Raw genomic sequence first — 72,089 nt, forward strand, 5'->3', positions numbered from 1 at the left:
CACCCATCCTAGGATTTCTTTTGCGCGAACTCGCTTAACTTCGGAGTTCTGATGGAACCCGAAGCCAGTGAGCTCCCAAAAGGCCTCGTGCTAGGTAGAGATGGGAATATACATATAAGGCTTAAAGGATCCACTCCTCTGGGCGATGTGTGATGTTACATAGATGAACACACATTATATGTTTGTTCCTTATGTTTTCATTATGTTCTAATATTTTATAATATATTTGTCATTCTATTTCTTAGTTTATATATCCTAAACAAATTATGTTTTTTTTTTTAATAAATGATAATATTTATGCTAAAGGAGTGAGACAGTAGGCTAAGCCTTACAATAAGTTTGCCATAATAATATGGTTCAATTTTGCATTTGGCGAGAATCGAACCTAACAACTCTCGCATACTCGCATACAAGTGAAAAAGAATACCACTAGATTGTAGTACTAAGTGGTTAAAATTATGTAGTTTTTAAATATCACCAAACACTTATTTATACGATATTTAGTTAATTTACTTAAATCCGTCTAGGCCCCCACCTAGCTGCCTAGGGACTAGGCCCCAATCCGCTGCCCAGCTAATGCCTAAGCTCTTTTAGAACCTTGCATTCATGTGATTTCAGGAAACCACATTCTATTATGTCATTTATAAAGTAGGGATCTAAACCAAACACGTCGCGTTTAGAGTTGAACAAGTTCTTATATATCTTTATTATTCTGTAATTGTAGTTTATGAGATTAAATCTCTAAAAATAGATACAGATAACCTTCCTTTCTCAAGTGGAGACTGATATTCTTTTCTACCAGAATATGGCCTTCCCCTTCTTTTAGAATTTGGACTATCCGACCTCTCTCTTTTAAGCTGTTCTTAGCCATCTATATAGAAAATGGCATTACTTAAATGGTTTGTCAAGAAATATGGATGCTATTGGAAATGACTTGACTACTTGATCCATGTTAAAAATTTTACGAAATGAGCATAAATTCTTAGTAGTTCACACACGAAATTGGTGTGATCATCTTTGTTTTTCAAGTTTAAACGTCTCTTTGGCTTATCTTGACACACTCCGAACCGGAATGTTCACTTGGACTTTAAATCGAGCTGTGCTGGCTGACATCAGAAAGGTGACAAAGCCATAAAGTGTAGTGATGTGAAAAATGTGAGTAAATTTAAACCAGAAGTGCCTAAATGGAAGAGTGCGCATGTGAGCGGAAATGAACCTATTTCACACGTGATGCTAGAGCATAAGTAAAGTACAGTTGTTGACCCTAAAAACTACCTAGCCTACGTGTTGCGCAGGCTGAGTAATTAATAAGGTAACTACGTCATTCGGTCAAATGCAGGGTGTGCTCACTCGTCGATCGAACTTGGTCAGGGAGTAAAATGAATGTTGATGTTTGTGTTGGATGTGCTGCTAACTTCTGCGTCTTGCGAGTGCGGCTGAAGGAGGAACTCGTCTGGGCCTTTGGGTTCTAGAGCCTGAAGACAAGGTTGCTAGTTTCTTCTAAGTTCACGAATCGTCGACGCTGGGTTCGGCCTCAGTAATTATATTTGTGAGAATATAAGTACGCCGAACTAGTACCAGATTGTACGGACACAAATACTCAAAAAAAGATAAGTGTCTTGATTGTAAATGTGGTTCAGCCGTCGCAATGCCGAACTCTAAAATGTGCTTACGAATATCCAATCATAAAATAAACTCAGCTTTCAATGTGCCAAGCATGGTAACACCTCACTCCGCCAAGAAGGCTGATAAAATGACCTCTTCCAACAAGGACTCAGAAATCCTCGTTGATCGAGACTTGGATAGAAAACCAGTCAATCTCAAAGTAGTGTTGTTTATCCAAACTGAAGATGTTGTCAGTTGCCTTCACATTGTTGTTTATCCAAACTAAAGATGTCTTGGCGGGGAAAAAGAAAATAAAAATCTCAAGTTGTTTGAGAGGTTTGCGCATGTCAGTTGTGTGTTGAATTGGAAGGCCCATTTTTCGCATTACTGATGCTTCTGTATTTATATAACATATTTACCTTGGCATAGTCTGACAATTTTGTGGAGCTCATTTGCAACTCAAACTAGCGAAACTGATCTGTGCCATAGGAGACACAACCAATTTTTGTGTAGAGTCTATAGATGCGTGTGAGTGTTATCACTAGAAACCTTTAGGAGACACAACTCCTACTAAGGACACCAAGAGGTTTAAAGGCTTGTTACACATGTTGACTGCAATTGTTCAGCCATCGAAAATGGTATAGTTAGATTTTTTTTTTTAGTTTGTTTGTTTTTAGTTTTAGTTTTGCTCTAGCATTAGCAAAAATCAAGTTTCGGTGTATTTGATAACTCGTATATTTCATACATTTATATCATCTATTCCTAGTCTCTTTGTGATATTTATTAGTTAAACTGCTTAAGTTTTATCCTCTTTTATGTTGGTGTGCAGTTAATCATATTGTAGAGTCCATTTTAGGGAAAATGAGGCAAAATGGTGCTAAAAGTGGAAATTAAATACGAATGCTAATGTTGAGAGGGAATCAAAAGGAGATAATTGAAGATGGTGCTGAGTTGAGGTCTAATTAATCTTTAAAGATGAATTTGGCCATTTAGAAGACCAATAACAGAAAAAGAAAAATGTGCAAGATAAAGGCTTAATTATTAGGATATTTTGACATTCTGTACACAATAAGAACCAAACCTCGTTCACGCTTGGAAGCCCAAAGGTTAACGGCGTCTTCTCCAATGACAGAGGACTCCAATCGTCATTCTCCCTCCCGCTCACACTACCTCTCCCTCTTCCTCTCCCTCTGTCTCTCCCTTCCTCTCTCTCTCTCTCTCTCTCTCTCTCTTTCCTCTCTCTCTCTCACAGACTACCTCTCCTTGCTCAAACAACCATCAACCCAGAGTGGCAATGGCAAGCTTCGAGCAACAACGACGAGCTGTAAAATTGAATAGAAAAGCTAGACAATCTTGAAAAACAAGGAATCAGGTATGTTTTCGAAGAATGACATCTTACTTTTTCTCCATTCTCAATTTTTAGGTTCAATTTTTATGATGTGAGCAGGGTTTTCTCTTAGTAGGATTTGCTCTCGTCATTGTTAAATTTGTTCGAATTATTTAAAAATTGAATTCAATTTTTTCAAATCTCCTTTTTCTTTTCAATTCCAATGGAACCGAATGATCCATTCTCTGATGTATTATTCGATAGTAGGCTATTTTCATCCCTTCTGTTATTGTTCTTGGTGTTGGTATATCAGGGATTGCAGTGTTGCACGAATTCTGGGTTTTTTTGGGTTTTATTTTTTATATTTTTGAGTATGTTTTCTTTTTTGTGTTTGAATGCAAGTAGGTTGAAGAGCTGCATAAAGGACAGCCATAAGGGCAAAGCCATACAAAGCAAAGTTTCCAACACCGTGATGTCAACCATCTGTGAGTATTAGCTTCCATTTTCCATTTTCATGCCTCTTGATTGGTTTTACAATTTGGTCACTTTTTTAAGATGTATTGTGTTCCATTTTTTCTGGGAGTTATCAAGATTCTAGTAATCAACTTGTTCCATTCAATGACGGCCATATAATGAAAGGTATTGTGTTCATATGTTTTCCAAAATATCTCGAATCTCATAATCTGTGGGTCATTTGTGTGCAAGATGTTCATTACGAGGACAAGGAATTGAGAGAAGCACAAGCTCCTCCTAGCTATCACTGACACGTCTCAGATGCCTAGAGTGGAAGGAGTTGATGTCTCTATCTGATATAAATAATGTCTCTGTATATGCTAATGACTATGGTCTAATATGGACATAGATTGTTTCTCAAATTGGTATGAAAGGGTAAAACAATATGTGAGATTCGTCTTAGTCTCATTTATAATTTTGGGTTGGAATCTATAAATCCGTAACGAGCAAGATACTTTTGTTTTGTATTTGTATATTTTGATAGCCTCTTTCAAATCCTCTCTATAAGTCAAACAAAGTTTACTACCTTATGTGTTCTGAAGGAAAACATTTTTGTTTTCATGTACATCTGAAAGTGTCTTTCTCCTTTTTTTTAGTTTTACTTAATTAGGACATTGTCATTTGTGTATCGGGTCAGAGTGTATATGTATTGATGCAGAGTTACATTGAGACACCTACAAAGGAATACATGAGAAAATCAGCATATGAAACCAGTTTGGCTCCTTAGTAGTACATGAAAAATAAGACATTTAGTGAAAGGAAATTTTGTCGTTTGATGAACAAAAACCAAAGTAACAATAGCAATCTCCAAAATTATCACCAAAGTAGCACTTGACTTGTGATATCCCTTCAGTTACTTGTTTAATAGAGTACAAGTTCAACAAAACGATTACAACATCTTCTCCAATTCAATAGAAATTGACTCCATGGTCTCTATTAGGGCCGGGTTCGGTTCAAAACGGTTTGGTTTTTTGCCAAAATCGGTTCGGTTCATTTTTTTTTGGTTTTTTTTCGGTTCGGTTTTTTTCGGTTTCGGTTTTTTCTGATTCTGTTTTGGTTTTTTTTGGTTTTTTATTTTTATTTTTAAATGATGTAAATGGAAGGAACCTACCTATCAACCTCCCAGTTCTCATATATCAGAAAATTGAGAGCCTCAAAATCCTGAATATATTCAAGTAATTCAACTACTTGTGATCAAGCAGAACGAATTCAATTTTTCAAAAGTTAAGCAAATACATAAACATATATTCTTCGAGGAAATGTACATCGCCAGGATTCAAAATTCAAAAACTTTAAAATTTACAAAATCATGAAATAACTCAACAAATTAATTGATCGATGCAAATTGAAAAAAAAAAAAAAGCAATTGGGTTCTTCTAAATACCATAATCGTACTTCAATAACGCATGCCCAGTGCCCACATTCAAATTCATAGTCAAGTCCACAACAGATCTAGAAAATTCCAAAACATATTCAGAGAAAAATACGAACTTTTTCACCTTAAATTACATAAATTTCAAATGGGTAACCATACAATTAAAAACCTATGAACTGACAAATAAATAAAACCACAACCTTTGTTGCAGCGATATCGCCATGATCGTCGCAAGCTCTTTCAATTCCTCTTTTCGTCGGATCTCGAAAAGGGTGAGGGAAAATCATGGTTTGGAAGAAGGAATCCGCGAGGAGGACAAGAGAAGACTGGAGAGAGAGTGATTTGGAGGAAGAGAGGAAGGAGAGGGAGAGGGAGGGAGGGAGAGAGAGAGAGAGAGAACGAGAGGAAGCAAAGGCAAAGAGGAAGCAGCGGACAGAACAGAGAGGTGTTTGGGATTTGAAATGAAATGGGAGTGAGACAGTTAGGGTTTGTAAAGTTAAGAAATTTTATAAAGCATTAAACATAAGAAACCCATAAATAAATTACTGGTACAATTATAACAACACAAAGCCTACAGTCAAGTTGGCTTGCAACAACCAACCCCAACTCGCGGGGAAAGGGTTCAAACCCTGACGGCAACATGCATTTTTTAGTATTTATATATAATTTTTTTTTTCGGTTCGGTTCTGTCCGATTCGGTTTCCAAACCTCAAAAACCGAAACCGAACCAGCCAAATTCGGTTCGGTTCGGTTTGGTAGTTTCGGTTTTGTTTTTTTCGACCTCGGTCCGGTTTGGTTTTGGGTTTTTTTCGGTTTTCGGTTTTTTGAACCTACCCCTAGTCTCTATCTTCTCATTTTCTAGGACCCTTGTTTGCACTGTTACTTTGTGAAAGGCTATGATGGTGCGTCATAACTTCCTATAAATTACCAAACAAATTATTTTATATAAAATCATTCCTAAAAACAATACAATATAATACTTCTTAGATTATACTAGTTACCTGGAAATGTTGAATAAGAGGAATGCTATTATGAGATTTTTGAAATGGACAAAAAAATGGTACTTGAGTTCCATTCTCAATACATGATCCCTATAATAGTGAAATATATAAACATGTCATAATAGGAAAATTATACATATATAAACAGAAATCATTTGGACGAATATAACAGTAATTAAATTATACTAGTTACCTGAAGCTGAAGAAGTTGCTGATTAGTGAAAGGCATGCTTCCGTGCTAATTAGTTGCACTTATATTTGTGCTTGGAAATGATACTTGGGTTCCAACATTCATATAGGTCCCTGCTAAAAACATGATTTTTTTATATGGAGTTTCTTTTTATAAAACAATGAACAAAATAAAATTAAATATGATAATGATATCTTACTTAAGTTAGCACATTGAACATAGGATATCCATGTCGAATAACCTGTTGCTCATTTGAATTGCCACTAAAGGGAGCACAATCTTGTTATATTCATAATGAAAAGAAACAATTCCTAAATGAAAACAGAATCCACATAACTGGGCATAATGATATATAATTTATAACATATTTATGATGAATTACAACATGTACTTTCAAGTGGGTGACTTTTCCTGTTGAAGATTTGGTGGCTTTTGTTTGTGGCTTCCCACGCCTTCCAAGCGGGTCTTTGCATCTACTACGCGGACGTCCAACAATAGTTTTTCTTTTAACTTCGCGTGCTATGACCTCACACTTGTCATCAAGTTGTATCATTTCCTTATGCTCGCTTGCACCACTTTCAACATCAAAAGCTTGACATTTTTGTTTACTTGCTACACTTTCACCATCTAAAATTTGACCCTCTTGCTCAATTGCTCCACTTTTTTGTACTGAAACTTGACCTTCTGATGTTTTATTAGTACATGTATTTCTTGACAATTTTTTTTTTTTCATTTCTTCCAAACCTTTTAGCATATCAACTAAACAGTCATGAGCATATGTTGTGAATTTCTCATGTTCAACTGTTAAGGATGCTATCTCACAAAAATTATGACACAAATGGCTGTAACGCCTCCCCATAGACTCCTTAGCATGGCCATTACCCTCACCTCCACGATAATTAGTTATGCTTCAACCCTTTGCATCTCTTGTCCATTACTTTAAAAATGTAATCATGCGGGATTCTTTTCACATTCTTCTTGTCTAACACTTTTAATGCACGACAACATAAAATCCCAACAAAGCTGAACTTCATGCAACTACATGTGATTCCTTCTATTAAAGCTTTAAATTTGACAAAATGCTCTTGAGGTTTGCCATTATAAGTTACCTTGTACTCATATATCATCCCAGACTTGCTAACTTTGTATATATTGTAATTCAGGATACACATGTACTCCTTTTGGAATAGTCTATAAACTTCTGGGGCATAAATCTCCGCTGCATGTCGCAACATCTCAACATTAATTAATAACATGGGTGTGTTTGCATCATCTTCGAGCTTTATTTCATTCGAGCAAGGCTCAGGGAAAAGTAGGAGGTCGTGAGTAGTATTTTCACAAGTTGTAGGCATTCCATTGCTCGTCGATCATTTTGTCATCCATAGTGGTAAGGGTGTAGTTAGCCTTGTCATCCGCTCTGCTAACTTTGTACATACCTTCTCAGATAGGATTCATCTTTTTGGAGCCTTCTCTTGAGGCATTGATGAATACTTTTCTTAAGACCAGATCTCTAGGCTGAAACTGCTGAATCTTTGCCTCTTTGTTGTAGCTGGAGAGGAGCTGCTGCTGGTATGCTGCAATGGGGATGATGACCTTCTAGCATTCCTTATCTACCAGATCTAGATTTGTGGACATTTTCTTTCTATTCTGCTTCAAAGATGGCAATATAGTGCTGATGTGTTGGCATAATGACATTGGGAGTGATGATTACTTTTGAACCAAATGCCAAGAAGAAATTAGTTTAATCGGTTGCTCGTCGCTTGGTTGTGTGGTATGCCTATAATACACCAGGAAGTTCGTCTGGTCACTTCCCATACTTGTCTGTGAGGGATTTCTTGAGGTAGTCCAGGATTGTCTTGTTGCATGTTTCTGAAGGAAGATTTGTGAAAAACATGTTCATTTAAGCAACATCAATAGCATGCAATTAACAATTAAAGGCGGAATCATGCTTGTATGCACTTAAAACAAAACATTTACCCATGAAATTCAAAGCCTAGTAGATAGGTGAACCAAGACTCAACTCAAAACAAAGTGAGTTGAGAAATCAATACCTTTGTAGATTCCTCTTTGCATAAGCAAAGGCTAATCACCCAAAGAGAGGGCTTTCATTCCTTGCATCTTAGATCCATGGATTTGGATGGATGAAAAGGTTTCTCCAAGTTCCCAAAATTGAGAACCTCTAATGATTCATCACCAAGGCATAATGAATAAGAAATGAGTGACCTTGGAGGAGTTTGATTGCTAGATGATCCCTCCAAGGTGGCCTAAATTTTAGAGAGAAAGGAGAGCTTATGTTCTCATCCTTTCCCCAAAAATTACCATATGTAAATTTTAGGCTATAAAGTCCTTTATATAGTCCCTTCAAATAAGTGACCTAATGGACCAAAAGCCCTATTCTTCTAACATGGCAAGCCTATAGGGTTTATTGGGCTTTCAAGCCCTTTGTTTATTCAAGTTGTCATACAACTTGAGTTAATGGGCTTGACATTCAAATCCCATTGGGCCTTGCGGCCCAAAACTAACCCGAGGTCTTTAACGAACTTATTCGTTTGATTAATTAACATATTAATTAATCCTAGCCTTAGATAAATAATTAAACCATTTAATTATTCTTACTCATCTCCGTTGTTTCTTCAAACTCTACCTTACTCGGTGAACGATCCATTAGGTTCCTTTTAGCGAGGCAGTGGGCGATTAAAACTCTTTCTAATTGATTGTGAATTGAAACTTACTTTCAATTCTCCCGTTAGTGATAATACACTTTTAGGGCTTCCACAAACCATGGTTGACGCCTAGCAGCATGTCATGGTTACCCAAGCTAATCAGAAGAGGTGGAGAACCTATTCGGTTTTAGGATTACAAATGCAATACGGTCTTTCTCTAATACAATACTCTTGACCACATTGTTTGGTTTGATAGTTTATTCATGTCTACTATCCAATGTGAGTCTTGTGCTTATATGATTACCTTGAATGTGATTTGGAACACATTCCTAAATCTCATTCATACTTTGGCCAAAGATTCTTAATCATATCATAGAGTATTCTCCCTCAAACAGTTTGAAGGTTAGAGATCCCTTGTTGCGCATTCACTTGCCTCCATGGCTAAATGGCTTAACCCCAACGATGCCATGGACACCCTCCTGATGGAGTGACTTTGACATAATCAAAGATTAAGGACCTAACCACAAGACAACTGTGATACCTCAGGTCAAAAGACTAATTTGAATTATCCCAACCATGAGTTCTCATGTGACATGAATATGAGAACTCTTCGTTGATCGTGTTCAGTGAACTTATTCTCTATTGAGCACCTACGTACTTGTCTTGATGTCACACACACCAATGACTCGAGACTAGTCACTCTCCCTGAGAGAAGACATAGCACGTACTGATCTTAACGGACTGTCAATGCCCAATTGACAATCCTATGATCAGGAACGTTTAGGATGTGTCAACGAAAGAATGGTCTCATGAATCTAACTTCTTTAGATCGCATTCTTCCAATCACATATTCCTTGGACTTATCGTTTAAGCATATAACATTTATATGAGACGGCTCAAACAATAATGTTTGCTCTTAATATTAAACTAGATTAGTTTAACATGTGAAATGTCCATAAAGTATCATCATATGATTGGTTTTAGGGCACATTTTTAACAATCTCCCACTTGCACTAGAGCCAATCAGCTTAGTCATCAGTGATGATACCTCTTCTATAGTCATTTCATAAATGGCTGAGTAGTAGGCCTAGACAATGGATATCTATATGTTATCCATAGAAGCAACCTTGAGAATAACGACGTCACCATTATACATGATTCTCAATCATGTGGTTCAGTCTCTCATTTGAGTTCAGACCTTGATGAGACCTTGATTCCCTGGCTTGAGCTATCGCCCCATTAGTGTCATACACTTTCTGGTTGGAACCGAATGGAGAGTTCATGAATGAACTTTCCCATCCAAACAACAATGTTGTAAGCTTCTATATGGCAATATATTTTGCATACATGATGGAACACATTAAAGTCATTACTTTTAACGTTTCCACCCAAATATCTCTTTAGTCATAATAAAGAGATATCTCATTATCACTTCATTCATAATGAAGAGATATTCTATGATGAATTAGATTCATAATCTAATACATTTACGCTTCCATTACGTTACTCTAATTCTTCCTCATTCTTGAGAAATCCATCCTTAGTATTTCTTAAATACCTAAGGATTCACTTGACAGTTGCCATGGTTCTGATCCTGGGCTTGCACTGATATCATCTTGTACCGTTATAGGTACAACTTATATCAATGTTTTCATACAATATGAAATACATAAATCACCTTTCTGCGTATGCATAAAGGATTCTATTTACGCATTATTTCTTTGGGAGTCAAAGGGTACATTCCCTTTGAGAAGAACAACTTCCTAGTCTCACTAGAATTGTCATTCTAATTGAAGTTTATCATCATATGAGAAACTTCCTAGCATCTCATTGTCTATTTTAGGGATTGATATAATCCAATTATATCTTGAAATCTATCATTATAGATTTCCATCCCATGTATATAGACTATGTCTTCCATATACATTCTATCATTATAGAATGTTTAAAGTCATAACTTTAACGATGAAGAAATCCTTTCATTTTCAAAATTAATATATATCATGTATATATATTCAAATTTAAGAATATGATTAACTCCCACTAATCTTTTGTAAACCTAGTAAACAAAAGATTCATTTACATCTTTATGAGAAATCAAACAATTGATCTTCTCATAAGACGCTTATAGCTTCCACTAGCTTGCTAAGATCTATGATGGATGAATTTCTAAAACTAACCTGTCTTGTGATTTATTGTTTTAGACATATATTATCAAGACTATCTTAATAATGGTTTCGGAAACCCATATTATGTCCAAACCATTCAACTGAGACGGTTTATAAACCTTGGAGCTTGTGGTATAGGAACTAGGTTGTCTTAGAAGTATATATCATATATATATGGGTAATTGATAATGTCCAACGAACTAAATCTTATTCATGTTCATTCTTCTCCTAATGGAGAAATTCATTATCTTACGATGCTACTTTCCTTGATATTTTTCAAGGAAATTAATCTAAAGTGTTACTTTTACCTTGGATCAAATCTAAGGAGGTAAATACTTTAGACGTCTTACTCATCTACTTACATTTCTTGAATTCTTTGAAACCTTTTGCAAAGTATTCGGACTTGTGTTTATTCAAAATAAACTATAGTCCAACCGAGAGTGATCTTCGGTGAATGTCATACAACATGAGTAGTATTATGTTGTGGATAAGTGCCACTAACATCTAAGTGAATTAACCTCAACAACTTTGTGATTCTTTCTTCTTTCCAAAAGAATAAAGATTCGAACATTTCACCTCTATACAATTTTAACAAGAAGGTATTGGATCCGGATCTAACGATCCTAAGCATCCATCTATTACCAACTTGTAACTTATGTTTTAGAGGTGTCACAACTCAGTTGGGATTAGTCACTCCCTTGCAACCTTTTGGGTTTTAAGCATCATCGTATTCTAAACAGTTAAACTGCCACATCATCTCTACTATAGAGACAACCAATTAAATTACAATAATCTAATTATTGATTAATAAAGAACAATGTTTTGTCAAACAAAACATTCATCCATCTCTACTATAGTGACAGATTTAAGTTCCTTAAAATTGGAATGTAAAGACAATCTTTAGTATTTTCCAATTTCTTTGGTAGTTCATATGAGGAAGTAAGTACAATCCGCTTTCGCAGAGATCTATATTTTATTCACTTTCCGAATGTGAAGTACTTTCTCTTCTCTCATTAATCTTCTACTTTTTATTAGCACACTTTTACAACAATTGTAAAACATAGTTACTAATACGGAATCATGCATTCAAGTAGAAGAACCAACTGTTTTGAACTATTTCAAGAACATATTACAACACCTTCGAAAGGTGTGTTCTTGACACCTGCAAGACATTTCTTGCAAATACCCCTTCCAATGTCCATCCTTTCATAAAGAAAGTTTGTTCCCTTGGAGTTATTTTGCCTTCTTCATTTGACTTTCCTTTTGATTACAATAGTCATGGTCCCTAAACTCCCACTATCTCTCTTGAAACTTATTTCAAATGTGTTATACACATCAAACGATTTGGAGAGCGTGCGGTTATTGTTCACTATATAGTTTGCAATAAACTTAGTGAACCATTAGGATAGGGACACAAAGGTGAAGTCCTTGCCTAGTTTCCGTCTCGTTAAGTGGTTTAACATTTCAACACTCAATGATTCAAAATCATCAAAAGTCCATATAAATGGACTATTTTTGTCAACCAACCATTATGTTCTAAACATAATAACAAACTTTCAAGAGTTGTTCAAGGCAACTCTCATTTCTTCATACAACAATTTGTAAGTGAAGAATCATGGCACATAAAGTGTCCATGCCCTTGTGCTTACTTCTCAAGTTCCTTGTCAAGTTTTGGATAGCGTTTGCAAATATATTGGTAAACAAATACATAACGAATATAAATTGATTGATTTTAAGCCATTTGATTCGGGTCTTTAAATCAAATAGCACCACCCACTATTTTTGGCAAATTCCATATCCCTCATCGGAATTCGAGAGTTTTGTTGAACTCTTAGCAGGGTATGGGAGACTCACCATTACCAAGCCCACCTCAGAATTATATCATATTGTTTAGCAAAAATAATGATGAGAGAATAACACTTTAGTCATTTACAACTCTTGTAATTACCCATCTAGTTTGGCCTCTAGAGAATGAATGCCTCAGAATTATATCATGTTGGCACCATTGCACTTAGTTAAGTTATTCCCACCATGCTTAGTTTATGTAGAGGTTCAAGCACAACCTCAGAATTATATCATGTTGGTCATACTCGTTGTCTACACTCACCTCATCATATGTTTATGGACTCCTCCTGAATGTAAGCACATACTTTGTACTTCCCCATTATAGGGTGAAGCCGGTGCATGAGTCACAAACGATTGGAGCCCACCACGGTGGAAGGCCTACGAAGAGATATTCAAACCATCTCTCGCTTATCAACTTAATAATAGTTTGGTTGAGGGTTTTTAGGTCTCATCACATATAAACATACATTTTAATCCAATTAAAACATTTTGGTCCTATTACAACTATTGGTGCATTTGATTGATTTAGTTGTATATAATACTCCCACTAAGCTTTTAAAACGGTTTTTTAAAGCAAGAGTATATGATACTACTAACATAAAGTTTGCATTCATTGATGGACTATATAGTTGCCTTAGGGCCTTAGGATGACTATGAACCATTGATTCGATTCAACACGAGCCTAGTGTTGAATCTCGGTCTAGGGATGGAGATTGATTTTAGTTACGCGTTTAATCACATTAAGGCGTGTTGTCTTATTGGGCGTTGGACCCAACTACTCTAATTTCATGCATATCGAATAAAACAAGAAAGGAGTATTTCAAAGTAAATAAGAGCTTATGCTCTTTTACAACAATTGATCAAATCAAATTACTTTAAAGTAAAGAAGAGCTTATGCTCTTTTACAACAATTGATCATATCAAATTACAACCAAAATTTAATCTACACATTCCCATGGTTCAAACAAATTTGAAACGGCCTTTCACACAACTCAATTATAGTAGGCTTAGGTTCATAATCACCCTTTCTTTAATTAATTAATGCTTTAACTAATTAAACTTGAATGCAACATTTTCATTTGGTTTTTGTATCCATAGAATTGATTTAAATGGAGCTAAATGAAATAAAAATCCAATTCTCATTTAAAGAGACAAAACAATTTTGTTCTCTACCTAATTTGGGCCAAAATGCTATGACCTCAACTTTTGGGCCATTTTGCAAAACTTAAACTTTTGGGGTCACTTTGTAAAAACACAAAAGTCCACTACTTCATGTAATTACAACTAGAACCCAAAAAATTTCCACAAAAGCTAAAACTTCATTAAAGGAGCAAAACAATTTGTCCTTTTAGTGATTTTGGACCTTTACGTAAAAACGTAAACTTTTGGGTCAAAGTACAAATACACAAAAGTATCAAAACTTTATGTAATTGCATGAATGCCCCACAAAGACCCTAATTGAGTAGGGTGGCCGGCCATTGAAGCAAAGTTTAAAAAAAATTTCAAATTTCAAAGTTTTTGTAAGTGGGGTGTGTGAAATGGAATAAATCATTACACACCAACCCACTAAAATTTCTTTAATTTTTCAAAATAAATACCTAATATATTTAAACATAAGAAATATTTCAAAACAAAAACTTTATGAAATAAATCAAAACTTTGAATCAAAACACCAAACATTTTGTTCTTGGCAAGAACATATCAAGAACAATGAAGAACATCCATGAAAACCCATAAGAGCTCCATGAACATTCTTCAACCAAAAACATACCAAAACCACTCAAACTTAAGGGAAATAACATACAACCATACTAGGGTACATAGGGGTTCCAAAAGTCACTTTAAAACACTTTTAACAAGTCAAACAAGAACCCAAAAATCCACCCTTTGGATTTGGCCGAATTTCCCCAAAAACATGGCACCAAATTTTAGCTCCAAAATTCATGCTCATATGAACTACATCTACAACATTTGAGATGGCAAATTTTCTAACAAAATTTACATTCAAAGAAGCAAGAATAAAGCTTGTAACAATTACAACATTCAAATCACAAACTATGAACTACAAAACCCAAAAGGATTCACCAACTACTAGACTTAGGCTCTTGATACCACTTGAAGGAAGATTTGTGAAAAACATGTTCATTTAAGCAACATCAATAGCATGCAATTAACAATTAAAGGCGGAATCATGCTTGTATGCACTTAAAACAAAACATTTACCCATGAAATTCAAAGCCTAGTAGATAGGTGAACCAAGACTCAACTCAAAACAAAGTGAGTTGAGAAATCAATACCTTTGTAGATTCCTCTTTGCATAAGCAAAGGCTAATCACCCAAAGAGAGGGCCTTCATTCCTTGCATCTTAGATCCATGGATTTGGATGGATGAAAAGGTTTCTCCAAGTTCCCAAAATTGAGAACCTCTAATGATTCATCACCAAGGCATAATGAATAAGAAATGAGTGACCTTGGAGGAGTTTGATTGCTAGATGATCCCTCCAAGGTGGCCTAAATTTTAGAGAGAAATGAGAGCTTATGTTCTCATCCTTTCCCCAAAAATTACCATATGTAAATTTTAGGCTATAAAGTCCTTTATATAGTCCCTTCAAATAAGTGACCTAATGGACCAAAAGCCCTATTCTTCTAACATGGCAAGCCTATAGGGTTTATTGGGCTTTCAAGCCCTTTGTTTATTCAAGTTGTCATACAACTTGAGTTAATGGGCTTGACATTCAAATCCCATTGGGCCTTGCGGCCCAAAACTAACCCGAGGTCTTTAACGAACTTATTCGTTTGATTAATTAACATATTAATTAATCCTAGCCTTAGATAAATAATTAAACCATTTAATTATTCTTACTCATCTTCGTTGTTTCTTCAAACTCTACCTTACTCGGTGAACGATCCATTAGGTTCCTTTTAGCGAGGCAGTGGGCGATTAAAACTCTTTCTAATCGATTGTGAATTGAAACTTACTTTCAATTCTCCCGTTAGTGATAATACACTTTTAGGGCTTCCACAAACCATGGTTGACGCCTAGCAGCATGTCATGGTTACCCAAGTTAATCAGAAGAGGTGGAGAACCTATTCAATTTTAGGATTACAAATGCAATACGGTCTTTCTCTAATACAATACTCTTGACCACATTGTTTGGTTTGATAGTTTATTCATGTCTACTATCCAATGTGAGTCTTGTGCTTATATGATTACCTTGAATGTGATTTGGAACACATTCCTAAATCTCATTCATACTTTGGCCAAAGATTCTTAATCATATCATAGAGTATTCTCCCTCAAACAGTTTGAAGGTTAGAGATCCCTTGTTGCGCATTCACTTGCCTCCATGACTAAGTGGCTTAACCCCAACGATGCCATGGACACCCTCCTGATGGAGTGACTTTGACATAATCAAAGATTAAGGACCTAACCACAAGACAACTGTGATGCCTCAGGTCAAAAGACTAATTTGCATTATCCCAACCATGAGTTCTCATGTGACATGAATATGAGAACTCTTCGTTGATCGTGTTCAGTGAACTCGTTCTCTATTGAGCACCTACGTACTTGTCTTGATGTCACACACACCAATGGCTCGAGACTAGTCATTCTCCCTGAGAGAAGACATAGCACGTACTGATCTTAACGGACTGTCAATGCCCAATTGACAATCCTATGATCAGGAACGTTTAGGATGTGTCAACGAAAGAATGGTCTCATGAATCTAACTTCTTTAGATCGCATTCTTCCAATCACATATTCCTTGGACTTATCGTTTAAGCATATAACATTTATATGAGACGGCTCAAACAATAATGTTTGCCCTTAATATTAAACTAGATTAGTTTAACATGTGAAATGTCCATAAAGTATCATCATATGATTGGTTTTAGGGCACATTTTCAACAATTTCCACCTGCTCGTTGCCTTGGGGATATCTAGGCGTAGACATATGTTGTTTAATGCCATATTTATGGAAAAACTTCGCCAAGTATTTGCCCTTGAATTACAGGTCGTTGTTGGTGATGATAAATTGTGAAATGCTAAATCGGCAAATGATTTTCCTCCATATGAAACGCTCTATCTCTGTTTGAGTAATGGTGGTCATGGGTTCAGCTTCTACCCACTTGGTGAAGTAGTTGGAAACCACGATTATCATGCCTCTGCCTTAGTTGCAAGTGGCATGGGCCCTACCAAGCTGATTGCCCACTGCATGAATGGACATGGGCTTATTTGTGGGCGGAGCTCACTGGCAGGCAATGCGGGTACAGTCTTTAAGCGTTGACAGCTGTCACACTTTTGAATGAATTCGTTAGCATCTTAATGCACAATTGGAGCAGTAGTAGCTGACGTTTAAGACCTTCTCTACTAAGAATCAGCCTCCTAAGTGGTTTCCACAAACTCCTTCGTGGATCAAGCTCAAACCTTTTAAGTCGTCATGAGGCACTAGGCAGATGACATGTGGGCCTAAAAATGACCTTCGGAGAAGAAAGTCGTTCCACATGTAGTAGTGGGCTGCCTTTATTTAGAGCCTCCTAACTTCTAATTTTTCTGCAGGGAATGTCTCATTGACTAGATAGTTGATGATAGGATTTTGCCAGCTTGGGATTGTATTGACTTTTAACACCTCGGTTACTGGTTCTTCTTTAATACTTGGTTTTCCCAAATACTTGATCAGAATGAAGTGTCTGAGCTGGTAGTCCAAAGTGGAGCCCAAGGTTGCCAGGGCGTCTACATGAGCGTTGTTTGCCCGTGGCACCTATGTGAAGGTGTAAGTCTAAAACGCCTCGAGCTACTTTTGTACCTTGTCGAGTTATAGTGCCATCCTTGGATGCTTTGCTGCATGCTTCCCAGTAATTTGGCTAATGATTAATTGAGAATCAGAATAGATTGTGAGCTTCTTGACTGCCAGATCTTGTGCCATTCGAAGGCCTGCCAATAAGGCCTCGTACTCTGCTTTGTTGTTTGATACCTTGAAGCCTAGACTAACTGCCTGCTCAAGCATTGAGCCATCTAAGGTGATGAGAACCAAGCCTGTTCCTATACTTTTGTAGTTAGATGAACCATCGACCTGCAAGCGGTAAAAGTCTTTGTCAAAAAGGATTGGTTTGGCAAAGAGGTGCTCGAGGGCATCTTTGGGCCATGTCTTTGCGTTTCCTAGACCAGAAGTGAACTTTACTATGAAGTCTGCCAAGTCCTGAGCTTTTATTGTCATACGAGGTTGGTAAATGATGCGAGAATTATACGCGCACAAATTAAACCCTCTTTTCGTCAATTGTAGTAAGTATGTAAGTAGGGATCGTTCTGGACCGGGGATTAGGAGGGATTGCTAAAACCTTGGAAACTGACTCAAAAACGTAAAAACAAGATAAAACACTAAACTAGACTCAAAGAATGTGAAACTAAACGTTAAAACACTAAGACAAACCAAAAGACTCAAAATGCTTTAAAAACACAAACTAAATTGATTTCTAACTAAATTGAACAATAAAGTAAAGGGGGATTGGATTTGGACGACTTTAAACTAAAAATGGAAACTTGGAAATAAAACAAATTGTAAATATGGATTTGACGGAAATGAATGGATGGGAAGCTAGCTAAGGGGTTCATCTCCACATATGTTATACTTGCATACAAAACGATGTCTAATTGCTTTTCAATAAACCATGAATTCTCAACGCCCCGGGTTAATTAGGTCCGCTTAAATTAACCGTCAAGTTTTCCTTAAATTAATGAATTGGATGATTGCATACGACAATCCAAAGCATTCCTCACAAGTTCCCTACATGAATTGCATAATAGAGATACAAGCAAGAATCATTAAGCATCATGAAAACTATAAGTGTTGACGAGGCATTCGTTACTATGATTGCATGAAACTTATGCCAAGAATATGTTTAACACGATTGTTTATAAGCAACCTCCACTACTTGTGAATATAAGTTCATAACTATTACGTGAAACTCACTTATATTCTAGCGTCAAATTCATGCATGAAAATTAAGCGTTCATTCTTAATAAACATACATAAATAGGTTATCAATTAAACAGTTAAACAAATTGAATTCACAACTTATGAAACGTAATTAAAAGTAATCAAATCATATTACAAACATAAACATAGTTTCGAATCACCCCCTAGCTAAAGGGGGTTTAGTTCCTCATAACTTTGAAATCAAAGAAACACCTAAACATTCCAACAACTCAAACTTGAATTGTATGAACGTTTAGGCACTCTTCTCTTCCTCGTTGTTGTAGCACAAGGTTTAAGGATAGGTTGGTTGATGGGATGGAAGTGTGGAATGGAGTGGAAATGGAGAAGATGGAGAAGGGGAAGTGTTTGTGTATTACAATGGAAAATGAGATGATTTGGTGAATGGAATGAATGGGTATTTATAGGAAGAGAATGGGTGTTAATGGATGTTTGTTTAAGGTATTTGGTGGATGGGAAAAGGTGTGGATGGTGGGAATTATGGTGGATGGATGGTTTAGTGGATGTAATTTAGGGTTTATTTAGGTGAATGTGGATGCATGGTTTAGTGGATGTAAAGGATAATGGGATGGTGTGGAATTAAAAGCTAAAAAAAATGGGATAATGGGCATTTAAGTGTGAATGGAATGGTGGGATGCACTAATGGAAATTATGGAATGGAATGGTGGGATGCACTAATTAGGAGGAAGAATTAGGGTGAAGGGCTTAATGCATGGATTTGGGCCAATTAGGGTGAAGGGCTTAATGCATGGATTTGGGCCTAAAATGCCCCCCCTTGCATGGCAAGGGAAAGGACTTGGGCTAAAGCCCACGGCAATGGCTCTAAAATGGGCTAAGGTTAGGGTTTAGGTCATCTAAAAGCCCAAAGCCAAGAATAGAAACTCACGACAATGGAAACCTCCAAGAATAGAAACTTCCAACTTTAGAAACTTTGGTTACCAATTCCGACTTCCTTGCTCTTCACTTTCATTTCTTCATTTCTTAAGCTCCTTTGACCTTCAACCTCGTTCATTCCTCGTGCTCCATTTGCATACACCACATTCCAGCTCAGTTTTGCTCCAAAAGCTCCCAATTGCATCATTTCATGTAATATGTCCTTTAAACCTGAAAACACATGAAAGTAGCTTAAAAGACTACTTTAACGAATAAAACATAACAAAAATGCATAAGAACTAGCTAACTAAGGCGCATAAATATGCTCCTATCAAATTCCCCCACACTTAGCTTTTGCTAGTCCTCGAGCAAAACAAACAAAAGAAAGAAAAACAAAACGAAACAAACTAACCAAAACCAAAAACTAAACCTTCCAATGTTCGCCTCAGGGATTTCCAATGCACATGACATGTTAAAGATCGTTATCCCTACAGATTTGAGTCCTCTTTACACAAGCACATACTTAATTAAAGCCACTACTCACTTGTTCACAAGTAATCAATTAAAACAATGCTTTGAATGTAGTAACATGCCTTAGAGAATTCCCTCAATTCCTTACAAGATATACACTCTATTTTCACTCAGATTTTCTAACTCCACACCCTAAACTAGTCATATGTGAGAAGATTGATGTAGATATGAAAACGAATGCTCACATATATGTTTCACAACGAATGCAATTTCTAGAGTTAAGAAGCATGTTTAGATATGATCTCATGAATAGAATGCTACTACTTAGATGCGAGAACCAGTGACACCATATGCTCATACCAAATTCAAACTCCACAATTGAAATGCACAACACTCAAGATAGAAGTAGAGGGTTGTAACGGGGCTTGGGGTGTTGGCTAACAAGGAAAGGTAGGGATAAACAAAAGTTCTTTAAGCAATAGCAAGTAAAGCAATGAAATTAAGACCTAGAATTCCCTTAGAATGCAAAAATCAACTTTTAGACAAATAGGGGAAACTCAAACAACTCTTAGGGCCTAATTCATTGTTTTGGGCCCTTACTTCAACAACCAATACTTTTCAACTTTTTTTTTTTTTTTTTTTTTTTTTTTTTTTTTTTTACTCTTTTTTAGCCGTGCCTATGGCACATAAACTTACATCAATAATCCTTCCCCCACACTTATTTTCTGCAACATATTAATCAAAAGGAATTCATTGCTTACTATGCTTCGAGAACAAGGGTAAGGATGGTCCTAATCTAGGCTAGGTGAGGATAATGTGGGTTAACAAAGAACATGGGCTAACACGGCTCAACGGGGTTAAACTTAAACACAAAATGAGTGAAGGGCACATGGCTGTTTGGCTTTGATGGTGGTCACTACACAACTTCATCTTGAATATGTGGTATGCAAATCAATGACATGCTTTGAATGAAATGGGCATGAGTTCTAGCATTTGGAACTAAGTGATGAAACGCCTTCTAAGTAGTAACCAAGCAAAGAATAATGAGATCATGCAACGACTTTAGAAAACAATGACGCACAGATTATTACTCTCCAAATAACGTTTAGGCTCAAGTCTCACAGGGATGTATCGTTTGTTTAAGTTCATTCCTTCAAGCATGTTACAAAAACTAATTTTTATCATTTGTGATTACATGTGAATTCGTAAACTATAACGACAACCAAGCATAAACCAAAGAGTATATCAAACGTCCTTCCATGTTTGTAACTTTCTTTAACCATCATGCAATTAAAAACCAAATCCTCATCATTGCGTTGGAAGGTACCCTACGACACAAACACACAAAAACAACTTTAAAACAACTCTTTTTTGGGTTTTTCAAAACAATTTTTCAAATTTTTATGGGATTTTCGAATTTTTAAGTCAAAACACACTAAAACAGTTTAAAAACATTTTAAAACAGCAAGGAACAACACTTGAAGTTATGGGTGATAAAATCCAACAAATTTGCATCAACATACTTAGTTACCTCCCCACACTTAAATCAAACATTGTCCTCAATGTTTTAAGCTTAAAACACACCAAACAAAAGAAAACATATAATACAGCAACTAAACATACTAAACATGGCAGAATGTAACTAACAAAGAGAAGGGTTTAGGGACGCAAATCTGGAATTGGAGTGCTTTCTCGGTCTTCCTTTGTTGAATGGGTGGGTTGATCTTGGTGATTCCACAGGCTTACTCTTGAACTGGGCTGGAGGCTTCCTTTGGTCTCCCCCGAAGGTCTTGAGCTTCCTTTGTGCTACTCTTGAACTGGGCTGGAGGATTCTTTGTGGTCTCCTCCACTCGTTGATTTTCCTTTGTGCTACTCTTGAACTGAGCAGCATAATTCTTTTGGTCTCCCCCGAAGGTCTTGAGCTTCCTCCTTTTATCTGTTTCTTTGTTCAATCTCTCCAATTCGTATTGAAGAGGGTTAGAGGATAGCTCCGCATATGCAGTTGCATCTTGTCTCCACATGCTTCAATGTATCATTTTCACTTCCCTTACTTGCTCCCCTTTGCAGAAGTGGTCCCTTCTCTGGAAATGTATCAACCGTTAAAGATGACTACTCGAGAGCAACGCTAGGTAAGCAATCAGGGAAGGGATTCCAGGCAGTTGGTTCCAGATCGGAAGACTGACTCCAAGTGCCGGCTGATTGCTTCTTTTACTTTGCCATGCGAGTAAGAACAAGGACAAAGAAAAGGACAGGGAAAGAGCATGATATGAGATACTTTTGCTTTTGACCTTGATGATATGAGATACCTTTGCTTTTGAAGAAGCGGTGAATGAATCAGCACATGCTTCCATCTACCGTTTCCTCCTGGGTCATCTGTACTCCAGGCATCTGGTATCATCTTTGGGGAAGAAGAAAAAATTGAGTATTTTGAAAGGCTTTGCTGGGAGTGCGCCCTCAGAGGTGAGAAAGAGTTGGGCATTTTCTTCAGTTCTGCTTTGCCAAAAAATGAAGGTCGACATATATAGGGAATTCAATAGCAAGTGGTGGTACTGTTCTTTTACCGTTGTGGACAAACGTTTTGATCCCGCAAATCTGGCTTTTTGAAATAGTGACGACTCTTCGATCTTTCAATTTGCCTCTTCGATTTCTGAGCAGTCGCCCCTTCAATTTCTGAACGATGCCATTCGCTTTCTGAACGACACGTAGTAGCGCGGATGCGGCTCTTTCTGAGATCTTTTGACAAGTGGCACGCGTTTTCTGCAAAGCGGGGAGTTTTCGACAAATATGCACACGCTTTCTGGAAAGCCGGGAGCTTTCGGCTTTGTCTCCCACATTTGTCGGCTAAAGTGTGCAGCTGATTTCTCGCCTTCCACGCGTCTTCTGAAAAGCTGGGATTGCGTCTGACGAGCTGGCGATCTTTACGCCGGAAATTCCGGTTTTGAAGAGTGGTGTCTCTTCATTCTGAATTGGTGAACGCCTCTCCTTTAATAGAGGTGATTGATCACCTCTAGCATGCACACTTGAAAATTGCCCAGAAATCGTCTCTGGCCCGTTTGAAAATCTACTCCATCCACCCCTTCTCTTTTAACTTCGTGAACAATGGCTAGCTCATCCAACCCATCGAACCTTTGCTTAGATTTGAGTCTAAGCAGTGATCCGGTCGCGTCTCGTCAGGGTAAGGTATGGTGCCCGTCTTTCTTATCTTCCCATGGCCCTCTTACAGATGAGGACTCTGTGATGACGGATCCCACAACGGCTACGATAGTGGCTCGGAACCTCCTCACTCCCAAAGACAGTCAGCTGCTTTCTGGACGGTCCGATGAGTTGGCCGTTCAAGAGTCCTTGGCTCTTAGCGTTCAGTGCGCTGGCTCTGTGTCCAACATGGGCCAACGCCTTCTTGCTCGCTCCCGTCAGGTTGAATCCTTGATGGCGGAGGTGGAGAGTCTTAAGCAGGAGATCAAACAGCTTAAGTACGAGAACCGAAGTTTGCACGTGCTTGCCAACAATTATTCGTCAGGCATGAAGAGGAAGCTTGATGAGCTTGATGACCGTCAAAAGCTTGCGGCTTTCTTCCAGAGGCACCTCTTTCCTGGGTCATCCAGCGTTCCACCAAGGTTTGGGGCCTTGAATGATCTATCTTTGGTACCTCCCGCTCCGATGCCTTCCGCTCCGATGCCTCTTGCTCCGATGCCTTCCGCTCCGATGCCTTCTGCTCCGATGCCTTCTGCTCCGAGACCTCCTGCTCCGAGACCTCCTGCTCCGAGAGTATTGCCATGTAGTGGGGCCTCACGTACACAACCCTTGTGAAGGCTCCATCTTTCTGCCATGTTTAGATACAATTGTAATTTCTCAAAAATAAATGAACAAGTTTTTTTTTTTTTTTTTTTTAATTACAATCACTCGGAAATCAATGAACAAGGTTTATTCACTGTATTGGGTTGCCTCCCAAGTAGCGCTTTCTTTTACGTCTTGCAGCCGGACGAAACCTTCTTAAGCTCATTTAGGACTCATGACATGGAATTTATCTCTGAATGGGGGGTGATACTTGAGATGATCCGGTAATGGTTCAAATTCTAAAGTGGGTGCCTGGATCATTAACAACATATTAGTATAAAAGAAAATTGAAATTCGGGGAGGCGGCTTACCTGTGTGCTCCGACAAGAACTCAAGGATAAACACATCTTCTTTGAACGTTTCAGGGACTTTGCACTCGCCCAGATGTGGTGTGAGGATTGGTCCTTGACCTGTGTCATAAAATTCAATTTCTTTGGGGTTGTTTGCCTCAAGTATATCCTCTTCTAGACATTCCCCAGTCACATCTTGCTCTTGATTCTTTGGAAAGGATTTGAAGATGCCTTTCTCACCCTCTTCTTCCTTGGATTGCATGATCCTGCAAGGAATAGGGACATTCAGTGGAATGGGGTTAGAATTAATTAAATTTGGAACAACCTTACTTGAATTAGATGGCGTGAGAGCAATAGGTGCCTGCGGCAAAGGTGTTTCCACCCTTGTCATAGGTTGCGTGTGTTCCTCTTCCTCAAATTGCAACCTTTCATCTTCCTTGTAATTTGATTTAAGGTCCGTTCCAACCTCCATAGCATTTCCCAAAGTTATAGCATTGTGGATTTCAAAATCTTCCTTCGAGTTTTCAATAGTTGAGTTGGAGAGTTCACTTTGCTCTTGAATTTGTTTCATGAACCCCATAATCTGCTCAATTTGCTCCTCCAATTTACCCAACTTCTTGTCTTGATTTTGTTCGTCCTTGTTTTGAGTTTGGACTTCATTGCTTTGGGCAGGTTGTGGTGGCTGCATAGGTGCTGTATAAAACTCCTCATATGGTTGCCAATATGCTTCTTGTTGAGCCTCCGTGGCTTGATTTTGTGACCCCTGCACCAAAGAATTTAATTCATTAAGAATTTGATTATAATCTATTGACGAACTTGAATTTAATTGAACATATTGCATATCAAGTTGTGGTGGCTGCATAGGTCTTGAATAGAACTCCTCATATGGCTGCCAATATGCTTCACGTTGAACTTGTTGAGCTTCCCACCACATAGAGTTTGAATGATCCCTCCAATCTCTTTGTGGACATTGATTGGCTTGAAATCCTTGCCTATATGAAGCACCAAATGTAGGGATACTCTGCATTGTGGTCCCTTCGGCATACGGCGACAATTGAGAAGTAAGATTTGCCAATTGAGCTTGAATGCTAGCAAAATCCATTTCTTACTTCTCTAGTACCTAACATCAAAGAAAGAGAACTAAATCAACTATCAAAAGTAGCAACAAACAAAGAAAACAACACTAAGTTAGAAACTAAAACAAAAACAACTAAACCAAAAAGAAAAGAACCAAGGGATTAGCAAAGTTGCTAATCCCCGGCAACGGCGCCAAAATTTGATGCGAGAATTATACGCGCACAAATTAAACCCTCTTTTCGTCAATTGTAGTAAGTATGTAAGTAGGGATCGTTCTGGACCGGGGATTAGGAGGGATTGCTAAAACCTTGGAAACTGACTCAAAAACGTAAAAACAAGATAAAACACTAAACTAGACTCAAAGAATGTGAAACTAAACGTTAAAACACTAAGACAAACCAAAAGACTCAAAATGCTTTAAAAACACAAACTAAATTGATTTCTAACTAAATTGAACAATAAAGTAAAGGGGGATTGGATTTGGACGACTTTAAACTAAAAATGGAAACTTGGAAATAAAACAAATTGTAAATATGGATTTGACGGAAATGAATGGATGGGAAGCTAGCTAAGGGGTTCATCTCCACATATGTTATACTTGCATACAAAACGATGTCTAATTGCTTTTCAATAAACCATGAATTCTCAACGCCCCGGGTTAATTAGGTCCGCTTAAATTAACCGTCAAGTTTTCCTTAAATTAATGAATTGGATGATTGCATACGACAATCCAAAGCATTCCTCACAAGTTCCCTACATGAATTGCATAATAGAGATACAAGCAAGAATCATTAAGCATCATGAAAACTATAAGTGTTGACGAGGCATTCGTTACTATGATTGCATGAAACTTATGCCAAGAATATGTTTAACACGATTGTTTATAAGCAACCTCCACTACTTGTGAATATAAGTTCATAACTATTACGTGAAACTCACTTATATTCTAGCGTCAAATTCATGCATGAAAATTAAGCGTTCATTCTTAATAAACATACATAAATAGGTTATCAATTAAACAGTTAAACAAATTGAATTCACAACTTATGAAACGTAATTAAAAGTAATCAAATCATATTACAAACATAAACATAGTTTCGAATCACCCCCTAGCTAAAGGGGGTTTAGTTCCTCATAACTTTGAAATCAAAGAAACACCTAAACATTCCAACAACTCAAACTTGAATTGTATGAACGTTTAGGCACTCTTCTCTTCCTCGTTGTTGTAGCACAAGGTTTAAGGATAGGTTGGTTGATGGGATGGAAGTGTGGAATGGAGTGGAAATGGAGAAGATGGAGAAGGGGAAGTGTTTGTGTATTACAATGGAAAATGAGATGATTTGGTGAATGGAATGAATGGGTATTTATAGGAAGAGAATGGGTGTTAATGGATGTTTGTTTAAGGTATTTGGTGGATGGGAAAAGGTGTGGATGGTGGGAATTATGGTGGATGGATGGTTTAGTGGATGTAATTTAGGGTTTATTTAGGTGAATGTGGATGCATGGTTTAGTGGATGTAAAGGATAATGGGATGGTGTGGAATTAAAAGCTAAAAAAAATGGGATAATGGGCATTTAAGTGTGAATGGAATGGTGGGATGCACTAATGGAAATTATGGAATGGAATGGTGGGATGCACTAATTAGGAGGAAGAATTAGGGTGAAGGGCTTAATGCATGGATTTGGGCCAATTAGGGTGAAGGGCTTAATGCATGGATTTGGGCCTAAAATGCCCCCCCTTGCATGGCAAGGGAAAGGACTTGGGCTAAAGCCCACGGCAATGGCTCTAAAATGGGCTAAGGTTAGGGTTTAGGTCATCTAAAAGCCCAAAGCCAAGAATAGAAACTCACGACAATGGAAACCTCCAAGAATAGAAACTTCCAACTTTAGAAACTTTGGTTACCAATTCCGACTTCCTTGCTCTTCACTTTCATTTCTTCATTTCTTAAGCTCCTTTGACCTTCAACCTCGTTCATTCCTCGTGCTCCATTTGCATACACCACATTCCAGCTCAGTTTTGCTCCAAAAGCTCCCAATTGCATCATTTCATGTAATATGTCCTTTAAACCTGAAAACACATGAAAGTAGCTTAAAAGACTACTTTAACGAATAAAACATAACAAAAATGCATAAGAACTAGCTAACTAAGGCGCATAAATATGCTCCTATCAGTAAACCAAGACATATTGGCCGAGTTCCAACACCCACTTCATCATTTGTTGAGAAACATCTAAACCATGTAAGATAGATCGTAGGGGATACTAAGTCAGAACAATGACCATATGCGCTTGAAAGTATGGTTTGAGCTTTTAAGTTGCAATAACTGCCAAATTAGTTTTTCAATCCTCGGATATCTTGTTTTCGTATGAAGGAGAGCTTTAGAAGTGTAGAAGATTAACAGTTTGGCCCTTAGCTCTGGTCATTAGAGGGCATAGCTTACTGCTACATTTAAGACTAGCAAGTAGATGTATTATTCCTTGGCTACTTCCAACTTGGATAGTAGCGGAGGCAATGTTAAATATTTCTTTAAGTGTTGAAATGCTTTCTTGCACTCGTTGCACCACTTGTCTATTTGCGCCTTCTTGATGACCTTGAAAAAGGTGTTGCATTGATTGATTGAGCACGAAAGGAAACGGTTGAGTGCAACTATGCTTAATTGTGAGCCGATTCTAGTCGTCTTCTTCAGTTGCTCGGGATCAAGAATGATGTATTGGGCGTCCTCTTCTGGCTTCCATCCTTTTTCTTCTATTGGTATGTCCTTTTGAATGCCATCATCTTGATCCACTTAATGTGGTTGCTATGCGGTAGCAAGCTTGTCCTTCTAAACCTTGGCAGCTTCTACAGGAGTGAAGGACTTTTTCGCTCATTCTTTTAGCATTTTCATCGTGCATCGTTAGGATGCGGCCGGGTCAGACTTGATCTCTCCAACTCTTTTTTTTGGGATGTGGAATTAGATTTTCTAGTACTCGATTGATGTTAAGATGCCGAGTTTCACTAACCAGGGCTTTCCCAGAATCCCGTTATAAGGAGACGAGTCACTGACTATTGTGAACTTCTGCTTTGAAACTACTGGCGGTGTTCTCACATTTAGTGTTATGTTGTCAATAACTGTTGAGGTATGTCCGTTGTATCTTGTGAGTACCTTTGCTTGGCGTATTATCATGCTCTCTAGGCCCATTGTCTGAATGTTGGATAGCCGAAGTAGATTTAATACGTTGATGCTGTTCACCATCGTTATGCCAACTATAACGCATGCCAATTGAACAAACACTACCAAAGCATCGTCGTGTGAGAAGCCAACTCCCTTAGTATCCTTTTCGGTGAAACCAACAATAGGTCCAGGTTTGGTGTATGCTGCCTGAACCTGGTAGATTGTTATAGCATATTGGATCTTTCTCTTCTTAGAGTTGTTTGTGGCCCCTAAGTATTCCGACTTGGCGAAGATGTCGTTCATTCTGATAGTCTTGGTAAGTTGTTCCTCCTAGGCTGCGCAGCTGGCTTGTCCAGGTATCTGAGCATTTACCCTCATTCACCAGCTTCTCTAAGTATTCCCAGAGGATCTGGTCGACTAGGATTGAGAACTTGGTATAGTCCTTGGTGGCTTAGCCTCCTTTTGTTAGGGACAGGTCTCCACGCTTGGCCTTCTGCTTGCTTCGGTTGTAAGACTACTTCATATCCACTTTCTTCTAGACTGCCTCAAACTCCTTCTGATGCTACTTAGGTGCCTTGATTTCCCATCGGGCCTTATCTCAAAGTGCATACTTCTCTGCCATAGCGAATGAGTTAGCTAGAGTCAGGTCTTCCTTCATCATCATTCTCCGAATAGGGCATGATCTGCTAGGAGTCCCTTTTCAAAAGTGTTCTAGCACTTAAGTCATTGTAGCTGATTATCTTCACATTCTTTGCCTTGGACCTCTTGACATAGTCATGGAACGACTCCTTTGGATTCTTCTTGATGTTGAAGAGATGATCGGACTTCTTCTTGATCGATCGACAGTATGAGTACTCATTAGTTAAAGATACATAAAACTTATCGAAACTTCGGATGGACTGTAGATGTAGGGTATGAAACCAATCTTTCATTTCGCCCTGCAAACTAGTGGTGAATATTTTGCACATTAAGGCATCGTTGGCCCTGTAGAGGATCATCACGCTGCATTAATGCTTCAAGTGCATTTTCAGGTCTCTATCACCCTTGAATAAGATGAAATATGGCGTATTGAGCTTAAGTAAGGGCTCCGTCTTCTCAATCTCGTCCATGAAGGATAATCTACCCATGTGAGCCATATCTCTACAAAGGGCTTCATCTGTGGTTTGGATGAGCTGGAATCCGCACAATCGCTATGTTAAAAGGGTCTCTACTTCTTCTTGAATTTGCCTCTGTCAGAGCAGTAGGGTTTTTGGATGCCCCTGGTTAGGACCTACTGGTCACGATTCCTCTTCACTATGGTCGGCTCGTCTATGCTAAAGCTGCTATGTATGTAGTAAGTTCCCGGGAGGCAAAATAATTACTCGTAGGCTGCTAGTTGAACTTGAGCCGAGTTGTGCGACTACTTCTCCCCGTTTGCCTAGCCGTGTATGAACACACCAACACCCAGAAGGTCCAGATCCATGGTTAATCAACAAAGATTCCTCCATGTTTCAGGTAAAACGCATGCACCCCCAAACTTCAGTTCTTATGTTAATTTTTAATTGCTTGTTGTCTGTGATTTTTACACTCATCCGTGTTCTGATGTTTGCAATGGACTATGCTAGTTGTGCATGTTTAAGATCTATTGAGTTGCATGAAGAATAACAGTCGAATTTAAAGTGTGCGTAAGGTGTGCATGGAACTGGTGTTCGAATAGTTGAAACTCGCACGTATTGTATTGCTTTCTGCGTGTAGGAAGCACGGATTGAGTTGATAACCGAGAGAAATGAACACTCAAGTTGCAGATCCAACGAGTCACAAAGGAAAAATCAACAGTTAAGCTCTTGTAACTGTAAGAGGTATGAAACTCATCCCTCTGTTCTTATTATGCTCAGCATGTATGTACACATTTGTGTTGTGATATTATTGGTTGATATATGGTCCATTTCCACTGTAACTTGTGCACCTGATTGTTGTGTTGCAGGAAATAACCCAAATTGGCAAAGGCAGCTTGATGTCACATCCCAAAAACCAAACAAGTGGCCCACATTGAAGAATGGCCACGCAGCAAAACAGAAAGGTATAACTTCCCATCTCTACTATGTGAATCACAAATGTGGTTGATGTTGATGTTCTTGTTTGTCTTGTTTGCTGTCTGCAAAAACCCAAGTGTGGAAATCAGAGATAGAATGCATAAAATACTACCGGTAAACTGAAAAGAAAACAAGTAAAAGCAAATACTAATAATTATTTTTTTAAATTAAATTTTTTTTAATTAACACTAAATGACAGCCTAGGAATTTAAATGTAGCTAGAAATTAAAGCTAATGAAATAAAATGAAAGAAGGTAAAAAAAAAAAAAAATAAATTAGATAATTGGGTTGCCTCCCAATAAGCGCTTTTTATAAAGTCTGTAACTGGACGTGGCAGAAGCTTGGTGTTTGTTCACTGGTTTCTTCAGAGTTAGTGACTTGTGTGTACTAAACTTCCCTAGGAATGGCTTTAGTATATACTTCTTGACCTTGAGCACACAACCCTGCCCTCTTTTTCAATGTTCACATTACCGTTTTGAAAAACCTGCTTAACCATATAAGAGCCCTTCCACTAAGACTCTTGTCTCCCGAGAATTGACTTGAAATCTGAACTTAACAACCACACTTTTGTACTCGTCTGTATTTTGTCACAACTTGGATTGCCTTGCAACTTTTTATTCTTGCCCTTGGCATTCAGATGTTTTTGGTTAATCTGATGGCCTGGATGGTTGTCAACAAAGTTAGTTTTGTTTTTTATTTTTGCATTTCAACCAGCTGAACTTTGTGCTGCTGCACTTTGCTCTCACACTCATGAAACTCATTTTGAGTCTTTATGGGCATATTGTCAGTTGATGATTTGGTCATAAATTTGGCACGAGGCAAACCATCTAATGCATCATCACGCATGGATTCTTACTTATCACTTGGATGTGTGCTAGCTTCAAACAATCTAAAAACAACCATTTGATCTTTTACCTGGAATGTTAGAGTTCTGGCTTCAACATCAATAAGAGTCCAGGCTATTCCCAAGAATAGGCGGCCCAAAATGATGGGTGTTATCAAATCCTCATCCACGTCCAACACCATAAAATCAGCTGGAAAATATAGATTGTCAACGTTAACAATAACATCTTTAATGACTCATCTAGGATAGGTAATTGAAGGGTCAACCAATAGAATAAGGCATTAAATTTACACTAGCACTTAAATAAATTGAATCACTACTAAAATCACAATTTCCAATGGTACAAGAGATAGTAAAACCTCATGGATCTTTCTTCTCTGGAGGCAATTTATGCAATAAGACTGCGCTGCACTATTCCATTAGAATCACTTTTTTGGAATCCACAAGCTTATTTTTCTTTGTGCAAACGTCCTTCAGAAAGTTGGCATAAGATTGAATGTTCTTGATTGCATCAATTAATGGAAGATTAATTTGAAATTTAGCCAAAGTGTTCATAAAATCTATCAACTATTGATCTTTAGCTTTAGGCTTCAACCTTTCAGGATAAGGCATTGGAGGCACATAAACATGCCCTGCAGTTTTTGTGGTAGCTTTTGCAGTATTTTCGGATATGTCTAGTGGTTGCCCAGAATCTGCAGAAAATGCATAATCTGCAAAAATATTAGATTTTGCAAAATTTCCCAAATTTGTTTATGGTTGTGGTGCTGCCCGCGAATATCCAGCGCAATTTTCATGTCTGTTGTCCTAACTTTTGCCAAACCGTAAAGTCCGTATTGTACAACAATCATCTGAACCTCTTGGATTTGGAACTGTCTGGCTGGGAAAAGTACCCAATGCTCTTTCTGAAACTTGCAATGCAATCTGCTCAATTTGTTTTTCCATACTTTTCATTGCTGCAAGTAGATTTTGGATTTCTTGACTAGTAGTGTTTGCTAATTTTTCAATTGCAATCTTCTAAGCAACCTGAGGTGCAGCAGATTGTTGTACCTATTGTTGAAATTGTGAATTTACATGCTGATCTCTATCCCACTTTAAATTAGGATGATCTCTCCAACCCGGGTTGCAAAAATTTGAATACGGGTCATTTCTTCAACGTTGAAAATTATTAAATGCATTAACTTGTTTTACTGGAAACTCCGAATAAGCAGCTTTATGTGGACAACTCAAAAAATCATGGGTTGTCATGCTACAAATGTTGCAAGCAGCTTGTAATGGCTACTATACATCAACCTGAGAATTTGGAATTCTTTGTAACATGTCAAATTTTGCATCAAATCTTTCAAGCTTTTTCTCTATTTTTTCAATTTGTGCCGACACATATGGAGAACCATTAGATGTCTCAAAGATAGACCTAGATTGTGACTACTCAACTACCCATTGTTGTGTATCTATTGCCATTTTTTCAAATAATAAACATGCCTTTTGTGCATTTTTATCCTTGTATGAACCTCCGCATGAAGCGTTGACAAGAGTTTTTGTTGTCATATTTAACCCTCTGAAAAATATATGCATTTGATCAATACTGTTAATACCAAAATGTGGACATTTTCTAATCAACTCTTTGAACCGTTCCCACGCCTCATGAAACTCTTCATTTGGTTTTTGGGCAAAAGATAAAATTTGAGTTCTCATGTAAAGAGTCTTGGAAGCTGGATAATCCTTGCTTAAAAAATTTTCACTAAGTTGGTTCCAAGTGCTAATGCTTCCAGATGGAAGTGTGAAAAGCCATCTTCTTGCTTGATCTTTCAGAGTGTATGGAAATAAACAGAGCTTAATAGATTCGGCTGAAAATCCTCTAACCAAAATATTCTTACATCCCATTAAAAATTTTGCAATGTGCATGTTAGGATCATCGATTGAGAACCCATGAAATGTAGGTAGAATATTCAACATGTGTTGCTTTATTTCAAATGTAGACCATTCCTCCACTTCTAGCTAAGTAATGCAACTTGGTATGTTAGTGGCATAAGTTGTTAATGAATCCCTTAAAGGTTGACCAACTTCTGGAATAACAAATGCCATTGTTTCCTTGCTATGCAGATCCTCAGAAAATAAAGACTGCTGAAAAGTCCCCTGCAATGAAGGAACCCACTGCAATTTTTGCTCCCTTCTCCTTAAAATCTGCTCAGGTTCTGGATCAAATTGAAATAATTTTTGCACTACTGATCGTGTACTCACCATGCACAGATTGTTGTAATCTGCATTATTATACTGCTGTAATATGTAAAAATAAAATAAAAACGAAAATTAAATTTATTTTTTATTTTTTATTTTATATATGTATATACAACAATAACTAACTGAAAATCTGATTAGAACGAATTGTTTTAAATAATCTCTGACAGGAGTGCCAATTTCTAGATATGGATTTTACTACACATGCAAATGGGCTAAAAACTCCTATAATATTTGCAAGAATGACAAGGTTATTGTAGTATAAACAGATCTTGCAAGGTCGTTTTCCACAGGGATTATTAAATAATTCGAAGCGAATCAAATTCCAATTAATTATTGTAATGTAGAGATTGAGATGACTGATTTTATAACCTACTTAAATTAAAACGAATTTAATTAATAAAAATAAACTAATCTGCAATATTAAAGCTCAAAGAAAAGGAAAAGTTTTGGAGAAATCAAATTAAGAAAGCACTAGGGTTCCACCATCACCTAGCAATCCTATGAACTTTTTACCAATTACTTATGATCTACACATGCCACTTTGAAGGCTAGGTTTTCCTAATTTATATTCTACTTGGAACCTCCAACATAGAATGTATATCAAATGCAACCCATCTGGACGTTCGGATCAAATCTAAAAATGAGAGACTCATTATGCTTTATGAAAACCCTTTGAAAAACCATGCAATCCTTAAGATGTGGTGTTCATCTTAAGTGAAATTACAATTATTAATCACAAGAAGCCAACGCCAATTCAGGGAACCTTCCGACCAAATTTGCATCAAATTACTTTTCTAAAGATCTTAATGGTGATCAAGCATTAAGACAATTAGATAGTTTTAATCACGGTGATCAATAATTCAAAGTATGCATGCAATCAATCATAAGCAATTAAATAAAAATTACATTTTCATGCTAAGGCTCAAGGCTTCGCCCTAGCAAAAGGAATTAGTTACGCATATTTATAATTGAAATCATGGAAAATATTATTAAGAATAAAAGGAATGAAAACACCTTAAAGTAGAAAATCTCCAAGAACCCTAGCAATTCCCTCTGTCTCTAAAGTGAAGGAAGATTTGTAAAAAACAAGTTCATTTGAGCAACATCAACAACATGCAATTAACAATTAAAAGGCGGAATCATGTTTATATGCACTCAAAAACAAAACTTAACCCATGAACTTCAAAGCCTTGTAGATAGGTGAACCAAGACTCAACTCAAAACAAAGTGAGTTGAGAAATCAATACCTTTGTAGATTCCTCTTTGCATAAGCAAAGGCTAATCACCCAAAGAGAGGCCCTTCATTCCTTGCATCTTAGATCCATGGATTTGGATGGATGAAAAGGTTTCTCCAAGTTCCCAAAATTGAGAACATCTAAGTCTCCACACCAAGGCATAATGAAGAAGAAATGAGTGGCCTTGAGGAAGTAAGATTGCTAGATGTTTTCCTCAAGGGTGGCCGAAATTTTAGAGAGAAAGGAGAGCTTGTGTTCTCATCCTTTCCCCAAAAATAACCCTTAATGAATTTTGGCTATTAAGTCACACTTATACCTTAATTCATTTGAGTGACAAACTTGTAAATAAGTCAAAACCCACTCTTTCTCTAAATGGCCGGCCTTAGGGTATTCATTGGGCTATTTGGGCCTTTGTGAATCATTATTCATTAAGTTGTCATACAACTTAAGTCAATGGACTTGACGTTCAAAGCCCATTGGGCCTTAAGGTCCAAAACTATCCCGAGGTCTTCAACGAACTTATTCGTTTGATTAATAATCATATTAATTAATCCTTGCCATAAATAATTAAACCATTTAATTATTCTTACTCATCTCCGTTGAATCTTCAATCTCTACCTTACACGGTGTATGATCCATTAGGTTCCTTTTAGCGAGGCAATGGGCGATTCAAACTCTTTCAAATCGATTGTGAATTAAAACTTACTTTCAATTCTCCCGTTAGTGATAATACACTTTTAGGGCTTCCACAAACCATGGTTGACGCCTAGCAACATGTCATGGTTACCCAAGCTAATCAGAAGAGGTGGAGAACCTATTCAGTTTTAGGATTACAAATGCAATACGGTCTTTCTCTAATACAATACTCTTGACCACATTGTTTGGTTTGATAGTTTATTCATGTCTACTATCCAATGTGAGTCTTGTGCTTATATGATTACCTTGAATGTGATTTGGAACACATTCCTAAATCTCATTCATACTTTGGCCAAAGATTCTTAATCATATCATAGAGTATTCTCCCTCAAACAGTTTGAAGGTTAGAGATCCCTTGTTGCGCATTCACTTGCCTTCATGGATAAGTGGCTTAACCCCAACGATGCCATGGACACCCTCCTGATGGAGTGACTTTGACATAATCAAAGATTAAGGACCTAACCACAAGACAACTGTGATGCCTCAGGTCAAAAGACTAATTTGCATTATCCCAACCATGAGTTCTCATGTGACATGAATATGAGAACTCTTTGTTGATCGTGTTCAGTGAACTCATTCTCTATTGAGCACCTACGTACTTGTCTTGATGTCACACACACCAATGACTCGAGACTAGTCACTCTCCCTGAGAGAAGACATAGCACGTACTGATCTTAACGGACTGTCAATGCCCAATTGACAATCCTATGATCAGGAACGTTTAGGATGTGTCAACGAAAGAATGGTCTCATGAATCTAACTTCTTTAGATCGCATTCTTCCAATCACATATTCCTTGGACTTATCGTTTAAGCATATAACATTTATATGAGACGGCTCAAACAATAATCTTTGCCCTTTACATTTAAACTACATTAGTTTGAAATGTCCGTAAAGTATCATCATATGATTGGTTTTATGGCACATTTCCAACAATCTCCCACTTGCACTAGAGCCAATCAGCTTAGTCATCATTGATGATACCTCTTCTGTAATTCATTTCATAAATGGCTGAGTAGTAGGCCTAAACAATGGATATCTATATGTTATCCATAGAAGCAACCTTGAGAATAACAACGTCACCATTATACATGATTCTCAATCATGTGGTTCAGTCTCTCATTTGAGTTCGAACCTTGATGAGACCTTGATTCCCTGGCTTGAGCTATCGCCCCATTAGTGTCATACACTTTCTGGTTGGAACCGAGTGGAGAGTTCATGAATGAACTTTCCCATCCAAACAACAATGTTGTAAGCTTCTATATGGCAATATATTTTGCATACATGATGGAACACATTAAAGTCATTTACTTTTAACGTTTCCACCCAAATATCTCTTTAGTCATAATAAAGAGATATCTCATTATCACTTTATTCATAATGAAGAGATATTCTATGATGGATTAGATTCATAATCTAATACATTTACGCTTCCATTACGTTACTCTAATTCTTCCTCATTCTTGAGGAATCCATCCTTAGTATTTCTTTAAATACCTAAGGATTCACTTGACAGTTGCCATGGTTCTGATCCTGGGCTTGCACTGATATCATCTTGTACCGTTCTAGGTACAACTTATATCAATGTTTTCATACAATACATAAATCGCCTTTCTGCGTATGCATAAAGGATTCTATTTACGCATTATTTCTTTGGGAGTCAAAGGGTACATTCCCTTTGAGAAGAACAACTTCCTAGTCTCACTAGAATTGTCATTCTAATTGAAGTTTATCATCATATGAGAAACTTCCTAGCATCTCTTGTCTATTTTAGGGATTGATATAATCCAATTATATCTTGAAATCTATCATTATAGATTTCCATCCCATGTATATAGACTATGTCTCCCATATACATTCTATCATTATAAAATGTTTAAAGTCATAACTTTAACGATGAAGAATTCCTTTCATTTTCAAAATTAATATATATCATGTATATACATTCAAATTTAGGAATATGATCAACTCCCACTAATCTTTTGTAAACCTAGTAAACAAAAGATTCATTTACATCTTTATGAGAAATCAAACAATTGATCTTTTCTCATAAGACGCTTATAGCTCCCACTAGCTTGCTAAGATCCATGATGGATGGATCTCTACAACTAACATGTCTTAGAAGTATATATCATATATATATGGGTAATTGATAATGTCCAACGAACTAAATCTTATTTATGTTCATTATTCTCCTAATGGAGAAATTCATTATCTTACGATGCTACTTTCCTTGATATTTTTCAAGGAAATTAATCTAAAGTGTTACTTTTTCCTTGGATCAAATCTAAGGAGGTAAATACTTTAGACGTCTTACTCATCTACTTACATTTCTTGAATTCTTTGAAACCTTTTGCAAAGTATTCGGACTTGTGTTTATTCAAAATAAACTATAGTCCAACCGAGAGTGATCTTCGGTGAATGTCATACAACATGAGTAGTATTATGTTGTGGACAAGTGCCACTAACATCTAAGTGAATTAACCTTAACAACTTTGTGATTCTTTCTTCTTTCCAAAAGAATAAAGATTCGAACATTTCGCCTCTATACAATTTTAACAAGAAGGTATTGGATCTGGATCAAACGATCCAAAGCATCCATCTATGACCAACTCGTAACTTATGTTTTAGAGTTATCACAACTCAGTTGGGATTAGTCACTACCTTGCAACCTTTTGGGTTTTAAGCATCGTTATATTCTTAAACAGTTAAACTACCACATCATCTCTACTATAGAGACAACCAATTAAATTACAATAATCTAATTATTGATTAATAAAGAACAATGTTTTGTCAAACAAAACATTTATCCATCTCTACTATAGTGACGGATTTAAGTTCCTAAAAATTGGAATGTAAAGACAATCTTTAGTATTTTCCAATTTCTTTGGTAGTTCATATGAGGAAGTAAGTACAATCCGCTTTCGCAGAGATCTATATTTTATTCACTTTCCGAATGTGAAGTACTTTCTCTTCTCTCATTAATCTTCTACTTTTTATTAGCACACTTTTACAACAATTGTAAAACATAGTTACTAATACGGAATCAAGCATTCAAGTAGAAGAACCAACTGTTTTGAACTATTCAAGAACATTTTACAACACCTTTGAAAGGTGTGTTCTTTGACACTTGCAAGACATTTCTTGCAAATACCCCTTCCAATGTCCATCATTTCATAAAGAAAGTTTGTTCCATAAAGAAAGTTTGTTCCCTTGGAGTTATTTTGCCTTCTTCATTTGACTTCCCCTTTGATTACAATAGTCATGGTCCCTAAACTCCCACTATCTCTCTTGAAACTTATTTCAAATGTGTTATACACATCAAACGATTTGGAGAGCGTGCGGTTATTGTTCACTATATAGTTTACAATAAACTTAGTGAACCATTAGGATAGGGACACAAAGGTGAAGTCCTTGCCTAGTTTCCGTCTCGTTAAGTGGTTTAACACTTCAACACTCAATGATTCAAAATCATCATAAGTCCATATAAATGGACTATTTTTGTCAACCAACCATTATGTTCTAAACATAATAACAAACTTTCAAGAGTTGTTCAAGGCAACTCTCATTTCTTCATACAACAATTTGTAAGTGAAGAATCATGGCACATAAAGTGTCCATGCCCTTGTGCTTACTTCTCAAGTTCCTTGTTCGTGTAACAAAGAGACAAGCACTAAAGTTTGTGTTGATTAAGGGTTGTTCAAAGCAACTCTTATTTCTTCATACAACAATTTGTATTTGAAGAATTATGACATTAAAAGTGTTGTCCTTCTCATGTTAGACTTATCTAACATATTCTTCCAATGATACATTATCAATAGGAAGATTGTGAGGATGAGACTACTTAGTTACATCTACAAGCCATTAAAGACAATCTATGGGATTGTAGAACTAAGTCCGGAAATTAAAGCATTCGGCTTTTCTTTGTCAAGTTTTGGATAGCGTTTGCAAATATATTGGTAAACAAATACATAACGAATATAAATTGATTGATTTTAAGCCATTTGATTCGGGTCTTTAAATCAAATAGCACCACCCACTATTTTTGGCAAATTCCATATCCCTCATCGGAATTCGAGAGTTTTGGAGGAAACTCTTAGTAGGGTATGGGAGGCTCACTATTACCAAGCCCACCTCACGATGATACGATATCGGCTAGCATTAATAATAATGAGAGAGTACGCTTACTCATTTGCATCTCTTGCAAGTACCCATCTTATTTGGCCTCTAGAGAATGTTGCCTCACAATGATATGATATCGGCGCCATTGCACTTAGTTAAGTTATTCCCACCATGCTTAGTTCATGAAGGGGTTCAAGAATAGCCTCACAATGATATGATATTGGCCATCCTCGTTGCCTACACCCACCTCATCATATGCGTATAGACTCCTCCTGAGTGTAAGCATGCACTTTGTACTCCCCCATGATAGGGTGAAGCCGGTGTACAAGTCACAAACGATTGGAGCCCACCACGGTGGAAGGCCACGAAGAGATATTCAAAGCATCTCTCGCTTATCAACTTAATAATGGTTTTAGTTAAGGGTTTTTAGGTCTCATCACATATAAACATACATTTTAATCCAATTAAAACATTTTGGTCCTATTACAACTATTGGTCCATATGATTGATTTAGTAGTATATAATACACCCACTATGCTTTTAAAACGGTTTTTAAAGCAAGACTATATGGTACTACTAACATAAGATTTGCATTCATTGATGGACTATATAGTTGCCTTAGGGCCTTAGGATGACTATGAACCTTTGATTAGATCCAACACGAGCCTTGTGTTGAATCTCGGTCTAGGGATGGTGATTGATTTTAGTTACGCGTTTAATCACATTCAGGTGTGTTGTCTTATTGGACGTTGGACCCAACTACTCCAATTTCATGCATACCGAATAAAACAAGAAATGAGTACTTCAAAGTAAATAAGAGCTTATGCTCTTTTACAACAATTGATCAAATCAAATTACTTTAAAGTAAAGAAGAGCTTATGCTCTTTTACAACAATTGATCATATCAAATTACAACCAAAATTTAATCTACACATTCCCATGGTTCAAACAAATTTGAAACGGCCTTTCACATAGCTCAATTATAGTAGGCTTAGGTTCATAATCACCATTTCTTTAATTAATTAACGCTTTAACTAATTAAACTTGAATGCAACATTTTCATTTGGTTTTTGTATCCATAGAATTGATTTAGATAGAGCTAAATGAAATGAAAATCCAATTCTCATTTAAAGAGACAAAACAATTTTGTTCTCTACCTAATTTGGGTCAAAATGCTATGACCTCAACTTGTTTGGGCCATAGTGCAATTAACCTCAACTTTTGGGCTATTTTGCAAAAACTTAAACTTTTGGGGTCACTTTGTAAAAACACAAAAGTCCACTACTTCATGTAATTACAACTAGAACCCAAAAATTTCCACAAAAGCTAAAACTTCATTAAAGGAGCAAAACAATTTGTCCTTTTAGTGATTTTGGACCTTTACGTAAAAACGTAAACTTTTGGGTCAAAGTACAAATACACAAAAGTATCAAAACTTTATGTAATTGCATAAAAGCCCCACAAGGACCCTAATTGAGTAGGGTGGCCGGCCATTTGAAACAAAGTATATAAAAAATTTCAAAGTTTTGTTCTTGGCAAGAACATATCAAGAACAATGAAGAACATCCATGAAAACCTATAAGAGCTCCATGAACATTCTTCACCCAAAAACATACCAAAACCACTCAAACGTAAGGGAAATACCATACAACCATACTAGGGTACATAGGGGTTCCAAAAGTCACTTTAAAACACTTTTAACAAGTCAAACAAGAACCCAAAAATCCACCCTTTGGATTTGGCCGAATTTCCCCAAAAACATGGCACCAAATTTTAGCTCCAAAATTCATGCTCATATGAACTACATCTACAACATTTGAGATGGCAAATTTTCTAACAAAATTTACATTCAAAGAAGCAAGAATAAAGCTTGTAACAATTGCAACATTCAAATCACAAACTATGAACTACAAAACCCAAAAGGATTCACCAACTACTAGACTTAGGCTCTGATACCACTTGAAGGAAGATTTGTAAAAAACAAGTTCATTTGAGCAACATCAACAACATGCAATTAACAATTAAAAGGCGGAATCATGTTTATATGCACTCAAAAACAAAACTTAACCCATGAACTTCAAAGCCTAGTAGATAGGTGAACCAAGACTCAACTCAAAACAAAGTGAGTTGAGAAATCAATACCTTTGTAGATTCCTCTTTGCATAAGCAAAGGCTAATCACCCAAAGACAGGGCCTTCATTCCTTGCATCTTAGATCCATGGATTTGGATGGATGAAAAGGTTTCTCCAAGTTCCCAAAATTGAGAACCTCTAAGTCTCCACACCAAGGCATAATGAAGAAGAAATGAGTGGCCTTGAGGAAGTAAGATTGCTAGATGTTTTCCTCAAGGGTGGCCGAAATTTTAGAGAGAAAGGAGAGCTTGTGTTCTCATCCTTTCCCCAAAAATAACCCTTAATGAATTTTGGCTATTAAATCACACTTATACCTTAATTCATTTGAGTGACAAACTTGTAAATAAGTCAAAACCCACTCTTTCTCTAAATGGCCAGCCTTAGGGTATTCATTGGGCTATTTGGGCCTTTGTGAATCATTATTCATTAAGTTGTCATACAACTTAAGTCAATGGACTTGACGTTCGAAGCCCATTGGGCCTTAAGGTCCAAAACTATCCCGAGGTCTTTAACGAACTTATTCGTTTGATTAATAATCATATTAATTAATCCTTGCCATAAATAATTAAACCATTTAATTATTCTTACTCATCTCCGTTGAATCTTCAATCTCTACCTTACACGGTGTACAATCCATTAGGTTCATTTTAGCGAGGCAGTGGGCGATTCAAACTCTTTCAAATCGATTGTGAATTGAAACTTACTTTCATTTCTCTCGTTAGTGATAATACACTTTTAGGGCTTCCACAAACCATGGTTGACGCCTAGCAGCATGTCATGGTTACCCAAGCTAATCAGAAGAGGTGGAGAACCTATTCAGTTTTAGGATTACAAATGCAATACGGTCTTTCTCTAATACAATACTCTTGACCACATTGTTTGGTTTGATAGTTTATTCATGTCTACTATCCAATGTGAGTCTTGTGCTTATATGATTACCTTGAATGTGATTTGGAACACATTCCTAAATCTCATTCATGCTTTGGCCAAAGATTCTTAATCATATCATAGAGTATTCTCCCTCAAACAGTTTGAAGGTTAGAGATCCCTTGTTGCGCATTCACTTGCCTCCATGGCTAAGTGGCTTAACCCCAACGATGCCATGGACACCCTCCTGATGGAGTGACTTTGACATAATCAAAGATTAAGGACCTAACCACAAGACAATTATGATGCCTCAGGTCAAAAGACTAATTTGCATTATCCCAACCATGAGTTCTCATGTGACATGAATATGAGAACTCTTTGTTGATCGTGTTCAGTGAACTCATTCTTTATTGAGCACCTACGTACTTGTCTTGATGTCACACACACCAATGACTCGAGACTAGTCATTCTCCCTAAGAGAAGACATAGCACGTACTGATCTTAACGGACTGTCAATGCCCAATTGGCAATCCTATGATCAGGAACGTTTAGGTTGTGTCAACGAAAGAATGGTCTCATGAATCTAACTTCTTTAGATCGCATTCTTCCAATCACATATTCCTTGGACTTATCGTTTAAGTATATAACATTTATATGAGATGGCTCAAACAATAATCTTTGCCCTTTACATTTAAACTACATTAGTTTGAAATGTCCGTAAAGTATCATCATATGATTGGTTTTAGGGCACATTTCCAACATAAAGTTGCATAAAAGAAAGCGTAGCCCTAAACTAGGGTCAACTAAAACCTTAAATATCTCACTAAAAGCCAGCAGCACAATCCCTGAGAACCAAGTCTCTTATTTCCACTAGGAAGCTAACTAATAATAAAATATATTAAAACATAAAATCCTAATTAAGTTAGGATAAACTGCACAGAAACTGTCCAGCCATGTTTTAGGCTCAAAACTGCTCTAAATCCAGCCCAAGATAGCTTGTTTTAAAGATCAGGACGTTGTGAACACATCTCCAGAAGGCCAGGAAACCATCCGAGGTCATCTTGGGCTCCAAAAACGCTAGTCAAGTCCAAAACGTCACTATTCCAGCACCGCACATTGCTCCTTTATTTTATCGCCAGAAAATCATCGCTCGATAGAAAAAGTCCAAATTTTGATACAATCAAGACAAGTGACTCACGAACATCCTCCAATTGGAATTACTCCAAAATTTGTTGGTCCTATTTTGCTCCAGAGCAAGTTGAAAGTCCTATATTGAAAATACAATTCAAAGTATCAAAATTCTTCCAAAATAATAACCAAAACATACTCAGAATAGGGTAAAATATATAATATAAAATCTACTCATTAGTCATCATGAGGCGCTGGGCAGTAGAGATGTGGGCCTGAAAAGACCTTCGGACAAAAATGTCGTTCCACATGTTGTAGCAGGCCGCATTTATTTGGACCTTCCTAACTTCCAATTTTTCTGCAGGGAGTGTCATTGACTAGGTAGTTGATGATGTGATTGTATTGACTTTTAACACCTCGGCTACTGGTTCTTCTTCCATACTCGGTTTTCCTAAATACTTGATCGGGATGGAACATCAGAACTGGTAGTCCAAAGGGGAGCCTAAAGCTGCCAGGGCGTCTACATGGGCATTGTCTGCCCATGGTTCCTGTGTGAAGGTGTAAGTTTGAAACGCCTCGAGCTACTTTCGTACCTTCTCAAGGTATAGTGCCATCCTTGGATGCTTTGCTACATACTCCCTGGTAGTCTGGCTAATGATAAATTGAGAATCAGAATGGACTGCGAGTTTCTTGACAACAAGATCTTGTGCCATTTGAAGGCCTGCCAATAAGGGCTTGTACTCTACTTTGCTATTTAATGCCTTAAACCTATACTAACTGCCTGCTCGAGCATCAAGCCGTCTAGGATGATGAAAACCAAGCCTGCTCTAGAGCCTTTGTAGTTAGATGAATCATCGACGTGCAAACGGCAAAAGTCTTTGTTAAAAAGGGTTGGTTTAGCCAAGGAGTGCTCGAGGGCATCTTTGGGCCATTTAGTTATGTCTTCCAAACTAAAAGTCAACTCTGTTATGAAGTTTGCCAAGTCCTGAGCTTTTATCGCCATGCTAGGTTGGTAAACCAAGACATATTGGTCGAGTTCCAACACCTACTTCATCACTCGTTGAGAAGTGTTTGGACCATGTAAGATAGATCGTAGGGGATACTAAGTTAAAATAATGACCATATGCGCTTGAAAGTATGGTCTGAGCTTCCGAGTTGCAACAACTATTGCCAAAATTAGTTTTCGATCCTCGGATATCTTGTTTCCATATCAAGGAGAACTTTAGAAGTGTAGAATATTGGCAGTTTGGCCCCCAGCTCTTCTCATAAGAGAGCAAAGCTTACTGCTATGTCTAAGACTACAAAGTAAATGTATAATTCCTTGGCTACTACCGGCTTGGATAGTAGCGGAGGGGATGTCAAATATTTCTTCAAGTCTTGAAATGCTTTCTAGCATTTGTTGTCCCACTTGTCTCTTTACGCCTTCTTGATGACCTTGAAAAAAGGCTTACATTGATTGATTGAGCATAAGAGGAAATGGTTGAAAGCAACTAGGCTTATTCGTGAGCCAACTCTAGCTGTCTTCTTTAGCTACTCGGGATCAAGAATGATGTATTGGGCATCCTCTTCTGGCTTCCATCCTTTTTCTTCTATCAACATGTCCTTTTGAACGCCATCGTCTTAATCCGCCTGATGTGCTTGCTATGTGGTAGCAAGCTTTTCCTTCTGAACCTTGGTAGCTTCTATGAGAGTGAAGGACTTTTTCTTTGACTTCTTCAGCATTTTCACCGTGCATCGTTAGGATGTGGCCTAGTCAGACTTGATCTCTTCAACTCCTTCTTCTGGGATGTGGAATTAGATTTTCTAGTACTCCATTGAGGTTACAACGCCCAGTTTCACTAGCCAGGGCTTTCCTAGAATCCGATTATAAAGAGACAGGTCGCTGACTAGTGTGAACTTCTGCTTTGAAACTACTGGTGGTGTTCTCATATTTAGTGTTATGTTGCCAATAGTTGTTAAGGTATGTTCGTTGAATCCAGTGAGTACCTCTGCTCGGTATATTATCGTGCTTTCTAGGCCCATCTTCTGAATGACGGGTAGCTAAAGTAAATTTACTACACTGCTGTTGTCCACCATCATTTTGCCAACTATAGCGCATACCAATTGAACGGACACTACCAAAGCATCATCGTGTGAAAAGTCAACTCCATCAACATCCTGCCTGGTGAAACCAACAATGGGTCCAGGTTTGGCGTAGGCTGGTTGAACCTGGGAGATTGCTATTGCTTGTTGGATTTTTCTCTTCTTAGAGTTGTTTGTGGCCCCCAAATATTTGGACTCGGTGAAGATGCTGTTGGAAATGTGCCCTAAAACCAATCATATGATGATACTTTATGGACATTTCACATGTTAAACTAATCTAGTTTAATATTAAGGGCAAACATTATTGTTTGAGCCGTCTCATATAAATGTTATGTGCTTAAACGATAAGTCCAAGGAATATGTGATTGGGAGAATGCGATCTAAAGAAGTTAGATTCATGAGACCATTCTTTCGTAGACACAACCTAAACGTTCCTGATCATAGGATTGCCAATTGGGCATTGACAGTCCGTTAAGATCAATACGTGCTATGTCTTCTCTCAGGGAGAGTGACTAGTCTCGAGTCATTGGTGTGAATGACACCAAGACAAGCATGTAGGTGCTCAATAGAGAATGAGTTCACTGAACACGATCAACGAGGAGTTCTCATATTCATGTCACATGAGAACTCATGGTTGGGATAATGCAAAGTAGTCCTTTGACCTGAGGCATCACAGTTGTCTTGTGGTTAGGTACTTGATCTTTGATTATGTCAAAGTCACTCTATCAGGGTGTCCACGGCATCGTCGGGGTTAAGCCACTTAGCCATGGAGGCAAGTGAATGCGCAACAAGGGATCTCTAACCTTCAAACTGTTTGAGGGAGAATACTCTATGATATGATTAAGAATCTCTGGCCAGAGTATGAATGAGATGTTGGAATGCGTTCCAGATCACATTCAAGGTAATCATATAAGTACAAGATTCACATTGGATAGTAAACATGAATAAACTATCAAACCAAACAATGTGGTCAAGAGTATTGTATTAGAGAAAGACCATATTGCATTTGTAATCCTAAAACTGAATAGGTTCTCCACCTCTTCTGATTAGCTTGGGTAACCATGACATGCTGCTAGGCGTCAACCATGGTTTGTGGAAGCCCTAAACGTGTATAATCACTAACGGGAGAATTGAAAGTAAGTTTCAATTCACAATCGATTAGAAAGAGTTTTTAATCGCCCACTGCCTCGCCAAAAGGAACCTAATGGATCGTTCACCGAGTAAGGTAGAGTTTGAAGAAACAACGGAGATGAGTAAGAATAATTAAATGGTCTAATTATTTATCTAAGGCTAGGATTAATTAATATGTTAATTAATCAAACGAATAAGTTCGTTAAAGACCTCGGGTTAGTTTTGGGCCGCAAGGCCCAATGGGATTTGAATGTCAAGCCCATTAACTCAAGTTGTATGACAACTTGAATAAACAAAGGGCTTGAAAGCCCAATAAACCCTATAGGCCGGCCATGTTAGAAGAATAGGGCTTTTGGTCCATTAGGTCACTTATTTGAAGGGACTATATAAAGGACTTTATAGCCTAAAATTAATACATGGTAATTTTTGGGGAAAGGATGATAACACAAGCTCTCCTTTCTCTCTAAAATTTCGGCCACCTTGGAGGGATCATCTAGCAATCAAACTCCTCCAAGGTCACTCATTTCTTCTTCATTATGCCTTGGTGATGAATCATTAGAGGTTCTCAATTTTGGGAACTTGGAGAAACCTTTTCATCCATCCAAATCCATGGATCTAAGATGCAAGGAATGAAGGCCCTCCCTTTGGGTGATTAGCCTTTGCTTATGCAAAGAGGAATCTACAAAGGTATTGATTTCTCAACTCACTTTGTTTTGAGTTGAGTCTTGGTTCACCTATCTACTAGGCTTTAAAGTTCATGGGTTAAGTTTTGTTTTTGAGTGCATATAAACATGATTCCGCCTTTTAATTGTTAATTGCATGTTGTTGATATTGCTCAAATGAACTTGTTTTTCACAAATCTTCCTTCAAGTGGTATCAAGAGCCTAAGTCTAGTAGTTGGTGAATCCTTTTGGGTTTTGTAGTTCATAGTTTGTGATTTGAATGTTGTAATTGTTACAAGCTTTATTCTTGCTTCTTTGAATGTAAATTTTGTTAGAAAATTTGCCATCTCAAATGTTGTAGATGTAGTTCATATGAGCATGAATTTTGGAGCTAAAATTTGGTGCCATGTGTTTGGGGAAATTCGGCCAAATCCAAAGGGTGTATTTTTGGGTTCTTGTTTGACTTGTTAAAAGTGTTTTAAAGTGACTTTTGGAACCCCTATGTACCCTAGTATGGTTGTATGCTATTTCCCTTAAGTTTGAGTGGTTTTGGTATGTTTTTGGGTGAAGAATGTTCATGGAGCTCTTATGGGTTTTCATGGATGTTCTTCATTGTTCTTGATATGTTCTTGCCAAGAACAAAAGGTTTGGTGTTTTGATTCAAAGTTTTGATTTATTTCATAAAGTTTTTGTTTTGAAATATTTCTTATGTTTAAATATATTAGATATTTATTTTGAAAAATTAAAGAAATTTTAGTGGGTAGGTGTGCAATGATTTATTCCATTTCACACACCCCACTTACAAAAACTTTGAAATTTTTTTATATACTTTGCTTCAATGGCCGGCCACCCTACTCAATTAGGGTCCTTGTGGGGCTTTTATGCAATTACATAAAGTTTTTATACTTTTGTGTATTTGTACTTTGACCCAAAAGTTTACGTTTTTACGTAAAGGTCCAAAATCACTAAAAGGACAAATTGTTTTGCTCCTTTAATGAAGTTTTAGCTTTTGTGGAAATTTTTGGGTTCTAGTTGTAATTACATGAAGTAGTGGACTTTTGTGTTTTTACAAAGTGACCCCAAAAGTTTAAGTTTTGCAAAATGGCCCAAAAGTTGAGGTCATAGCATTTTGGCCCAAATTAGGTAGAGAACAAAATTGTTTTGTCTCTTTAAATGAGAATTGGATTTTCATTTCATTTAGCTCCATTTAAATCAATTCTATGGATACAAAAACCAAATGAAAATGTTGCATTCAAGTTTAATTAGTTAAAGCGTTAATTAATTAAAGAAAGGGTGATTATGAACCTTAGCCTACGATAATTGAGCTATGTGAATGGCCATTTCAAATTTGTTTGAACCATGGGAATGAGTAGATTAAATTTTGGTTGTAATTTGATATGATCAATTGTTGTAAAAGAGCATAAGCTCTTCTTTACTTTAAAGTAATTTGATTTGATCAATTGTTGTAAAAGAGCATAAGCTCTTATTTACTTTGAAGTAGTCCTTTCTTGTTTTATTCGATATGCATGAAATTGGAGTAGTTGGGTCCAACGCCCAATAAGACAACACGCCTTAATGTGATTAAACGCGTAACTAAAATCAATCACCATCCCTAGACCGAGATTCAACACTAGGCTCGTGTTGAATCGAATCAAAGGTTCATAGTCATCCTAAGGCCCTAAGGCAACTATATAGTCCATCAATGAATGCAAACCTTATGTTAAGTAGTATCATATACTTTGCTTTAAAAACCGTTTTAAAAGCTTAGTGGGAGTATTATATACAACTAAATCAATCAAATGGACCAATAGTTGTAATAGGGCCAAAATGTTTTAATTGGATTAAAATGTATGTTTATATGTGATGAGACCTAAAAACCCTCAACCAAATCAATATTAAGTTGATAAGCGAGAGATGCTTTAAATATCTCTTCGTGGCCTTCCACCGTGGTAGGCTCCAATCGTTTGTGACTTGTACACCGGCTTCACCCTATCATGGGGGAGTACAAAGTGCATGCTTACACTCAGGAGGAGTCTATACGCATATGATGAGGTGAGTGTAGGCAACGAGGATGGCCAATATCATATCATTGTGAGGCTATTCTTGAACCCCTTCATGAACTAAGCATGGTGGGAATAACTTAACGAAGTGCAATGGCGCCGATATGATATCATTGTGAGGCAACATTCTCTAGAGGCCAAATAAGATGGGTACTTGCAAGAGATGCAAATGAGTAAGCGTACTCTCTCATTATTATTATTGCTAACCGATATCGTATCATCGTGAGGTGGGCTTGGTAATGGTGAGTCTCCCATACCCCGCTAAGAGTTCAACAAAACTCTCGAATTCCGATGAGGGATATGGAATTTGCCAAAAATATTGGGTGGTGCTATTTGATTTAAAGACCCTAATCAAATGGCTTAAAATCAATCAATTTATATTCGTTATGTATTTGTTTACCAATATATTTGCAAACGCTATCCAAAACTTGACAAAGAAAAGCCGAATGCTTTAATTTCCGGACTTAGTTCTACAATCCCATAGATTGTCTTTAATGGCTTGTAGATGTAACTAAGTAGTCTCATCCTCACAATCTTCCTATTGATAATGTATCATTGGAAGAATATGTTAGATAAGTCTAACATGAGAAGGACAACACTTTTAATGTCATAATTCTTCAAATACAAATTGTTGTATGAAGAAATAAGAGTTGCTTTGAACAACCCTTAATCAACACAAACTTTAGTGCTTGTCTCTTTGTTACACGAACAAGGAACTTGAGAAGTAAGCACAAGGGCATGGACACTTTATGTGCCATGATTCTTCACTTACAAATTGTTGTATGAAGAAATGAGAGTTGCCTTGAACAACTCTTGAAAGTTTGTTATTATGTTTAGAACATAATGGTTGGTTGACAAAAATAGTCCATTTATATGGACTTATGATGATTTTGAATCATTGAGTGTTGAAGTGTTAAACCACTTAACGAGACGGAAACTAGGCAAGGACTTCACCTTTGTGTCCCTATCCTAATGGTTCACTAAGTTTATTGTAAACTATATAGTGAACAATAACCGCACGCTCTCCAAATCGTTTGATGTGTATAACACATTTGAAATAAGTTTCAAGAGAGATAGTGGGAGTTTAGGGACCATGACTATTGTAGTCAAAAGGGAAGTCAAATGAAGAAGGCAAAATAACTCCAAGGGAACAAACTTTCTTTATGAAAGGATGGACATTGGAAGGGGTATTTGCAAGAAATGTCTTGCAAGTGTCAAGAACACACCTTTTGAAGGTGTTGTAAAATGTTCTTGAAAAGTTCATAACAGTTGGTTCTTCTACTTGAATGCATGATTCTGTATTAGTAACTATGTTTTACAATTGTTGTAAAAATGTGCTAATAAGAAGTAGAAGATTAATGAGAGAAGAGAAAGTACTTCACATTCCAAACGTGAATCGAATATAGATCTCTGCAAAAGCGGATTGTACTTACTTCCTCATATGAACTACCAAAGAAATTGGAAAATACTAAAGATTGTCTTTACATTCCAATTTTAAGGAACTTAAATCCGTCACTATAGTAGAGATGGATGAATGTTTTGTTTGACAAAACATTGTTCTTTATTAATCAATAATTAGATTATTGTAATTTAATTGGTTGTCTCTATAGTAGAGATGATGTGGTAGTTTAACTGTTTGGAATACGATGATGCTTAAAACCCAAAAGGTTGCAAGGTAGTGACTAATCCCAACTGAGTTGTGACACCTCTAAAACATAAATTACGAGTTGGTAATAGATGGATGCTTTGGATCGTTAGATCCAGATCCAATGCCTTCTTGTTAAAATTGTATAGAGGCGAAATGTTCGAATCTTTATTCTTTTTGGAAAGAAGAAAGAATCACAAAGTTGTTGAGATTAATTCACTTAGATGTTAGTGGCTCTTATCCACAACATAATACTACTCATGTTGTATGACATTCACCGAAAATCACTCTCGGTTGGACTATAGTTTATTTTGAATAAACACAAGTCCGAATACTTTGCAAAAGGTTTCAAAGAATTCAAGAAATGTGAGTTGATGAGTAAGACGTCTAAAGTATTTACCTCCTTGGATTTGATCCAAGGAAAGAAAACACTTTAGATGAGTTTCCTTGAAAGATATCAAGGAAAATAGCATCATAAGATAATGAATTTCTCCATTAGGAGAAGAACGAACTTGAATAAAATTTAGTTCGTTGGATGTTATCTATTACCCATATATAGGATATATATATACTTCTAAAAACAATATGATTGTCAATTAGAAGATCTTCCAAAATTTTCATAACTCCATAAGATGTAGTTGGAAAGAAAGACAAATCTTAAACATGTTAAGATTTGGGGTTGTGTGCTAATAAGCAATATTTGTTTGATATGATCAACAAAAAAATAACAACCTAGTTCCTACACCACAAGCTCCAAGGTAGTCGAGAAGGATTTATAAATCGTCTCAGTTGAATGGTTTGAACTTTATGACTATGTCATAGAGTTACACCTCTTAATTCGAAAGAAATAAGAATGAAAATCCTTATGACTAGACTGAGTGTATATATATGACATATACTCAAGGAAATGGTAAAGTACCATTTGAATCAAAATAATAAAACCTTAATAGCTAATCGGTAGCTTAAGGTGACTACAGTCAAAGAAAATGGTTGACTTTGAAGAAACCGTCTTTGACATAGTCTTAGTTTCAATTAATTCGAAGATTGCTAGAAACAACTAAATGGTGATTCAATGTTTGGACATAATATGGGTTTCCGAAGCCATTATCAAGATAGTCTTGATAATATATGTCTAAAACTAAGAATCACAAGACATATAAGTTGTAGAGATCCATCCATCATGAATCTCAGCAAGTTAGTGGGAGCTATAAGCATCTTATGAGAAAAAGGATCAAATCGTTTGATTTCTCATAAAGATGTAAATGAATCTTTTGTTTACTAGGTTTACAAAAGATTAGCGGGAGTTAATCATATTCCTAAATTTGAATATATATACATGATATATATTAATTTTGAAAATGAAAGGAATTCTTCATCGTTAAAGTTATGACTTTAAACATTCTATAATGATAGAATGTATATGGGAGACATAGTCTATATACATGGGATGGAAATCTATAATGATAGATTTCAAGATATAATTGGATTATATCAATCCCTAAAATAGACAAGAGATGCTAGGAAGTTTCTCATATGATGATAAACTTCAATTAGAATGACAATACTAGTGAGACTAGGAAGTTGTTCTTCTCAAAAGGAATGTACCCTGTGACTCCCAAAGAAATAATGCGTAAATAGAATCCTTTATGCATACGCAAAAAGGTGATTTATGTATTTCATATTGTATGAAAACATTGATATAAGTTGTACCTAGAATGGTTGATGTGAGAATTACTTGACACTCAAATTAAACCCTCGTTTGACAATCGTAGTAGAATGGATAAGTGAGGGATCGTTCTAGACCGGGGATTAGGAGGGCTTGCTAAAACCTTCTAAATTGACTTAAAAACATAAAAACTAAATTAAAACAGATTTAAGACACTTGGGAACAAGGAAATAAAAAAAAAAGGGGTTTTAGTTTTGACGAAGTTGAAATAAACAAACAAAATGCAAAAATGGACAGATTGTAAACAAGTGTTGTGAAATTAGATGGTTGGTGAATTAGCTAGAGGTTCTTTCTCCACACATGATATTTATGCATATGAAATCAATTTCCAGTTATTCCTTCATTGAATTATGAACGACAATGCCCCAAATTAACCGTGACATCACTAGTTAACCCTCAGATTTTCCTTATATTATTGGATTGGATGGCATCATTCGACAACCCAAAACATTCTCAAAAGTTCCCTACATGTCATCATAATAGAGATACAATCGAAGATCATTAAGAATAATGAAAACCATAAGCATTGACAAAGCATTTGCAACTATGACATCATGTTACTCATGCTAAGAATTAAACTTAACGCGATCGTGACAAGCGACCTTCACTACTTTCAAGTATAAGTTAGTAACGATTATGTGAAACCTTCTTAAACTTTAGCCACATATTCATGCATGCTAATTAAGTGTCGACCCTCAATCAACAAACACAAATAAGTTAATCATCAAATAGTTAAGCCAATTGCATTCACGAATCAAGAGTTCATAACCGGAATTCATCAATTCATATTACATAAATAATCATGGTATTGAAATCACCCCTAGCCAAAAAGGGTTTAGTTCCTCATATTTACAAAACAAAGAGAATTGAAATTAAACATTGAAATCAAAGAAACACCTAAACATTCCAACAACTCAAACTTGAATTGTATGAACGTTTAGGCCCTCTTCTCTTCCTCTTCGTTGTAGCACAAGGTCTAAAGATAGTTGGTTTGGGGGGATGGAAGTGTGGAATGGAGTGGGGAATTATGGAAATAGGTGAGGAGTGGTGGAGAAAATGGTGCAGAAAATGAAGAGAAGCTCACGGCTAGGGAGAAAATGGAAGTGTTTGTGGTGTGTTGTGTATGAAATGAGATGATATTTGAATGAATGAATGCAAGGGTATCTATAGGAGGAGTGGAGGGAACATATGGCTGTTTGTTTAAGCATGCATGTGGCTAATTAATGATGAACAAATAGCTAGGAAAGTTGTGGAAAGCTGGAAAGCATGTGAAGATGCTGGAAATGCATAAGGAACCCACGACATTGCTTCTTTGGTGCTGAAATGGGTGCTGTTTTGCATGCCAAGGGATGTGTGATGAATGATGAAGAGTTGCATGTGTTTTAATGATTAAAGGGTGAGGGGATGCAGCTGCAATAATGCAGTGAGAAAGCTGGAAGTTTGAATGGGGAATGCACATGCAAAACAGCTAGGAAAAGTTGTGAATTAGGTAGGAAATGTCAAGGTTATGCACGGCAAAGGGTGATGTTGTTGATGTGTGAATGCATGTGTTGAATTGGTGGTGCAATGATGAAAGAATAAGTGCATGTGGGTTGATTGAATGAATGCAAAGTGAATGAATAATGAAATGAGAAATGTTGGAAAGTGATGGTAGTAATGCACGACATTGTTGTTGTTGGTGTGTTGATGGTTGTTGTTTTGCATGTGAAGTGTGTGTGAATGTATGTGGGTTAAATGATTAAAGGTGGTGGAAGATGGCTGAATGATGGATTGAATAATGAGGCTCTAGGGTGGAATAATTGGTGATGCATGAGATGGAATGATGAATGAATGGAATGAAGTGTGTATGCACGGTTTTGGTTGGTTTTTGATGATTTAAAATGTTGATGCATGATGAAGAGTTAATAAATAATGCATGTAGGGTTAGCTAGGTTGTGTGATGATGAGTGTATGTGGAATAAAGAATGAATGGTGGGTGAATTAAAGGAGTGTAATGGCTAAAAATGGGATGGATTTGCAAGGGCCACGACAAAGGATGTTTTGATGGTGCATGTGACATTGTTTTGTGACAAAGAAGGGATAGGGTGAATGATTATGTGGCTACATGTTTGAATGATTAAAGTGCATGTGGGTTGATGAATGAGATTGTGGAGATGCACGACATGGGGTGTTTGTTTGTGTGAAGTGTTTGCATGTGGATGTCAACTAGGAAAGTGGGAATGCATGTGGAAGAAATTGCATGTGGAAAGGTTGGAAATGGGATGGGATAAAGGATGGGAGTGCATGTGGAAGATTGTTGTTGTGATAAGTGATAAGTGATAGGTGTATGGTTATGATAAGGAGATGAGTGTATGGTTATGATAAGGAGATGAATGAATGATATGTGGTGAGTGATAAGTAAATGGTAGTGATAAGTGATAAGTGAATGGAAGTGATAAGTGAATGGTTTGATAAGTGAATGGTATGATAAGTGAATGATATGATAAGTGAATGATTTAAGTGTTTAAAATAGGGAACAAAGCCCTTCCTTGCATGGCAAGGAAGGGAGACACAAGGAAACACACGACAATGTCCTAAGGTTGCAAGGAATGTTGTTTTTGTGTTCTAAAATGCGTAGGAGTCTTCAATGATGCTCAAACATGAGGTCTTTTAGGATTTAACTTTCCTACTTCAAGTCTTTAATTTCGTCCATCCTCTTGGCTCCAAGCATATGATATCCATTCCAATCTCTAATTTGCTCCAAAAGGCTCCAAAAGGCATCCTTTTGCATACCTTGCCCTTAGAACCTGAAAACACACAAAAGAAGCATAAAGGACTAAAATAACTAAAGAAACATAACGTAAATGCACGAGAACAAGCCATTTAAGTCGCATAAATATGCTCCTATCAACGGTACAAGATGATATCAGTGCAAGCCCAGGATCAGAACCACGGCAACTGTCAAGTGAATCCTAAGGTATTTAAGAAATACTAAGGATGGGTTCCTCAAGAATGAGGAAGAATTAGAGTAACGTAATGGAAGCGTAAATGTATTAGATTATGAATCTAATCCATCATAGAATATCTCTTCATTATGAATGAAGTGATAATGAGATATCTCTTTATTATGACTAAAGAGATATTTGGGTGGAAACGTTAAAAGTAATGACTTTAATGTGTTCCATCAAGTATGCAAAATATATTGCCATATAGAAGCTTACAACATTGTTGTTTGGATGGGAAAGTTCATTTATGAACTCTCCATTCGGTTCCAACCAGAAAGTGTATGACACTAATGGGGCGATAGCTCAAGCCAAGGAATCAAGGTCTCATCAAGGTCCGAACTCAAATGAGAGACTGAACCACATGATTGAGAATCATGTATAATGGTGACGTTGTTATTCTCAAGGTTGCTTCTATGGATAACATATAGATATCCATTGTCTAGGCCTACTACTCAGCCATTTATGAAATGACTACAGAAGAGGTATCATCACTGATGACTAAGCAGATTGGCTCTAGTGCAAGTGGGAGATTGTTGGAAATGTGCCCTAAAACCAATCATATGATGATACTTTATGGACATTTCACATGTTAAACTAATCTAGTTTAATATTAAGGGCAAACATTATTGTTTGAGCCGTCTCATATAAATGTTATATGCTTAAACGATAAGTCCAAGGAATATGTGATTGGGAGAATGCGATCTAAAGAAGTTAGATTCATGAGACCATTCTTTCGTAGACACATCCTAAACGTTCTTGATCATAGGATTGCCAATTGGGCATTGACAGTCCGTTAAGATCAATATGTGCTATGTCTTCTCTCAAGGAGAGTGACTAGTCTCGAGTCATTGGTGTGAATGACACCAAGACAAGCATGTAGGTGCTCAATAGAGAATGAGTTCACTGAACATGATCAACGAGGAGTTCTCATATTCATGTCACATGAGAACTCATGGTTGGGATAATGCAAAGTAGTCATTTGACCTGAGGCATCACAGCTCTCTTGTGGTTAGGTACTTGATCTTTGATTATGTCAAAGTCACTCTATCAGGGTGTCCACGACATCGTCGGGGTTAAGCCACTTAGCCATGGAGGCAAGTGAATGCGCAACAAGGGATCTCTAACCTTCAAACTGTTTGAGGGAGAATACTCTATGATATGATTAAGAATCTCTGGCCAGAGTATGAATGAGTTGTTGGAATGCGTTCCAGATCACATTCAAGGTAATCATATAAGTACAAGATTCACATTGGATAGTAAACATGAATAAACTATCAAACCAAACAATGTGGTCAAGAGTATTGTATTAGAGAAAGACCGTATTGCATTTGTAATCCTAAAACTGAATAGGTTCTCCACCTCTTCTGATTAGCTTGGGTAACCATGACATGCTGCTAGGCGTCAACCATGGTTTGTGGAAGCCCTAAACGTGTATAATCACTAACGGGAGAATTGAAAGTAAGTTTCAATTCACAATCGATTAGAAAGAGTTTTTAATCGCCCACTGCCTCGCCAAAAGGAACCTAATGGATCGTTCACCGAGTAAGGTAGAGTTTGAAGAAACAACGGAGATGAGTAAGAATAATTAAATGGTCTAATTATTTATCTAAGGTTAGGATTAATTAATATGTTAATTAATCAAACGAATAAGTTCGTTAAAGACCTCGGGTTAGTTTTGGGCCGCAAGGCCCAATGGGATTTGAATGTCAAGCCCATTAACTCAAGTTGTATGACAACTTGAATAAACAAAGGGCTTGAAAGCCCAATAAACCCTATAGGCCGGCCATGTTAGAAGAATAGGGCTTTTGGTCCATTAGGTCACTTATTTGAAGGGACTATATAAAGGACTTTATAGCCTAAAATTAATATATGGTAATTTTTGGGGAAAGGATGATAACACAAGCTCTCCTTTCTCTCTAAAATTTCAGCCACCTTGGAGGGATCATCTAGCAATCAAACTCCTCCAAGGTCACTCATTTCTTCTTCATTATGCCTTGGTGATGAATCATTAGAGGTTCTCAATTTTGGGAACTTGGAGAAACCTTTTCATCCATCCAAATCCATGGATCTAAGATGCAAGGAATGAAGACCCTCTCTTTGGGTGATTAGCCTTTGCTTATGCAAAGAGGAATCTGTTGGAAATGTGCCCTAAAACCAATCATATGATGATACTTTATGGATATTTCAAATGTTAAACTAATCTAGTTTAATATTAAGGGCAAACATTATTGTTTGAGCCGTCTCATATAAATGTTATATGCTTAAACGATAAGTCCAAGGAATATGTGATTGGAAGAATGCGATCTAAAGAAGTTAGATTCATGAGACCATTCTTTTGTTGACACATCCTAAACGTTCCTGATCATAGGATTGTCAATTGGGCATTGACAGTCCGTTAAGATCAGTACGTGCTATGTCTTCTCTCAGGGAGAGTGACTAGTCTCGAGTCATTGGTGTGTGTGACATCAAGACAAGTACGTAGGTGCTCAATAGAGAATGAGTTCACTGAACACGATCAACGAAGAGTTCTCATATTCATGTCACATGATAACTCATGGTTGGGATAATGCAAATTAGTCTTTTGACCTGAGGCATCACAGTTGTCTTGTGGTTAGGTCCTTAATCTTTGATTATGTCAAAGTCACTCCATCAGGAGGGTGTCCATGGCATCGTTGGGGTTAAGCCACTTAGCCATGGAGGCAAGTGAATGCGCAACAAGGGATCTCTAACCTTCAAACTGTTTGAGGGAGAATACTCTATGATATGATTAAGAATCTTTGGCCAAAGTATGAATGAGATTTAGGAATGTGTTCCAAATCACATTCAAGGTAATCATATAAGCACAAGACTCACATTGGATAGTAGACATGAATAAACTATCAAACCAAACAATGTGGTCAAGAGTATTGTATTAGAGAAAGACCGTATTGCATTTGTAATCCTAAAACTGAATAGGTTCTCCACCTCTTCTGATTAGCTTGGGTAACCATGACATGCTGCTAGGCGTCAACCATGGTTTGTGGAAGCCCTAAAAGTGTATTATCACTAACGGGAGAATTGAAAGTAAGTTTCAATTCACAATCGATTAGAAAGAGTTTTAATCGCCCACTGCCTCGTGATAGGAGCATATTCATGCGACTTAATTAGCTTGTTCTCGTGCATTTATGTTGTGTTTATTTAGTTGTTTTAGTGTTTAAGGCCACTTTTGTGTATTTTCAGATTATAAGGCCAAAGTGTGCAAGAAGATGCAAATTGGAGTCTTTTGGAGCGAAAGAGGAATGAATGAGTTGAAGACTTGAAGAAACGACGAAATCCTACTCCAACGATGAATTCTTACCAAAACGAGGAATCCTACTCAAACAAGGTTTCCTATTTTAGGAAAGTTAACCCTAAGTTTCCCGTTTTGGTAACCTTTCCTAAACTTAAACGTCCGTATTTTCTAGCCACTTTGACGGCCTTATAGGCACTTTAGGACACAAAACCAAGGCCCTAGCCCTATTTCCCTTCCTAGCCGCACCTTTATATTTATGTTTTAATTTCCTATTTTCGTAAGCCATTCAATCCATTCATTCCCATTATTCTTTTCCCTAGCCGCCATGATCCCATAATTTTCCTTGTAGCCGCATATCATTCCATAAACCTAGCCGTGGCATATTTATCCTAATATCCCATTCATCCCATTTTTAATCAGCCACCATCCATTCTTTTTCCTTTTTAGCCGTCATGCACCCATTCATGCCATTTATTTTTTATTCAGCCATTGACTTTTTCCATCCCATAATTTCCCCCAAAAAACCGAGCACCCATTCACACCCTAATTCCACCCTAATTTCATTCTAACCCGTGCATTCCATAACCTAAACAAAACCTAACAGCCGCAAGACATATCCCATAATTCTAATCCATCCCGCAGCCACCTTTTTATATTTTTTCTCCCATTTTTCTCCACCATCCATCCTTTAGCCGCAGCAACCTTATATCCCATTATTCATTCAATCCGAGCATCCATTCTCCCATTCTAGCTTCAAAAACTGTGCAGCCACCATCACAGATTTTTCCCGATTAATTCCCTCCTTTAAACCGTGCAGCCACTTCCACATATTTCCTAATCTTGCCGCACACCTTTACCACCCAAAACCCATTCCCAAACCAGAAAAACATCCAAAACACACCATAAACCCAATCTGCCGCAGCAAGGAGAAGAGGAAAGAGGAGCTTCGACGCGTGGAAATTCAAGTGGATTCATCGTGCGTTCTAGGTGTAATCAATCCTTTGTGCTTTATGTTTAAATTCAATTGTATTTCTCTTTTTGCGAACATGAGAGGCTAAATCCCCCTAGTTAGCTAGGGGGTGATTCGAAACCATGTTTATGCTTGCAATATGAATTGATTACTTTCGGTTGGAATTTCATAAGTTGTGGATTCAATTCGTTCATCTATTTGATTGATAACTTATTTGTGTATGTTGATTGAGAGTGCACGCTTAGTTTTCATGCATGAATATGATGCTAGATTATGAGGGAGTTTCACCTAATAATTACAATCTTATAATCACAAGTAGTGAAGGTCGCTTGAAAACGATTGCGTTGAATGAATTCTTAGCATAAGTTTCATGCAATTCATAGTAACGAATGCTTCGTCAATGCTTATGTTTTTCATAGAACTTAATGATTCTTGCTTGTATCTCTATTATGCAATTCATGTAGGGAACTTGTAGGGAATGTTTTGGGTTGTCGTATGCAATCATCCAACTTAATAACTTGTGGAAAAACTGAGGGTTAATTAGTGCAATTCACGGTTAATTTGGGGCGTTGAGTTTCATAATTTATCGAAAGACCAACTGAAAATCAAAGTGTATGCAAGTGTGACATGTGTGGAGAAGAACCTTCTAGCTAGCATTCATTCCATATTTCATCACATTCATATTTAAATTCTGCCTTTAAATTACAATTTGTGCATTTAATTTATTTTCGTCAAAATCTCAAAGCCCCTTTACTTTAGTGTCCAATTTAGTTAGAAAGTGTCTTAGTTTGTGTTTATAAGTGTTTTGTATTCTTTGAGTCTTTTGATTTGTTTTAGTGTTTTATTGTTTAGTTTGCATTCTTTGAGTCTAGTTTAGTGTTTTTAATGTTTATTTCACGTTTTTGAGTCAATCTCCAAGTGATTTTGCAATCCCTCCTAATCCCCGGTTAAGAACGATCCCTACTTGTTCATATACTACAATTGTCACAAGAGGGTTTTAATTTGTGTGCTTACTTAGTTCGCATCACCTCGCTAAAAGGAACCTAATGGATCGTTCACCGAGTAAGGTAGAGTTTGAAGAAACAACGGAGATGAGTAAGAATAATTAAATGGTTTAATTATTTATCTAAGGCTAGGATTAATTAATATGTTAATTAATCAAACGAATAAGTTCGTTAAAGACCTCGGGTTAGTTTTGGGTCGCAAGGCCCAATGGGATTTGAATGTCAAGCCCATTAACTCAAGTTGTATGACAACTTGAATAAACAAAGGGCTTGAAAGCCCAATAAACCCTATAGGCTTGCCATGTTAGAAGAATAGGGCTTTTGGTCCATTAGGTCACTTATTTGAAGGGACTATATAAAGGACTTTATAGCCTAAAATTTACATATGGTAAATTTTGGGGAAAGGATGAGAACACAAGCTCTCCTTTCTCTCTAAAATTTAGGCCACCTTGGAGGGATCATCTAGCAATCAAACTCCTCCAAGGTCACTCATTTCTTCTTCATTATGCCTTGGTGATGAATCATTAGAGGTTCTCAATTTTGGGAACTTGGAGAAACCTTTTCATCCATCCAAATCCATGAATCTAAGATGCAAGGAATGAAGGCCCTCTCTTTGGGTGATTAGCCTTTGCTTATGCAAAGAGGAATCTACAAAGGTATTGATTTCTCAACTCACTTTGTTTTGAGTTGAGTCTTGGTTCACCTATCTACTAGGCTTTGAACTTCATGGGTAAATGTTTTGTTTTAAGTGCATACAAGCATGATTCCGCCTTTTATTGTTAATTGCATGCTATTGATGTTGCTTAAATGAACATGTTTTTCACAAATCTTCCTTCAAGTGGTATCAAGAGCCTAAGTCTAGTAGTTGGTGAATCCTTTTGGGTTTTGTAGTTCATAGTTTGTGATTTAAATGTTGTAATTGTTACAAGCTTTATTCTTGCTTCTTTGAATGTAAATTTTGTTAGAAAATTTGCCATCTCAAATGTTGTAGATGTAGTTCATATGAGCATGAATTTTGGAGCTAAAATTTGGTGCCATGTTTTTGGGGAATTCGGCCAAATCCAAAGGGTGGATTTTTGGGTTCTTGTTTGACTTGTTAAAAGTGTTTTAAAGTGACTTTTGGAACCCCTATGTACCCTAGTATGGTTGTATGTTATTTCCCTTAAGTTTGAGTGGTTTTGGTATGTTTTTGGGTGAAGAATGTTCATGGAGCTCTTATGGGTTTTCATGGATGTTCTTCATTGTTCTTGATATGTTCTTGCCAAGAACAAAAGGTTTGGTGTTTTGATTCAAAGTTTTGATTTATTTCATAAAGTTTTTGTTTTGAAATATTTCTTATGTTTAAATATATTAGATATTTATTTTGAAAAAAATTAAAGAAATTTTAGTGGGTTGGTGTGTAATGATTTATTCCATTACACACACCCCACTTACAAAAACTTTGAAATTTTTTTTATTACTTTGCTTCAAAATCAGCCACCCTGCTCAATTAGGGTCCTTGTGGGGCTTTTGTGCAATTATATAAAGTTTTGATACTTTTGTGTATTTGCATTTTGACCCAAAAGTTTACGTTTTTACGTAAAGGTCCAAAATCACTAAAAGGACAAATTGTTTTGCTCCTTTAATGAAGTTTTATTTTTTGTGGAAATTTTTGGGTTCTAGTTGTAATTACATGAAGTAGTGGACTTTTGTGTTTTTACAAAGTGACCCCAAAAGTTTAAGTTTTTGCAAAATAGCCCAAAAGTTGAGGTTAATTGCACTATGGCCCAAACAAGTTGAGGTCATAGCATTTTGGCCCAAATTAGGTAGAGAACAAAATTGTTTTGTCTCTTTAAATGAGAATTGGATTTTCATTTCATTTAGCTCCATTTAAATCAATTCTATGGATACAAAAACCAAATGAAAATGTTGCATTCAAGTTTAATTAGTTAAAGCGTTAATTAATTAAAGAAAGGGTGATTATGAACCTTAGCCTATGATAATTGAGCTATGTGAATGGCCGTTTCAAATTTGTTTGAACCATGGGAATGAGTAGATTAAATTTTGGTTGTAATTTGATATGATCAATTGTTGTAAAAGAGCATAAGCTCTTCTTTACTTTAAAGTAATTTGATTTGATCAATTGTTGTAAAAGAGCATAAGCTCTTATTTACTTTGAAGTACTCCTTTCTTGTTTTATTCGATATGCATGAAATTGGAGTAGTTGGGTCCAACGCCCAATAAGACAACACGCCTTAATGTAATTAAACGCGTAACTAAAATCAATCACCATCCCTAGACCGAGATTCAACACTAGGCTCGTGTTGAATCGAATCAAAGGTTCATAGTCATCCTAAGGCCCTAAGGCAACTATATAGTCCATCAATGAATGCAAACCTTATGTTAGTAGTATCATATACTCTTGCTTTAAAAACCGTTTTAAAAGCTTAGTGGGAGTATTATATACAACTAAATCAATCAAATGGACCAATAGTTGTAATAGGACCAAAATTGTTTTAATTAGATTAAAATGAATATTTATGTGATGAGACCTAAAACCCTCAACCAAACCATTATTAAGTTGATAAGCGAGAGATGCTTTGAATATCTCTTCGTGGCCTTCCACCGTGGTAGGCTCCAATCGTTTGTGACTTGTACACCGGCTTCACCCTATCATGGGGGAGTACAAAGTGCATGCTTACACTCAGGAGGAGTCTATACGCATATGATGAGGTGAGTGTAGGCAACGAGGATGGCCAACATCATATCATTGTGAGGCTATTCTTGAACCCCTTCATGAACTAAGCATGGTGGGAATAACTTAACTAAGTGCAATGGCGCCGATATCATATCATTGTGAGGCAACATTCTCTAGAGGCCAAATAAGATGGGTACTTGCAAGAGATGCAAATGAGTAAGCGTACTCTCTCCTCATTATTTTTGCTAACCAATATCGTATCATCGTGAGGTGGGCTTGGTAATGGTGAGTCTCCCATACCCCGCTAAGAGTTCAACAAAACTCTCGAATTCCGATGAGGGATATGGAATTTGCCAAAAATAGTGGGTGGTGCTATTTGATTTAAAGACCCGAATCAAATGGCTTAAAATCAATCAATTTATATTCGTTATGTATTTGTTTACCAATATATTTGCAAACGCTATCCAAAACTTGACAAAGAAAAGCCGAATGCTTTAATTTCCGGACTTAGTTCTACAATCCCATAGATTGTCTTTAATGGCTTGTAGATGTAACTAAGTAGTCTCATCCCCATAATCTTCCTATTGATAATGTATCATTGGAAGAATATGTTAGATAAGTCTAACATGAGAAGGACAACACTTTTAATGTCATAATTCTTCAAATACAAATTGTTGTATGAAGAAATAAGAGTTGCTTTGAACAACCCTTAATCAACACAAACTTTAGTGCTTGTTTCTTTGTTACATAAACAAGGAACTTGAGAAGTAAGCACAAGGGCATGGACACTTTATGTGCCATGATTCTTCACTTACAAATTGTTGTATGAAGAAATGAGAGTTGCCTTGAACAACTCTTGAAAGTTTGTTATTATGTTTAGAACATAATGGTTGGTTGACAAAAATAGTCCATTTATATGGACTTATGATGATTTTGAATCATTGAGTGTTGAAGTGTTAAACCACTTAACGAGACGGAAACTAGGCAAGAACTTCACCTTTGTGTCCCTATCCTAATGGTTCACTAAGTTTATTGTAAACTATATAGTGAACAATAACCGCACGCTCTCCAAATCGTTTGATGTGTATAACACATTTGAAATGAGTTTCAAGAGAGATAGTGGGAGTTTAGGGACCATGACTATTGTAATCAAAAGGGAAGTCAAATGAAGAAGGCAAAATAACTCCAAGGGAACAAACTTTCTTTATGAAAGGATGGACATTGGAAGGGGTATTTGCAAGAAATGTCTTGCAAGTGTCAAGAACACACCTTTCGAAGGTATTGTAAAATGTTCTTGAAAAGTTCATAACAGTTGGTTCTTCTACTTGAATGCATGATTCTGTATTAGTAACTATGTTTTACAATTGTTGTAAAAGTGTGCTAATAAGAAGTAGAAGATTAATGAGAGAAGAGAAAGTACTTCACAATCCAAACGTGAATCGAATATAGATCTCTGCGAAAGCGGATTGTACTTACTTCCTCATATGAACTACCAAAGAAATTGGAAAATACTAAAGATTGTCTTTACATTCCAATTTTAAGGAACTTAAATCCGTCACTATAGTAGAGATGGATGAATGTTTTGTTTGACAAAACATTGTTCTTTATTAATCAATAATTAGATTATTGTAATTTAATTGGTTGTCTCTATAGTAGAGATGATGTGGTAGTTTAACTGTTTAGAATACGATGATGCTTAAAACCCAAAAGGTTGCAAGGGAGTGACTAATCCCAACTGAGTTGTGACACCTCCAAAACATAAGTTACGAGTTGGTCATAGATGGATGCTTTGGATCGTTAGATCCGGATCCAATACCTTCTTGTTAAAATTGTATAGAGGCGAAATGTTCAAATCTTTATTCTTTTGGAAAGAAGAAAGAATCACAAAGTTGTTGAGGTTAATTCACTTAGATGTTAGTGGCACTTGTCCACAACATAATACTACTCATGTTGTATGACATTCACCGAAGATCACTCTCGGTTGGACTATAGTTTATTTTGAATAAACACAAGTCCGAATACTTTGCAAAAGGTTTCAAAGAATTCAAGAAATGTAAGTAGATGAGTAAGACGTCTAAAGTATTTACCTCCTTAGATTTGATCCAAGGAAAAAGTAACACTTTAGATTAATTTCCTTGAAAAATATCAAGGAAAGTAGCATCGTAAGATAATGAATTTCTCCATTAGGAGAAGAATGAACATAAATAAGATTTAGTTCGTTGGACATTATCAATTACCCATATATAAATGATATATACTTCTAAGACATGTTAGTTGTAGAGATCCATCCATCATGGATCTTAGCAAGCTAGTGGGAGCTATAAGCGTCTTATGAGAAAAGATCAATTGTTTGATTTCTCATAAAGATGTAAATGAATCTTTTGTTTACTAGGTTTACAAAAGATTAGTGGGAGTTGATCATATTCCTAAATTTGAATATATATACATGATATATATTAATTTTGAAAATGAAAGGAATTCTTCATCGTTAAAGTTATGACTTTAAACATTCTATAATGATAGAATGTATATGGGAGACATAGTCTATATACATGGGATGGAAATCTATAATGATAGATTTCAAGATATAATTGGATTATATCAATCCCTAAAATAGACAATGAGATGCTAGGAAGTTTCTCATATGATAACAAACTTCAATTAGAATGACAATTCTAGTGAGACTAGGAAGTTGTTCTTCTCAAAGGGAATGTACCCTTTGACTCCCAAAGAAATAATGCGTAAATAGAATCCTTTATGCATACGCAGAAAGGTGATTTATGTATTTCATATTGTATGAAAACATTGATATAAGTTGTACCTAGAACGGTACAAGATGATATCAGTGCAAGCCCAGGATCAGAACCATAGCAACTGTCAAGTGAATCCTTAGGTATTTAAGAAATACTAAGGATGGATTCCTCAAGAATGAGGAAGAATTAGAGTAACGTAATGGAAGCGTAAATGTATTAGATTATGAATCTAATCCATCATAGAATATCTCTTCATTATGAATGAAGTGATAATGAGATATCTCTTTATTATGACTAAAGAGATATTTGGGTGGAAACGTTAAAAGTAATGACTTTAATGTGTTCCATCATGTATGCAAAATATATTGCCATATAGAAGCTTACAACATTGTTGTTTGGATGGGAAAGTTCATTCATGAACTCTCCATTCGGTTCCAACCAGAAAGTGTATGACACTAATGGGGCGATAGCTTAAGCCAGGGAATCAAGGTCTCATCAAGGTCTGAACTCAAATGAGAGACTGAACCACATGATTGAGAATCATGTATAATGGTGACGTCGTTATTCTCAAGGTTGCTTCTATGGATAACATATAGATATCCATTGTTTAGGCCTACTACTCAGCCATTTATGAAATGACTACAGAAGAGGTATCATCACTGATGACTAAGCTGATTGGCTCTAGTGCAAGTGGGAGATTGTTGGAAATGTGCCCTAAAACCAATCATATGATGATACTTTATGGACATTTCACATGTTAAACTAATCTAGTTTAATATTAAGGGCAAACATTATTGTTTGAGCCGTCTCATATAAATGTTATATGCTTAAACGATAAGTCCAAGGAATATGTGATTGGAAGAATGCGATCTAAAGAAGTTAGATTCATGAGACCATTCTTTTGTTGACACATCCTAAACGTTCCTGATCATAGGATTGTCAATTGGGCATTGACAGTCCGTTAAGATCAGTACGTGCTATGTCTTCTCTCAGGGAGAGTGACTAGTCTCGAGTCATTAGTGTGTGTGACATCAAGACAAGTACGTAGGTGCTCAATAGAGAATGAGTTCACTGAACACGATCAACGAAGAGTTCTCATATTCATGTCACATGAGAACTCATGGTTGGGATAATGCAAATTAGTCTTTTGACCTGAGGCATCACAGTTGTCTTGTGGTTAGGTCCTTAATCTTTGATTATGTCAAAGTCACTCCATCAGGAGGGTGTCCATGGCATCGTTGGGGTTAAGCCACTTAGCCATGGAGGCAAGTGAATGCGCAACAAGGGATCTCTAACCTTCAAACTGTTTGAGGGAGAATACTCTATGATATGATTAAGAATCTTTGGCCAAAGTATGAATGAGATTTAGGAATGTGTTCCAAATCACATTCAAGGTAATCATATAAACACAAGACTCACATTGGATAGTAGACATGAATAAACTATCAAACCAAACAATGTGGTCAAGAGTATTGTATTAGAGAAAGACCGTATTGCATTTGTAATCCTAAAACTGAATAGGTTCTCCACCTCTTCTGATTAGCTTGGGTAACCATGACATGCTGCTAGGCGTCAACCATGGTTTGTGGAAGCCCTAAAAGTGTATTATCACTAACGGGAGAATTGAAAGTAAGTTTCAATTCACAATCGATTAGAAAGAGTTTTAATCGCCCACTGCCTCGCTAAAAGGAACCTAATGGATCGTTCACCGAGTAAGGTAGAGTTTGAAGAAACAACGGAGATGAGTAAGAATAATTAAATGGTTTAATTATTTATCTAAGGCTAGGATTAATTAATATGTTAATTAATCAAACGAATAAGTTCGTTAAAGACCTCGGGTTAGTTTTGGGCCGCAAGGCCCAATGGGATTTGAATGTCAAGCCCATTAACTCAAGTTGTATGACAACTTGAATAAACAAAGGGCTTGAAAGCCCAATAAACCCTATAGGCTTGCCATGTTAGAAGAATAGGGCTTTTGGTCCATTAGGTCACTTATTTGAAGGGACTATATAAAGGACTTTATAGCCTAAAATTTACATATGGTAAATTTTGGGGAAAGGATGAGAACACAAGCTCTCTTTTCTCTCTAAAATTTAGGCCACCTTGGAGGGATCATCTAGCAATCAAACTCCTCCAAGGTCACTCATTTCTTCTTCATTATGCCTTGGTGATGAATCATTAGAGGTTCTCAATTTTGGGAACTTGGAGAAACCTTTTCATCCATCCAAATCCATAGATCTAAGATGCAAGGAATGAAGGCCCTCTGTTTGGGTGATTAGCCTTTGCTTATGCAAAGAGGAATCTACAAAGGTATTGATTTCTCAACTCACTTTGTTTTGAGTTGAGTCTTGGTTCACCTATCTACTAGGCTTTAAAGTTCATGGGTTAAGTTTTGTTTTTGAGTGCATATAAACATGATTCCGCCTTTTAATTGTTAATTGCATGTTGTTGATGTTGCTCAAATGAACTTGTTTTTCACAAATCTTCCTTCAGATGCCGTTCATTCTGATGGCCTTGGCACGTCGCTTCTCGTTTGCGTCTGCATTCTTTCTAGGCTGCGCAGCTAGCTTGTCCAGGTATCTGCACATTAACCCTCATTCACCATCTTCTCTAGGTATTTTCTCCAAGTGTAGCAAGTGTCGGTCGTGTGACCAAGACCTCAGTGGAATGCATAGTACTTGGTGTGATCCAACTTAGAGGTATCTCTTCTAAATTGTCTTGGTAGCTTGAACCAAGGCTCACTCTTGAGTTTACAGAGGATTTGGTTTATAGGATTGAGAACTTGGTATAGTTCTTAGTGGCTTAACCTTATCTCGTTGGGGACCAATCTCTACACTTGGCCCCCTGCCTACTTCGGTCATAGGACTACTTCTTATCCACTTTCTTTTTGGCTGCCTCAGACTCCTTCTGAGGTTACTCAAGTACCTTGATTTCCTGTCAGGCCTCATCCCAAAGCGCATACTTCTCTACCAGAGCGAATGAGCTAGCTAGAGTCGGGTTTTCCTTTGTGATCAATTCTCCAAATAAGGGATGATCTGCTAGGAGTCTTTTTTCAAAGGTTGCACTGGCGATCGAGTCATTGTAGCTGACTATCTTCACATTCTCCACCTTGCACCTCTTGACATAGTCGTGGAATGATTCCTTTGGATTCTTCTTGATGTTAAAAAGATGATCGGACTTCTTCTTAATCTAATGGTAGTATGAGTACTCCTTAGTTAAAAATACAAAAAGCTCATCGAAACTCTAAATGGACTGTAGATTTAGGGTATGGAACCAATGCTTCGCCTCGCCCTGCAAAGTAGTGGTGAATATCTTGCACATTAAGGCGTCGTTGGCCCTGTACAGGATCATCGCGCTGCATTTTCGAGTCTCCATCACCCTTGAATAAGGTGAACGTGGCGTATTGAACTTACGTAGGGGTTCTGTCTGCTCAATCTCGTCCATGAAGGGAAATCTACCCATATGAGCCACATCTCTGCGAAGGGCTTCATCTGTGGTCTGGATGCACTGGAATCCGCACAATCGCTTAGTCAGAAAGCTCTCTACTTCTTCCTGAATTTACCTTTATCGGAGCAGCAGGGCTTCTGGTTACCTTCAGTCATAACCTGCTGGTCATGGTTGCTCTTCACTATGCTCGACTCATCTATGCTAAAGCTGCTATGTATGTAGTACGATCCTGGCAGGTAAGTGAATTACTCGTAGGTTGCTAGTTGAACTTGAGCCGAATTGTGCAACTGTTTCTCCCCATCCGCCATGCTACCTACTCCAATATAAGGTGGAGGATGATCCTAACGGGCTTAGCCACATATGAACACTTCACCTAGAAGGTTGTCCATGTTGATTATCGGAGTGTGGCCCTAACTATGTGTATGCTCGTCCAGATGCCTAATCGATAGTACGCGCTCCTCCGCAAGCTAAGACGAAAGTTTACACTATCTCGGGGGTCCAGGAAGGAATGTACACTACAAAACTATTGGTTCGTAGCTGGTCAACGGGCTGCTTGCCTGGACTTCGTTGGAGAGAAACGTCATTTCCCGCCCTTATCCTGCTTTAAAACACCTTGTTTGGGGCCGCTGTATCTCGGTGCGTGATAGGAGTATATTTATGCGACTTAGTTAGCTTGTTTTCTTGCATTTACATAGTTAGTTTCTACTTATTATAGTGATTTAAGCTATTTTCGTGTGTTTGTAGGTTTAAATGGTAAGAGAAGCAAGAAAGTGCATTTTGGAGCATTTTAGAGCAATTTTGGGTTGGAATGGATATAGAGTAAGGTGGATGGACAAATTTGAAGTCAAAAGAGGCTAGGAACACGCTACAAATCTGGAGAAACAAATTCAAGACAAAGAAGATAAGGAAAGAGCAACAAACATGGAACCTTATCTAACCTTATCTTATCCAAACCTTATCCAACCTTATCTTATCCTATCCTAATCTTTTCCTACCTTAATTCCAGCTGCAAAGAGGACTCAATTTCACATTAAAACACCTAGTTATATGGTTCTAGAAGGTCCTATCTATTCCTACATTGGTGCTGCACCTATTCCTTTCTAGAAGGCTCAAATCCTTGCCGTGTACACTATTCCTGAACCTAGAAGGCTGCCACAACCTCTTTTCTAGAAGCATTAATTCCCTGTTGTAGGTTCTTAATCCTTTTCCCCCTTAGTTTCTGCCAAACCCTAACCTTTCCCCTCAGGATTGTGCAATCCTTTTCCCTTAAGAAATTGTGTGAACTCTAGCCTATAAATACATCATTATGCCGCACAATTCATATCACCGCCCCATATATTCACACCATAATTCGCACGACATGCACATAAATCTCTCTAGTGCCGTAGCAATGAAGGAAAGAGAAGAAGAGTGTCGTACTTGCCACCATCCAAGGGAGTGCCGCAACCTACTTTGGAGTGTTGGAGCGTTTCTGGGTTCTTTCTATCCTTAGTTTTAGTTCAAGTTTATTTTAATTTGGTTTTCAATTATGATGAACATAAGGAACTAATTTCTTTTTAGTTAAAGGTGAATTCAAAGCCATGAACATATATGTGATATGAATTGATTTGCTCCAGTTATTGATTCATAAAACATGAATGTGATTTACTTATCTGTTTGATTGATAACTTATTCTTGTATGTTGATTAAGGATGCACACTTAGTTTGCATGCATGAATTTGATGCTAAAATATAAGGGAATTTCACCTAATCATTATGAACTTATATTTATAAGTAGTGGAAGTCACTAGTCATGATTGTGTTAAGTAAATCCACGGCAGGAGTATCATGCAGTTCATAGTTACGAATGCCTTGTCAATGCTTATGATTTTCACAAAGCTTAATGATCTTTGATTGTATCTATATTATGTTGTTCACGTAGGGAACTATTGAAGAATAATTTGGTTGCCGATGCGTTATCCATCCAATTC

General features: G+C 37.0%; 2 long non-coding RNA genes and 1 other non-coding gene across 4 annotated transcripts; all 3 read left to right on the plus strand.

Moving 5' to 3' along the window:
• The first annotated feature begins 1,200 nt into the window (after nucleotides 1-1,200).
• LOC125477228 lies at nucleotides 1,201-4,010 on the plus strand. The gene is made up of 3 exons (XR_007258415.1): nucleotides 1,201-2,977; nucleotides 3,338-3,417; nucleotides 3,638-4,010. It is a non-coding gene; the product is annotated as an uncharacterized LOC125477228 (long non-coding RNA).
• A 23,417-nt stretch (nucleotides 4,011-27,427) lies between these two features.
• LOC125477229 lies at nucleotides 27,428-33,606 on the plus strand. Of its 2 annotated transcripts, none has more exons than XR_007258417.1 (4): nucleotides 27,428-29,868; nucleotides 30,034-30,212; nucleotides 30,338-30,433; nucleotides 33,391-33,606. It is a non-coding gene; the product is annotated as an uncharacterized LOC125477229 (long non-coding RNA). The 2 variants fall into 2 exon arrangements; XR_007258416.1 differs by having other exon boundaries at nucleotides 30,109-30,212.
• LOC125477236 lies at nucleotides 32,879-32,978 on the plus strand. The gene has a single exon (XR_007258419.1). It is a non-coding gene; the product is annotated as a small nucleolar RNA R71 (small nucleolar RNA).
• Nucleotides 33,607-72,089: the final 38,483 nt, after the last annotated feature.

This window comes from the organism of the source record quoted next, unplaced genomic scaffold (assembly GCF_019419815.1).
Source record: "Pyrus x bretschneideri cultivar Hongxiangsu unplaced genomic scaffold, Pyrus_bretschneideri_v1 Contig201, whole genome shotgun sequence".
In the NCBI taxonomy this organism is placed as follows: Eukaryota; Viridiplantae; Streptophyta; class Magnoliopsida; order Rosales; family Rosaceae; genus Pyrus; species Pyrus x bretschneideri.